Raw genomic sequence first — 68,052 nt, forward strand, 5'->3', positions numbered from 1 at the left:
AGGGGAATGAGTAGCCAGACAAACACCAAGGCCTAAAGGAGAAACTGGAGGGGTTGTGGATAGCAATGGCCAGAGTGGTCCCAGGAATGATAAAGAGCATTTGGGGCTGTGACTCCTAAACTGGGGGAGGCACTCCTAGGATCCAGTAGATCCTAGGAACAACATTGGAGCTTTCTATCCCAAAGAGTGCAGGGCTAGAAATAGGTAAATACAGTTAGTCCTCGACTTACAACAGTTCGTTTAGCGATGGTTCGAAGTTACAACAACACTGGAAAAAGTGACTTAGGACCATTTTTCACACTTATGGCCGTTGCAGAATCCCTTAGGTCCAGGGGTGAAATGCTCTCGGTTTGGACCGGATTGCCTGATCTGGTAGCAATGGCGGCAAGTGGTTCGGAGAACTGGTAGCAAAAATCCCTGCGCCACCTCCCCAGGCCCAGCTGAGCGATAATCAGAGGCTGTTTTTTTTACTTTTAAAAGCATTTTTTCTACAACCTCTTTGGCCAAAAAAGTGCTTTTAAAAGTAAAAAAAAAAAAAGCCTCTGATGATCGTGTGGCTCAGCTGGGATCGTCAGAGGCTTTTCAAAGCTTTTTTTTTCTGCAACCCCTTCAGCCGAAGAGGTTGTAGGGAAAAAAAGGCTTTTAAAGGCCTCTGGCGATCCCAGCTGACTTGCCTTGATCATCAGAGGCTTCAAAAAGCTTTTTTTCCTGCAACCTCTTCTTGAATGGAGAAGACAAATTCAATTAATAATGGTGTTGATAATTTAACAGCTGTGGTGATTCACTTAACAATTGTGGCAAGAAAAGTCATAAAATGGGGTAACACTAATTTAACAAATTTCTCACTTAGCAACAAAAATTTTGGGCTCAATTATGGTTGTAAGTCAAGGATTATCTATACTGTGCAAAACCCTCTGAGTCCCAGATCTCTGCTAGAGGACCCCAGATTGAGGAAAACATTGTGAGAAATTTTATATCAAAATATATTTTATTTTTTATACTGTTTCCATTTTCCTTTAAATCCACAATGGACTGAGAATCAGCATCTCCACTAGGTAATTGACAATCAAGCTGAAACTAAATTAACCAGGTTAGAAATAGCAAACAAGGGGAAATCTTTTAGTCAAACTTCCTCAAACCCCCAAATAAATCACCCAGACCTAATCCACATATCAAAGGATAAGGTCTGTAAAGACTCATCCAGAGTTAATTAAATTAGGTCTCACAGCGGAACTGCATGTTCACAAGAATTTAAGACTCTTCCATTCTCTAGATAATATAGGAACCTCTAATTCTTTATTCCACTCGTCTCTTAACTTCTGCATATCATATTAATTTATTGATAGCACATATCTTTAAAATATTCATAGAAACTATAAAAAGTATTTGAGTTTTTAATTTTAAAAGATTTAACCAATTGTTTTAGTATCTTGAATGTCTCGGAAGCTAAATATCCTGCTGGTCCAAACAATATTAACAAATGTTATAGTGATATATATTGCCACTGAGTTACATCTGTTATGTGTGTCATCAATGTTTTGCAACCTTGGCAGTTGTAAGATGCGTGAACTTCATCTCCCAGAATTCCTCCATCAATATGTTGGCTGGGGAACTGAATTCCATACGTCTTAAAGTGGCCAATGTTGGAAAACGCTGATCTAGACCAGTATTTTGCAACCTCGGCAGCCAGCAGGATAATTCTGGGAATTGAAGTCCACACATCTTAAGAGTAGCTAAGGTTGAGAAATGTTGATCTAGGCCAGGGGTGTCAAACTCAATTTCATTGAGGGCCACATTAGGGTTGTGTTTGAAAGTGGTGGGGGGGGGCATGGCCAGGGTGGGTATGGCCAGCTCAACATCACTCATGTGATCAAATGCGACTTTTGCTAGTAGCTTGTTTTGCTAGCATTCTGCCAGCGAAAACACATCCAATGAGGACCGTGTGCAGGCCTCCCCGGCTCTGTTTTCGGCTGTGATGGTCTCCTGCAGCCCTCTGCCAGTGAAAATGGAACTCGTGAGGGCCATATGCGGCCCTCACCAGCTCCCTTTTTTCTAGCAGAGGCACCATAGGCCGATCCTTCATTGTTTCCCAGGCAGCCCCGCGGGCCAGATCTAAGCTCCCCACGGCCTGGATCTGGCCCGCAAGCTTTGAGTTTGACACTCCTGATCTAGACAAAACCAGACTTAAAATGACCATCACAAGCTGTCCTGTATATCCAACCCAAATGAAAAGTCTCAAAAATAATGAAGGACAGAAGGGTAAACAGTGAAAGAATGCTTCCGTATCCTTTGAAAACAACCTAAACTGGTTCCCAGTTTTAATACTGGAAAAACTGCATTGGCACCAGGTCGGAGACATCTTCCTGGATGCCAGACTAACTGAGCAGTGCCAGAAAATATTTTTGCCCAAGATGGATGTTATGATAACAATCTTATAGTGGCTATTACACAATTCAAGTCTGATAAGTTTTTTTTTTTAAAAAAAAATAGGGTGCACACCCAAAGGTAGACCTGTATTAATTATTGGCTTAAATCTAGCAACTTCCTGTGTTTCATATATATATATGCAGATAATGACTAGATAGAGATTACATTCAAATGGAATTCCTTTCTGTGAAGGAACAAATGAATCTTTTGTGCCTGGCTGATATTAAAGTAATAGCCCAAGAAGAGAATCATGCAATTGCAATAGCAGTCCAGGAATAAATTGTACCTCTGCCTCAGGTCTGGATATGGAATGGAGGCAGCATTGGTCATCCTCTAAATGAACTCTGGTGAGAATGAGACAAGCACAGAACTTCTGTCCTTGCACTTCTGGACTTATTGATGGCCTTCGATACCATCAACCATGGTATCCTTCTGGATTGGCTCTGTGGCCTAGCAGTGGGTGGCACACTATCACGCTGGTTCACTTCCTTTCTGTGGGCTGGTACCAGTCAGTATCAATTAGGAGTGAGAGGTCCTGCCTTCAACCCTTATTATGTGGGGTTCTGCAGGATTTTGTGTACTCTCCTATTTAACATCTACATGAAGCCACTGGATGAGGTCATCTGTTGCCCTGGGGTGAAATATAGGCAGTATGCTGATTAAATATATTAAATATTTAAATATCCGTGCCCTTGGTGAACTAAGCGATGTGGTTGACATCTCATCTAGGTGCTTGAAGGCCGTAGAGGTCTGGATCAGAAAAAAATGAACCCTGGAAAGAGTGGTTCTTGATTTTGGGGCTTCCTGGTTTTGGGATTGTCATCTTTGATACCGGATGGGGTGTTGCTGCCTCAGCAATGTGTGCAATCTGAGAGTCCTTCTAGACACACAAGCCCTGTTTGAAGTGGCTCTCGTGGCTAGGAGGACCCTTACATAGCTTGGTGTTGTGCTCCAGTTGCGTGGCTTCCTGGCCCATGAGGTTCTACTCACAGCTGCTCGTCACCTCCAGGATATATTACAGGTACTCCTCAATTTATGACCACAATTGAGCCCAAAATTTATGTTGCTAAGTGAGACATTTGTTAAGTGAGTTTTGCCCCCTTTTACCACCGTTCTTCCCATGGCTGTTAAGCGAATCACGACAGTTGTTAAGTTAGTAACACCGTTGTTAAGTGAATCTGGCTTCTCCATTGATTATGCTGGTCAGACGGTCGCAAAAAGGGATCACATGACCCTGGGGCACTGCAACCGTCATAAAAGTGAGTCAGTTGTCAAACATCCGAATCTAAATCACGTGACAATGGGGATGTGTGAAAAATGGTCATAGGTCACTATTTTCAGTGTCGTTGTAACTTTGAATGGTCACAAAGTGAATTGTTGTAAGTCGAGGATTACCTGTATATCTACCTGTCCCACCAGGTCAGTCAGGAGGGGCATGCTATAGATCCCATGCTAAAGGAGGTCCATCTGGCAGGATCCAGGGAGTGGGACTTTTCTGCTGTGGCCCCTGCCCTCTGGAACATCATTAGTATAACAAAGTTAGGTAACATTGTACTGCAAACTAGGGCATACAAAACCTTTGCCAGACCAGTTCTCGAATACAGCTTGTCTGCCTAGAATCCGCACTGTATATCGGACTTCAATACAATTGAGCGAGTCCAGAGATATTTCACGAGAAGGGTACTACACTCCTCTGCTGAATACCTTATGCAACCAGGCTTGAAATTTTGGGCTTGGACAACCTAGCACTACGCTGCCTACGGTCTGTAAGGGGGCTTGCATAAGGGCACCAGCGGGCCTACTATCCCCATTTATTTGTACCTATTATCTCGTATATGTTTGACAAACTAAATAAATAAATAAATAAAATGTTAGCCCCATCTTTGTTTGTTTGATTGATTGATTTATTTATTTATTTATTTATTTATTTATTTATTTATTTATTTATTTATTTATTTATTTTCCAGAATGTCCTTAAAATGTGGGGTTCACATCCCAGAGAGACACTGCAAGGAGGCTACATGAAATTAAATGATGTTCTGCTTTTTTGAGTTTTATGTACTTTATATGATTAGTTTCTATGTTTATTTTATTTACTTTTAAATGTGTTTCAATTGGTGTTTCAGATTAGGTGTTTTTATTGGGTATGTTGAACCCTGACCACAAAAGAATGTAAAATGATTGGGGTTTTTTTCACATATGTCCTCTAAAGACAGGTCTACTGAAGGGACTTTTGCTGCTTGATTTCTGGCATGGTTGGGAAGAGAAGAGAAACAGGGATATCCACCAGTTGGGAACTGTGGGAATCATGGCCTGGACAGAACACCAGGCCATCAGTTGTGGCCAAAGAAGAAAAAGAGGCTGGAAGGTAAAAACATCTTAGCTTTATTTCCAGCCACCCAATGCAACGGAGACCAGCAGCCGAAAGCTACGGGGTGGAAAAGCCAGACGATTAGTCTTGGGCTGCTTAAAACATCAGTGCTTGCTGTCTTTTCTGGAGCCAAAGAAAGTCCTGGAAAAGTTCCTCAGATTGCAAAGGAAGAATTAAATACCAATTATTCCATGAAATAGTTTCATTTTCAGTGAATGATCATGGAATCCTATTTACAGTCTTCTTTACTGGATGTAATACAGTAAAAAAATTATTATAAAGATTTCTGCCCTAATATTCAAATCTTTCCTCCTCCTCCTCCTCCTTTCTCCTTCCTCCTTCTTCCTCCTTCCTTCGACTGATTCTTTGCAGTATTTCACCCACAGGAACCTTACCCAAAGGCATCATTCATAACACAGGGTTATAGAACAAGAAGTGGGCATACACACAGACAGAAAGATTGACATACAGATGGGAGACATCAAAAGGGGACACGATGGTTCAGTAACAATAGACATACTAACAAAGTGATTATTAGAAAAAGCCACTGTCCTATCATCTATCTATGTCTCTATCATCATCATCTCTCTCTACCTATCTATCCATCATCTCTCTCTCTCTCTCTCTCTCTCTCTCTCTCTCTCTCTCTCTTTCACCATCTCTCTGTCTCTAATTATCTATCATCTATCTATCATCTCCCCATGCAATACAGCTCCATCAATTCAGCCCTTCGAAAAAATAGATAAAAATAAGGATTCTTATTCCTGACTGAATAAAAGCAAAACATTTTTTCCAGCAGCATCGTTGCAGACAATATTTGTTTATATTACAGTTACATTATTTTTCAGATTCACTGTGCCTCCTTCCGTTTTTGATATGTGTAAAAAAACAGCAACAACCTGTGAAGAATGTTAGCTGTCTACAAAAGAGAAGGGCTGTTCAGGAACATGGCAACTTTTACCAGGAACAACATAAAGGCTGAAATGTCTGTATGAAATAGAGAGAGGTGTTGGTCCAGGCTCTTGCCTTGAAGCTGTCATAGGATGGAATGAAATTGCTTGGAATTTGATCAAAGCAGCAATTCAGGAGGAGGAGGAATAGATCCAGAACCCCCCATGGCTGTTTTAAACTAAAAACTCTTAAGATATTTTGAAGACTAATTGCTTTCTAAATGAAGGCACCTGTGTGTTACAACCTTCCTTGCGGGTCCTGTTGTCCCAGGGAGTTGTGGGGGATAGCAGGGACTTCCATAAAAGGATAAACAATTGGATTGTTTATAAAGTTTCCTGACTTCAATTACAAAAAGAGGTCACTTTGGACATTCTCTTCAGCCCACTCAGCTAATTTCTTAAGTATGGTGTGTTTAAACTGATTGAAAGACAAGATCCTCCAGAAAAGTATGGTTCAAGAGAATGATTATTTCCAACTCAAAGATCCTGTTTTATGGATTATGATTATCTTTTGAAGTTCTTCTCTGAATCTTTTAGCAGCGTCCACAGGGTGTGTTTAAAAAAAAAAGGCAAATGGGGCTGCAATGTTGTGATTGAAACTTTCACTCTGGACACATATCAAATCTTTGAGAGTTGGACAGATTTCTACCAAGGGAAGAGTTCTTTTTGGTTGGAGAAGTCCCATTTATGAGATTTCCATCAAGGAGTTGCATCAAATGCCTGTTTTCTCACCTTCTAGATGGCATTCTTACCCCATCCTGTTTATCAGGATTCTCAAGAGCAAACAATACAACTTGACCACAGTTGTTTCATCAACATTTCTGTTTATATAACTTGTAAAATGATCTAATCTGTTTTTTTTTAAAGCATGTCCTCATTCACACTTGTTATCATTATGTCATGCCCTCGTCACCTCTCGTCTGGACTATTGTAACGCTCTCTACATGGGGCTCCCCTTGAGGTGCACCCGGAGGCTCCAACTGGCGCAGAGTGTGGCCGCGTGGGTGGTTATGGGAGCGGCGTGGAGCTCCCATGTAACACCTCTCCTGCGCGAGCTGCACTGGCTCCCGGTGGTCTTCCGGGTGCACTTCAAGGTTCTGGTTACCACCTTTAAAGCGCTCCATGGCTTAGGACCTGGTTATTTACGGGACCGCCTACTACCATCAACAGCCTCCCACCGACCAGTACGCTCCCACAGAGAGGGGCTCCTCCAGGTGCCGTCGGCCAAACAATGTCGGCTGTCGGCCCCTAGGGGGAGAGCCTTCTCTGTGGGGGCACCGACGATCTGGAACAAGCTCCCCCCAGAGATACGGAGGATTCCAGATCTGCACACCTTCCGCCGCGAGCTGAAGACTCTGTTATTTCATCAAGCTGGCCTCGCCTAAATCTTTTCCCTTTTAAGTGCAAATTTTAAATTTTAATGTATTTTAAAATATGGGGATTTTAAATTATGGGTATTAATTCAGCCAAATATATTTAATTCATTTTATTCGATTTTAAATTTTGTATATGTATGTGTTTTATTTTATGGCTGTTCACCGCCCTGAGTCCTTCGGAAGTAGGGTGGTATAGAAATTCAATAAAATAAATGAATAAATAAATAAATGTCATAATGTGAGAATTACTGACCACAAAGATCTTAGGGATCGGAAGTGTGAAAAAAGTTTTTTAAAAAAAAATTACATGAAAATTTGGGCTCTGCCAACCCTATTTACCCTATTCCATTAGAAAAATGGAATCGGGTAAATAAGAGGTTTAGCAATTATGGGGCAGGGGAAGGAAGGAATCTCATATAATTTAAAATTTTCGTATCTCCCATGCCTCAGGGAGTATTAGCAGCTGTTCCTTCATTAAAAAGATGAGTTTCTCTCATGCGCATTATGGGCAACACTTGTAAAATCAGCGCCTTTCTTGATACCTGGAACTTTGCCAAGTGCTCTTTGTAAGAAAGGATCCTATGAAGGTCAAAGAGTTTATAAATCACTCATCCTCACATCTCTTCTGCTCAAAAACATTCCTGAAGGTGACATTATCAAGTGGGGAAAGAATGTTGATGAAAACACAGCATGTCCTCAAAGGTAAGTCTATTTCTTATGAAATAGATATTGGATCCAGTTTTGATTGCCATGATATTAAAAAAAAATGTTGAGACTCTAGAAACGGTGCAGAGAAGAACAACAAAGATGATTAGGGGACTGGAGACAAAAACACATGAAGAACGGTTGCTGGAATTGGGCATGTCTAGTTTAATGAAAAGAAGGACTAGGGGTGACATGATAGCAGTGTTCCAATATCCAAGAGGCTGCCACAAAGAAGAGGGGTTCCAATGCACCTTAAAGCAGAACAGAAAGCAACGGATGGAAATTAATCAAGGAGAAATCTAATCTAGAAAAAAAGGAGAAATTTCCTGACAGTTAGAACAATTAATTGGTGGAAGGGCTTGCCTTCAAAAGTGCTTCAACACTGGAGGTTTTTAGAAGCAATTGGACAGCCATTTGTCTGAAATGGTTTGGGTCTCTTGTTTGAGCAGAGAGTAGGACTAGAAGACGTTCAAGTTTTTTCCCGATTCTATTACTCTGTTATGAAGCTGTTATGAAGCTTCTGTTATGAAGCTTATGGATTCATTAGAGTTTTAATGTCAATAAACAGATTAAGGTTCTTCCAGCTGCTGCTTTTATCCCACACGTAGCTTTAGTTTTCCTCATTGGATGACATACAGTTTGGAATTGTTTTTTCAAATTACTTTGAAATGTATTTGTATTTTTGTGCAATTTTTTTAAAATTTTTAAACAAAACATAAATCCATCATCCATTACAATTGCAAACAGTGTGTCAGTCGGTTACAAATCTTTTGTGCTTCATCTCTATATTCAGAATTTACTAATTATCTAATTTCTCATATTGTCAAACAAATAAACTTTTTTATTTGTGCAAATTTGTGCATTTTTGTGCAAATTCTTGTGTACACATTTTGTTTGATTTTTGTCTAATCGAAGGTCTAACACCTTTTGGGGTTTTTTTACAAGCAATTCCCTGACATAGAATGCCTTTCTACATATTTCAGAAGCATATGCATTTCTGAGAGGTATATCTTTAATATGGCTTTTTTTCCAAAGTGGCAAACTTGCATTGTACAATTCAGAGAATGTGATTTTTTTTTCCTGAAGGAAGACCAAGTTCATGCATTGGTAAGAACATGCAAGATTAGGTAACTTCATTTGCAAAATATGAAGCAAGTAAAAAAAAAATCCCTCTTTTATACTGTGGTTAGATGTGAATAATATAAATCCTGTCTCTGAATATTTGACACTGTTCCTCAATGAAGGTTTGGCAGGAAGGAACAAATGAAGAATTCTCATAATGCAAGGAGATAAAAAGGAATGTCTTGCAAGGAATTCAGTAGATCCTGGTGCTTTTTTAACTTGCTCATGAAGGATTAGTATTTTGTGGGGAACAACAAAGCATCCCAATTTGACCCATATTTCCCATAACATTTGATTTAAGGGGAGCGAAAGAAAAAAACGGGATGGAGAAGCAATATCCCCCCCCCCCCAAAAGGTCTCTCCAAACTGGATGGACATCTATTAAAACCATAACTTTGTTCAGTCCAAATACAAAGTTTTGCCCGTTGCGGTGGGAAATTTTAACATATAAAGTGAGAGTGTTGATACTTGACATTGTAGATGTAGGGAAAAAAATCAGAAATAATTTGGAAAGGGATTGAAAATAAAACTGACACTAGAAATAATAATAACTTTATTGTCATTGTATGTATATACACAGTATAACCATACAACAAAATTCACTTAACACTCAAAGACCAGGTCCAACACACATAACAATCCCCACACATACCCTCACGCACCACAAATTCCCCACCCTTAAACCACCCAAACATCCACACAACAGACCAAGTAATGCTGTCCAACAGCTCACTGATGGTGGCCCTTTAGTTCATTGTTGAGTGCAATTATAGCTCTGGGATAAAAACTATTCAGAAAACGTGTAGTCCGAGTTTTAATTGTTCTGTATCTTCTGCCAGAAGGCAACAGTTCAAAAAGGGCTTTTATACCTTGAATGGGCTAGCAATGTCATTTGATAATGAGACCAACATGCCTTTTTCATTTTATAGGAGCTAGTTTGAGAATCCAACAAACCCATCAGAGATTGCACATCTTTACTTAAGCTTTTTAAAGCTAAAACAATATTATCACGAATCAGATGGCCACAGGGTTGCCCATATGCTGCCAAAGTTTGTTATTGTGATTAGGCGGTTTTCTTGCAGATGCTTCATTATCAAAATAGATAACACCATCAGTGTGAATCCATGAAATCGGTGTAAGGATCCAGAATTTTCTAGCTTTTTAAAAAGTCCACCAAGCATAATAAAATGTCCCTTCTTGCTGTTCACTTTTCCAACATAAATTTGAAAGTGCCTTTATATATTTTAAATGGTTTCTCTCAACATAATTTTATAAAAAATATCTTTAGAATTATGATAATGTTATCTATTTCAGCGGTCGCCACACTTGGCAACTTTAAGCCTGGAGGACTTCAACTCCCACAATTCTGGGAGTTGAAGTCCACCAGGTTTAAAATTGCCAAGGTTGGAGACCCCTGATCTATTCAGTTGTGTCTGACTCTTGGCAATTCTATGGGGCAGGTCTCTCCACACCTTCCAATCTTGCACTATTTCTTTGGGTTATGCACCAGCTCTGGCTTATCTCAGCTTTGATGCTGTCCAGTCACCTTGTTCTTCGATGGCCTGGTTTCCCTTTACTGCTACTTTTTCAAACATAATTGCTTTCTCCAGTGAATTCCCCTGCATGTTATGGTCAAGATAAGTAGGACTCAGTTTTATGATTTTGCTTTAAAATTATAACATACCTAATGAAAATTTCAATATTTTCAGCCACATATTTTCCCATTGTTTCACCTGTATATTATAATCCAAATGTTTAGTCCATTATCATACACTCTTTCATTCTTTCACTTTCTTTTTCAACCTTCAATAAAAGTTTATACATTTTAGTAATTGTCTATTCTTTATTTGTACATGATTCTCTTTCAAAATTGTTTTTAGAATGTTCAGATCCATAATTTTGTTCGTCTACTATAAATCTTTCTATTGATAGCTAAGAGCCATCGACAGCTATGTCCCTCTACCACCATCAAGTTCTTCTCTTGATTTTATTTTGCATTCCTCTTGACCAAATTCTAATACAGATAGTCCTCGAATTATGACCACAATTGAACCCAAAATTTATGTTGCTAAGTGAGAAATTTGTTAAATGAATTTTGCCCTATTTTACGACACTTGTTAAGTGAATCACTGCAATTATTAAGTTAGTAAAACGGTTGTTAAGTGGAACTGGCTTCCCCATTGACTTTATCAGAAGGTAACAAAAGGTGATCATGTGACCCTGGGACACTGCAACCATTATAAATATGAACCAGTTGTCAAGCATCCAAATATAAATCACGTGTTCATGGGGATGCTACAACAGTCATAAGTGTGAAAAATGGTCGCAAGTCACACTGTAACTTTGAATGGTCATTAAATGAATTGTTGCAAATCAAGGCCCACCTGTATCTCACAACAAGTTACCTATTTATGTTTTCTATTATTTCTCAAATATAAAATGTCTCTTGTGTTGACAGCTGCACAACTGTTTTTGGATACTGAGTTGTATCTATTTCATATTCTCAGTATGGCACGCCTAACATAATGATTTTTAAAATCCACATTAACCTTATTGTACCACAGGAAATAAACCTAATTTTCCATCAAGCACTGATTGGAGCATGTGTTATTGTCTGTTGCTTCTTTTGAAGAAGCAGTCAGTTTCGCCATCAGAGGAGGGACTCTAACCCTAAAAAAAGAAAGACACTCTAGTGGTCCCTAGAAATATAAGTCTACAGATAAAACCATGCAGGGAAATTTTGGGATGAGCAATGCAAATATAAACTGAAGTCTTGTGAGGCAGTGATACTTTTTCTAAAGCTCTGGCCTTAGGATGAAGCATAGAAAAAGCACCTGATTCTTCGCTTCCATCTGCAAATAGCTTTTGCTAGTGACATGAAGCTGCACATAACTTGGGCTTGGAGAAGCCTTAAAAGATGCATCTGATATTGTGGGAGAGGCTGATTTTTCCCTTCCTTATCTTTCTGATGATAAGCAGCTGCTGTTTTTTTTTTGTCTTTTCCATACTCATAAATCTAAAAGGCGTGGGGCAAAGCTGCTGTGGTTTGATCTGTGTGGGCAAGACCCACTTTTGCAAAATTTTCTTGACTGGGGTGCCCTCCATGCAGGACAGCAAATCAGGCTGTCATTCAGGACTAGCCTCAATTTTGCTGCAACACCCCGGGATGCCCTGTGGGTGGCTGAGAAATTCATTGGTAGGTGGTGCAGGGCGTGGCTCAGTATATTGTCACCTAGTACCAGGCATCAGCCTTGCTAGCCTCTGTTCTTGTCCAGCTGGCTGGTTGTTTGGCATCCTCTCACCTGGGATATACTTCAGTTTAATATCTATTGGCCTTTGGCAAGGGAGACCGGATTTGCAAGGAGGACGAATGAAAGAAGAGGGGAAAACTCACATAGCCACAGGTATGGAGGAGTCGTCCTGGTTACATGCACATTGGGCAGAACTAAGGGATTAATTTGGGTGGGCCAATATATGTCCTTCCTGAGAAGTAAAGCAATCTGGCTAGCAGGATGACAAGCAGACCTGTCTCCACCTGGTTTACCACCCTTTCTAAGCTTTCTGAGATGCAGTATACAAATTTAATCAATAAGAACAGCCAATTGGGACTGGGAAGTCAGTTGTTATGTGAAGTGGTTGCTAAGTGAAACGGCGACAGTGATTATGGTCTCATTTCAGCTTTCCTTTGCTTTACGGACCTGCGAAGGTCGAAAATGTGAGGATTGATCTCAAAGCTACCTTTTCCATCACTGTGAACAGTTGTTAAGTGAGACAGTTGCTAAACGAGGTCTAGCTGTATCGCCACATCAATGCAATATATTATATAGCAGCTTGCTTTATTTTCATCCCTTTATTGAATAAATTTGAATTTTAAAGGGCTTTTCCCTTAAATTAGGTTTCTATGGGCATCACTCCATGGAACCTCAAGATTTTTTAAAAACATTTTCTTAGTTGGGTCAAATTTGGTGAATTCCTCACCCCAGTCAATATGTGTCCTGTTTTTGATTATTTTGAAGGAGCTTATTGCTTTATATGATGGTCAGATTCATTGTTTTTATTTCCCAAAGTCTGTTTCATTGTCTTAGTTACTTTTACTGAAAAGATCCGAGTTTTCTTGTCTAACGTGTCTCTTCACTCTGAGAAATCCTTTGTTAATCCAGTGATTTTATCAGGATCCTCTGTACTTTGATGTCACAAGTTGACCTCTCAACTGCCTATACACATTGCACCGCAGTGTAGGCAAGGAGGCTTAGTCATGCTGGCTATAATTCTCCTCCTAAAAGGGATGTTCAGGATTCAAATTTAACAACACAATTCATGCATCGGCTTTATTCTCATATTCTTTATAAAGTTCTGAGTAATAGGAGCCTTGGGACAGGGACAGATGCAAATCAAAATCAATGGAACACAGATACGTTTATTGCTGGACCTGGGATAAAGAAGAAACAATGGCAAGTCAGAAGAAAAGAAAGTGAAACTGTGCTGAAAAGGCCATGAACGTTTCACTGAAGATGGAGAGAGCTTTGGAGATCTATTTCGATCTCGGCTTTAGTTAATAGTACTCATCTTTAAGGCAGCGGATCCATTCTCCATATCAGTTTTCCCAGAGAGAGACCCAAAACTTTCATGCCTTCCACTCCTCCGCACCACTATCCGTGGTCCTAAAGATCTATTTTTGGGGCAGGAGGAAGATTTTGCTTGAGTAAATTAGGCCTTTCCTTGAAGAAGAGAAAGCCTTGTCCGCCTCTGACCAATGCCTATAGGATGTTGGCCCAATCCCAGTTCCAATAGGAAGGGATGCAATACTTGCCTCAGGAAAGAACTGGGTGGGAAGGAATGGATTTTGGAGAAGCAGATTTGGACAGACCGTAGACAACATTGGCCCTATCCAACAAAATGAATTTCAATGTGGAGAAAAGCAAAATTTTACATTTAGGCAGGAAAAATCAAAGGTATAAGTACTGATTAGGAGAGGCTCAAAAACAGTAACTGTGAGAGGGACCTTGGCGTCCTAGTGGACTATCACTTAAAAATGAGCCAGCAGTGTGCAGCCGCCGCCAAAAAAGCTAATACAATCCTGGATTGTATAAACAGAGGCATAGAATCAAGATCATGTGAAGTGCTAGTACTGCTTTATAAAACCCCAGTAAGACCATACCTGGAATAATGCATCCAGTTTTGGTTACCATACTACAAAAAAGATGTTGAGACCTTGGACAAAGATTTAGAGAAAAGCAACTAAGATGATCAAAGTCCTGGAGACTAAAACATATGAAGAAGGCTGCAGAATTTGGATTTAGCTACTTAAAGAAAAGAAGAATGTGGGGTGACAAGATAGAAGTATTTCAGTATTTGAGGGGCTGCCACAAAGAAGAGGGGGTCAAATTATTCTCCAAAGCACCCGAGGGCAGGACAAGAAGCAATGGGTGGAATTAATCAAAGAGAGAAACAACCTGGAATTAAGGAGAAACTTCCTAACAGTGAGGACAATTAACCAGTGGAACAACTTGCCTCCAGAAATCATGGGCGCTCCATCACTGGAGGTTTTTAAGAAGAGTCTAGACCAGGGGTATCAAATTGGCAGCCTGTGGGCCAGATGCGTCATGCACAGGCCATGCCCACCCCAGCTCTGTCAAGGGGGAAAATATCGTGAAATGTCATGTGACCGCATGTTTGATACCTGTAGTCTAGACAGTCACTTATCTGAAATGGTATAGGTTCTTCTGCTTGAGCAGGGGGCTGGACTAGAAGACCTCCAAGGTCCCTTCCAACCTATTCTATTCTATTCTATTCTATTCTATTCTATTCTATTCTATTCCATTCCATTCCATTCCATTCCATTCCATTCCATTCCATTCCATTCTATTCTATTCTATTCTATTCTATTCTATTCTATTCTATTCTACCGTCCATATTGCTGCCAAGAAAATACGGCACAATCAGGATGTGTTCAAACAGTTATAGAATTACTAGGTTATCTTGAGAATACTAATGAAGGGATCACTCTGCTTCTGCCATGCAGTAGGCACAAGATAGTGTCATCAATGGAGTAGATGAGATGGAGGTGGTGAAAATGTGGAAAGACTTAGAAAGTGTTGACTTCATTCCTTTTCAAGAGGAGGTAGAACATAAAATAATAGAGTTGGAAGGGATCACAGGGGTCTTCTAGTCCAACCCCCTGCTCGAGCAGGAGCCCAAATGGTTGTCCAGTCTCTTTTAGGAAGCCTCCAGTGATGGCGCACCCACAACTTCTGAAGGCAATCTATTCCATTGTTTGATTGCTCTCACCATTAGGAAATTTCTGCTTAGTTTTAGGTTGCATCTCTCCTTGGTTAGTTTCCAACCTAGATTTTGGACCAGCTTGGAAAATAAATCAGAAGAAGAAGATGGGGAAAAGGATTTTTCCTCTCATATCTAACCATGGTTAAAATATTCTCTGGTAATAACTTTATCCTGCTGGATCTTGTGGATATTGTTTTATGTTGCCCCCATTGTTTGAGGACACCCAGTGTTAGAGTTTTTCTCCTTCAGTTGATTGCATCCAACAGCTTTTGGAAGGTTTGTATAATTTGACATGCTTTGCTATACATGCTGGGGGTGATTCAATCAGGGGAGCCACTGGAGGTGGGGAATGGAGAACAGTCTGATGCTTATTAACCACTTTAGGCTCATACAAATATATTCTAGTTCTGTTTTCCCCTCCTGCTGAAAGGACAATGCTATAGGGCTGCTGTTAGCAGATGTATGGAGCAGGGGTGGGTTCTACTTATCTTTACTACCGGTTCGCAACGGGGCCGCACGCATGTGCAGAAGCGTTTTGATGATGTCAGGGTCAGTGGGTGGAGCCTCCTGCCAGTTTTACTACCGGTTCTATAGAACCGGTGCGAACCGGGGGCAACCCACCACTGGTATGGAGCTGTGAGAGAGCCTTAAAGCCATGTTCTCTGGAAACTGCAGTAAAGCAAAGATTTAGGAGTTCCTGCTCTCTCCACACTGCACTTGTGGGTCTGCTGAACACCAACCAGTAAACAGATCATCACCAGAGATGATATTCAGCCGGTTCAGACCAGTTCAGACGAACTGCTAGAGCCGGCAATCACTTGACTCCGCCTACCTGCCCCTGCTCTATCCTGTCCTTTATTTTCTGCTTTGTAACTCATCTCAATCACATGGCTCATCTCAATCACTTGCTGTTCTACTTACCATTGCTGACTTGGAAAGTAAGCAGCTGAGCTTCTAAATGCTCTATTTTCAGTGCTGTGCGCAAAGCGCATGTGCACGCCCAAAGCAGGCAACCACCAAACCAGTTGTTAAACTGGCAGCATTCCACCACTGATCACCATCATGATTGGTGGATATTTTGCAGCCAGTTGGCCACGTTTCAAGAGGGAAGAATGGTGAACTGGATAGAGAACCAGAGAAATCTATGAGGACTTCTGCTTAACATGCTTTGTTCTCAACAAATCAGGGCTCCTCCAACTGGAAGCAAAGTAGAACAAAAGCAACAGAGGTTGGAAAAGATCAAGAATTCTTTACTGGCCAAGTATGATTGGATACACAAGGAATTTGTCTTCGATGATTTGGAACTACAATACCTAGAATTATGTTCCCAATCCATGTTAAATTAAATTATTTAATTTGGTTTTAAATTGTTTCTAACTTTTGTATTTCTGTATTTTATCCTGTGCCTGTTCACTGCCCTGAGTCCTTCAGGAGTAGGGCAGTATACAAATTTAATAAAACAAATAAACAAAACAACAAACATGTGGAGGGTTGTCCCCGGTTCGGACTGGTTCTATAGAACCGGTAGTAAAACCAGTGGAAGGCTCCGCCCACTGACCCCGACATTATCAGGAAGCTTCTGTGCATGCGCAGAAGTGTGTGTGCCTGAGCAAAGCGCACGCACATGTGTAGCCCCGTTGCAAACCGGTAGTAAAGGTAAATAGAACCCACCCCTGTCCCAATCCATGTGGAGGATGCTGAGTTGAGGGACACTTTACTTTCTTCTTTCTTCAGCTTTATATGGCTGACCTCCTTTCAGTCTAGAAGAAATCACTGACCAAGTTTAAGGAGTTTGCTCTGTAGAGCAACGGGTGGTAAGGACTGAGGCGAGACAGGGTTTGCATTTAACAAGCCTTTATTGGTAACTCTAACAAGAACGGCTTCAGGAACTGAACAACAACTTGCGTGTTTGACAGCTATTTATATTGTAGCTGTCAAACCGTCCAATAAATAGCAGTGCCCAAATTCTCCCGCAGGCTTGGGCGCATCTTAACCAATCAGCACCCCGTGTCGTAAGTCCGAGGACTTAGCAGAGTTGACTTTGGGTGAGATGGTTCCTTACACAGCAAAGGCCTTTGCGAAGCCCAGCACTTCTGCCAATCTAAGTAACTCACTGGGTCAATTCCTAAATTAAAAATAACTTCTCTGCTTGTGTTTTTCCTGTCCCCAACAGATGTCCGTTATCCTCACCGGTCTTATCCAGTTCTTTCGGCCACTGCTATCGTCCCTCTCTGGCGTACTCGAGTGCAAGGGTGTCGCACCATGGTACTTCCTCACAGGTCTCCGCATCGTGGCCGTCTTCTTCTCCAGCGGGCCCTGGGATTCCTTGAAGCAGGATGTGTCCTGCAGTTGGGTGTCCCCAGCGCAAGACAAATCAAAGGAATTCTGCACGGTCCTGTGCCAAAACCAATATTTCCCACTCGCAGTTTCACCCACGGCGGCATTGGCGTTCATGGTCGTGCTCCTCCTGGTGGGGCTTATGAGGCTCACCACCCCCAGGAAAAAGAAAAAGAAAGAGGATGAGAATGACAAAATCACCGGTAGCACCAGCGATAGTAGTAACAGAGGTGTGGCTGTAGTTACTGCTGGAGCAGGTGGGGCATCCGGTGTTTACATGGCTGGACCTCATGGTCTTCCAATGCGCTATAATGACCCTGATTCCCGATCCCACAATTACCGATATTTTCACCCCAATGTTTGGCATGATCGGGATGGCATGCCTATGGCCCACATGCCTGGAGGCCATGATCCCAATGTTGGCTTGCGGCCATACAGAGGCTACGGCATGCCTTATTACTTTGATCCCTCAGAAATGCCTGACCACTACTATAATATGTCTCAACACACAATGACTGCATACCCAATAGATACGCAACACGGGAGGATGACAACCTATGGCCCTGAAACAGATCAATACGAAATGCCTCCCCTTCAAAGTTCTAAAGAATCAATCAATGCTCCTACCAACTATGCACCCGCTCCCATGGTATATAAAACTAAAATGCCTCAGCATTATCGGCCTGAGGAGAAAGATCATGAAGGCTTCCAACAGAGGTACAGAGGCCCTAAAGAATATGGTGACGGTGCTGACTATGCATACACCATGGGTAGAAAGTTTCCAGGGAGAGGCAAGATGAACCCCAGATACCCCGAAGAAAGCAAATATAGCATGGCAACCAAATGTAAAACAATCTCTGAAAGTAACGTGGACCAAATCACAGCCCATCGTAGGCCAGATGCCATGAACATAGCCGTCAAACGAAGGCCAGTTCCCGGAGGTAAAATGAAAACCAAGCAGCAGTTAGCTTTTGATGCTCCTGGTAGGAGTGATACGGGTTTTGACAATAAGATGGGGCCCCAACCATGGATGGCAGTGGATTCCCACTGCAGATCCATTGATGAAAATAAATCTGTGGCTGGGGCTGCCATGGCCCCTGGACCGACTCCACCTTGCCCTGGTGGCGCAGCATGTACATGTGCTGGGAATAATCCATGCCACCCGGGCCCTTCATCTCAACCCCAGAGAGACCCCGGTTCCAATGCTGCGCCCTCTGGTAATACACAATCTGTACCTGGCCCACAGGATCATGCCAAGTTGCTCCTCGCAAACATCTGTGGCGTCCCTCTCTTTGACATCTGGGTGGCGCTTCTCCTAACGAGTGAGACTTGCTTCCTGTGTTTTATACTTCTCCTCCAGATGCCCAAACTGGTTGGGCGTTCCTGGATCTGCTCTCCAGATGCCGTCAGTTGCCCTGAAGCAGTTGAATGCGCCGTGAAAGGAAGAGCTGAAAAACGGATGGCATTATGGGGGATGGCGTTCACCTCCATCCTTTTCATAATAGCCTGTTGTGGCTACTTTCACATACGGTTCTGCTGGAACAAAAGGTGTCGCCGCATGTGCAGTGAGCCTCAGGGGAGGTGCCCAGGAGCTTGTGCTGAGGACACAGCACCGGAAGGCCATGTGAGTAGGGGAGATGTAGAAAATGGCAGTGAGGAGAAGGAAGAAGGGTTATAAGAAGATGGCAGGAGAGCGAAAGGAATAGTTGGTGAGTCCAACCGACCCATTTCATACCTCTGATCAGTTATCCAAGGGCGTTACCTAAACAAGGCAACAACCATTACGTTGATAATTCATTGTGTTAGCTCTTCAATGCAATTAAGGATTGCATTTGCTAACATGTCCAAAACCACATTAAAACAGGAGTTTTCCAACGTTGCATTGCCCCAGTCTAAAGTTCCAAACAGGGTTGACTTTTTCCATTTCCTGGATATCACAAATTCAGAAGTCAGCTCTAAATAGCAATTTAAATGAAATTAAACTGGAGCCTTTAACAATGGCAGGGATTGTGGTAGATGGAAAAAAGAATCCATATAAAGAATTCCTTTTGAGCTAGATTGACATTTCTTGATAAAAAGAAAGAGGAAAAGGTTCTATTTTACTCAGAAAGCTGAAAATATAAGAGAAAATAACTTTCCATTTTTCTTGAGACTGGGTGGTGAAGGTATAAGGGATTTATAATCAAGGAAAGAAGCAACTTAGAATTAAGGAGAAATTTCCTGACAGTTAGAACAATTGATCAGTGAACAACTTGCCTCCAGGTGTTGTGAATGCTCCAACACTGGAAGTTTTAAAGAAGAGATCGGACAAACATTTGTCTGAAGTGGTGTAGGGTTTCCTGCCTAAGCAGGGGGTTGGACTAGAAGACCTCCAAGGTCCCTTCCAACTTTGTTATTCTATTCTATTCTATTCTATTCTATTTGGATAGGATTCCCCCCATTATTTAATTTTCCCCTCCTTTTTAATATTGTTAATATGGTGCATAGGTTATTTTAAAGGTCTAACTTGTTAAGGAGCATTGTAAGCCAAAATGTACTGACAACACTTCTGCTTAGAACTGGGCTTATGTAATACATTTTTTTTTGCACCAAGTTCTACTGAACTAAACAGGAGTTTGTACACACAATATATTGGGAGAAACTTTCACCCGCTAGCCTGAGTTATGAACATCAAGATATATTAAAAAGAAATGGATAGAAATCAAATAATTCATTAATTGCTTAAGTCCTGGTATTTTCAATAAAACTCGAGCTAAGTCAAGACCTTACATTTTTTTTTCTAGTTTTGAGTGTTGTTTTGCCCAAATCCCTAGTGCAACATCTGGATTTGGCTACATAGGCAAAGTCTGATCTCAATTAAGCAGTAAGGCTGTCAGTTTACTCAGGCTGAGATAGGAAAAATGTAATTTTTTGGGCCTAGCTGTAATGTGTATAACAATTTACCAGTTGGTTCACACAAACCAGACTGAACCAGATTTTTCTAAATGAGTCCTCAGAGTTTTTTGGAGAAAGTATCTCGTAGCCATAGTGGCACAGTGGAATGTAGTATTGCAGGCTAATTCTGTCAACTGTCAACAATTCGATTCTCACCGGCTCAAGGTTGACTCAGCTTTCCATCCTTCCGAGGTCGGTAAAATGAGGATCCAGATAAACCGCTTAGAGAGGACTGAAAAGCACTCTGAACCGGTATAAAAGTGCTATTGCTATATCTCCAGTAATCATAGCCAAGAGTTAACCATGAAAGGACGTGTATTTTAAGAATATTATAAAACCATGGTTAAGAAAGCTTGCAGAATTTCCTCTTCACTAGGCTTTCAAGTGGAAAAAATTCAAGCAGTCCTCATCCCTTTTGGAATTTTAGTTTTCATACACACACACATAATAATTTTATTAAAGGGGAGAGGAGCATTTGAGTCCTTAGATGCCATCTGAAGAGACATGATTCAGAATCTGTCACTTCATATTGGGAATAGAGATGGCTCTGAACTTTCCAGCCTTATTTCTTATTACGGGATCAGACTCAAGAACAGCAAACACTTTAATACCCTTCCTGCCTTTTAATATTTCTTTTCCTATTGAGAGTTAGATGTCAAAGCTTGCATGTCGCTTTGCTGACTGACATCTCTGTTGTTTATTTGCAAGGGCCTTTTTAAAAGGCTGTGACTGTGAGCCCACTTAAAAGGGAATGAGTGCTAACCTTTAGCACCTTTGGGACCCCCCTCCTCCTTTCCTATCAGCTCTGATAATAATAATAACAGTAACAGAGTTGGAAGGGACCTTGGAGGTCATCTAGTCCAACCCCCTGCTCACGCAGGAGACCTATACTAGGGATTCGAACCGCTGAACTGCCGACCTTTCTGATGGACAAGCTCAGTGTTTTAGCCACTGAGCCACCTATCCAGGCTCAAGCGGCTCAGCCTAATTAGAGTTTAAATTCCCCAGATGGTTAGATCTAATTGGGCAACACTGTTTGGGACAACACCACAGTCAGGTAAGACCCCCTCAGGTCCATATGGGACCCCTTCGCTCCGAAAGAGTCAGTGGTGGGTTGCTACCGGTTCTCCTCAGTTCGGGCGAGCCAGTAGCGGAGATGATGAGGTGAGAGTGAACCGGTTTTCTCCGACCGTCAGTTGGGCCCTCCCGCCCACCCCTGAACTATAGCTACCTATATTCATTCATTTTTAGCCCAGCTGATAGGCGCGGCAGAGCGGATTGCCTTGCCTCAGCTGTTCTGAAATTCAATGCGTGTGTGCGAAGCGAACTGGTGGTAACACCGGTTGAAACCCACCACTGCTAGAGTCCAACTGCTAGCTAGGAAAGCAGCATTGGAGAACTGATGAAATGAATAAAGAAGGCCCAATACTTTTGACTGGCCAGAATGATAGAAGAGAAGTGCTCATTCTGCACCATTTACTTGACCGCTCTTGGCTTTTAAGATCGAAGGAGCTTAGCTCTGCCATGAGCTGAGACAGTGGATAGGACAAGTCGGTGAGCAGAAGAGAGAAAGGAAGGAGTTAAAAGCTTAACGATTATAACAGATTTGGGTTTCAACAGGTTCTGACCAGTTCTGGAGAACCGGTAATGGAAATTTTGAGTAGTTTGGAGAACTGGTAGTAAAAATTCTGACTGGCCCCACCCCCATCTATTCTCTGCCTCCCAAGTCCCAGCTGATCGGGAGGAAATGGGGATTTTGCAGTAACCTTCCCCTGGAGTGGGGTGGGAATGGAGATTTTACAGTATCCTTCTCCTGCCACGCCCACCATGCCATGCCCACCAAACCATGCCACGCCCACCAAGCCACGCCCACAGAACCGGTAGTAAAAAAATTTGAAACCCACCAGTGGACTATAAGATATGGAAAGTAGCCAGAGAATGAAGGATGTGGGAGTCCTTGGTGTTGTCTAACCTTGGGGGTTTTCTTGCAGATGTTTTATTACCAAACTAGGTAACATTATCAGTGCACCTGTATGCCATGTTTTCCCAAAAATAAGATATCCTCTGATTATAAGCCGTCCCTCTAAAATAAACCCTCCCCCGAAAATAAGCCCTCCCCAAAAATATTTAAACACATGCACAGCCGGTCCCCGCCATTTCCTCTGGTTAGGGTTAGGGAGACAGAGCTGGAAATCAGGAAAGACAGCAAGAGGAGCGCCATCTTGCTTCACGCGCCCCAAAATAATAAGACCTCCCTGAAAATAAGGCCAAGCACTTTGTGGTTCAAAAAAATATAAGACAGGGTCTTATTTTCAGGGAAACACGGTAGGTGTGCAATTGAGTCACACTTTCCTAAGTCTTGTTCCAGTCATCTTTGTTTTTTAAATCTTCAAAAAAAAAAAAAAGTTCAAATGATAAGCCCCAGATAAAACTCTGACTTAAGAAAAAAAAAAGTAGAATATTTCAGGCCAAAAACCTTTGCATTAGATCACCTCCTACTCTTAAATCTGAAAATCCAGAAGGATCTTGCTTGCATGTCTTTAGCTGTTCTTGATAAAATCTATATTTGCTATTTTATTCTTTTTATTTTCTTTTTAAAAAGGTATCATTTGGTGCAATATATTTAAATAGCCCCAGGTTCTTCAGCCCGTGGGAGTTCCTAATTAGTTGAAAGAGATTCTTAAGGTTCATCCAGGATGTTCTCCTAGTTAGTTATTAAAAACGAACTCCATAAAGGTTAGTTTTGAAATCATTTTTTATAAAGCAAGGAGCCTCCTTGGTTATGTTTTTCAGCAAAATATCACAACTCTCATGACCTGGAACCAAAGGTGTGGGTGGATCCAGTATAACTTGGATCAAGTTTGAAAAGAAACCACATAATTGAATGTACACAGGATGGAAAAGATGGAGTGATTTATGTACATCATTTAATTAGCCAAGAATATCTGCTATCAGATCCATTTTGGAGGAAGAGAATGTTTGGCAACCTTTCTCTCTGGGGTTAGACTCCAAATCCCATCGCTGTTTTCTTAGCAGCAATGCGAAGGGCTTTGTCATCCTCTTCTTTTGAGATATTTTTTGGCTTCCCAGTTTTCTAGAATCCAGACAAGATCAGCTACGTAGGAGTTATGCTGTATAGCAATAGCACTTAGATTTATATACCATTTTACAGTGCTTTACAGCCCTCTCTAAGCAGTTTACAGAGTCAGCATATCGGCCCCAGCAATCTGGGTCCTCATTTTACTGACCTTGGAAGGATGGAAGGCTGAGTCAGCCTTAAACTGGTCAGGATTGAACTGCTGGCAATCGGCAGAATTAGCCGGCAATACTGCATTCTAACCGCTGCACCACCACGGCTCTACATAGCTATTCCTCGACGTACAACCATTTGTTTAACAACGGTTCAACACTGCTGAAAAAAGTGACCAATGATCTGTCCTCACAGTAATGCCCATCACAGTGCCCATCAAAATTGAGGAGCTTGACAGTTGGAATGACGTGATTGTCCTTTGCAACCTTCTCAGGAGGCTTCCAACAAGCAAAGTCAATGGAGGAAGCTGGAGTCACTTAAGACTATGCGATTCGTCTAACAACCATAGTACTCGCTTAATGACCATGGAAAAAGAAGTCATAAAATCTGGTGCGACTCACTTAATGACTTAATGACTGCATCACTTAGCGATGGAAGGTCCAGTCCCACTTGTGGTCATAAATGGAGGACTACTTCTAACCAATGTGATAATTAGGAGATAGATGAATCATCTTCTTTTTTAACCTTACAAAGAGACCACAGTTACAGTTTTTATGGGTTGAGCTGAGTGACCCACCATATTCAACAATAGGTTCAGCAAAAATGGAAAACCCATTTGAAAAATATCTCCAAACCCAAGGAAAAATAGTTTTACCCATTATTCTACCGATTGTGATCATCAGATTTCCAAAAACATCACAATGTTCTGTTTCAGGTCTCTCTCTCTCTCTCTCTCTCTCTCTCTCTCCCTCTCCTCCCCCCCTCCCTCACACACACAATACGCTACGTGAGAGCCAAAATTTACTCCAGGCTAAATAGCTAAACAACAGACAAGGAAAGGAATGTAAATCAGAATGAAGTTTCTGGGAAAGAAAGCTTACCTGAGTAATTTCGCTTTCCATAGAAACTCCCAGGAAAAAAAGTCAAAACCCAGAGTTCAAAGTTCAAAGAGTTAAGCCAGGATTGTCAGCCAATCCAAAGGTTAGAGTTTCAGAATTTTTTTTACATAAGTACAGGTCGTCCTCGACTTATGATCACAATTGAGCCCAGACTTTTGATTGTAAGTGTCAGTTTTGGAAGATAGTTAAGTTGTTGCAGTTGTAAGTCAAGTTACCACATGACTAGACTTGATTTTGCAACTTTTTACAATGGTTGTTTAAGCAATCGCCTGGTTGTAATCCAAATCTACCTTATCCCAATGAGGAGCTAATCATACGTTGACGGCTACTTGTACACAGGAATGACATATCAGAGCAGGAAATCCAGTGGTGGGATTCAAATAATTACATAACCGGTTCTCTGCCCTAATGATTTCTTCCAACAACCAGTTCACCAAACTGCTCAGAAAGTTAACAACCGGTTCTCCTGAAGTGGTGTGAACTGGCTGAATCCCACCACTGAGGAAATCATACAGTTGTTTTCAAGAAAGAAACTCGGGTCAGGCTGTAACCAGGGGTGGGATTCAAAAATTTTAGCAACCAGTTCTCTGCCCAGTTGCTGGGTGGGTGTGGCCATGGTGGGCGTGGTCTACTCAGTTCCTCTGGGTGAGCGAAAATGGCCTCCCCCAGGCTCTGGAGGCCCCCTGGAGGCCAGAAATAGGCCCGTTTCCGGACTTCTGGAACGTCCGGGGGGGCGATTTTTGCCCTCCCCAGGCTCTGGAGGCTTTCCTCAAGCCTCTGGAAGGGCAAAAACAGCCTTCCCCAGACTCCGAAGGCCCTCCGGAGGCTGGAAATGAGCCTGTTTCTGGACTTCTGGAACTTCTGGAAGGCCTGTTTTTCACCCTCCCAGATCCTCTGTGTGGGTGCTGCACTTACCTGGCATCCAAAACAGGTGGCATGGAGACTCCTGGAAAGGGTGGGGTAGCGTGGGGTGGGAGGGGCCAGCCAGTCCTTGCAACTACTGATTCGCCCGAACTGGTCTGAACCAGCTGAATCCCACCCCTGGCTGTAACCACCTAGATATAATTTGCCCTTGTTTGGCAAGGAGCGCCACTGAGAATCTTTGCTCTGCTCTCTGTTCTGCTAACTGAGTGTAGAGGCTTGGAGGCCAGTCATGCACCATCATCTGACTAGCCAGCTTTTCTCATGGTACCTACCTTTGATCAGCCTCAGATGATTCCTGGCTTGGTGTCTCCTGAGGGTGATATTCCACTAAGCCAGCTTCTTCAGACCCAGATTGAGTCCTGAACCATGAAAAGCCGATCTGAGATATGTATGCATGTTGGCTACAATTGCCTTTTATTCCTAAGGGTTTGGGCTGGAATTGGAGGGATCCTCAAAATGTCAGGTAACTATGTCCCTGAAGTCTGGAATAAAATGGCTTCTGAGGCTCTACAAAGTCCAAAGGACTGGGTGATTTATACCTGGTTTCAAATCCATAATCCAGATCTAAGCCTTTCCCCCCTAAAGCAGGGGTGTGGAATTATGGCCTCTTTATGACCTGTAGACTTCAACTCCCAGAATTCCTGAGCCATGCTGGCTCAGGAATTCTGGGAGTTGAAGTCCACAGATCATAAAGGAGCCATAGTTCCACACCCTTAGTCTAAAGCCATATTCTTGGACAACATTCCCCAATGTGTTGGTTTTCAACATTCATCCTGCATGTTGGCTGAAATTTATAGGATCTGATATCCAGCACATACAGAGAATTTCAACTGGGGGAGGGGGGGGAAGTTTCTCAGGATTCAGATAGCCTGCCAGCTGTGACACCAGACTCCAGGAAGTTTATTCTCTGCAAAATAATCACTACGGAGAGAGATTAGATCAAATAATTCTGGTGTCCTAAATATCTTCTTAATTTTCTTGGAGAGGGAAGCCTGTTATTAAAAAATGTTTGCTGCTTCATCAATGCCTAATGACAACAAAGAACATTGCCCATTGTGCAAGCAGGCATTACAGATTTACTTCCAAAATATTGGCAAGGTAAACAAAGGAAGAGATTTGACAAGTAATTATGCCCAGGCAGGTATGTGCTTTAATGTAATGCCAGAAAGACAATGCCCTCCAGTGGTCTTCTGGCTTCACCGGTACATTTTATCAAAGCTGATCATCTTCTAAGGATATTTCAAAGTACTTGACTGACTATACAAAATACTGACATCATCCCCTCAGCAAGCCTGTGAGCCTTAGCATTAATATCCTAAATAAAGTCCAACTGCTGGCTTCTCAAATGGATTTGAAACATGAGGAGAGACAGGATTCAAATTTGAGATCTCCTGCAGAGTGCATTTCCCAACTTTAACATTTTTCAGATGAGTAAACTTCTACTCCCAGAATTCTCAGCATTGGCCACACGGTCTGGGGAATTCTGGGAAATGAAGTCCATCCATCTGGAGAGCACCTAGTTTGGGAAACTCTGATTAAAGGCTTGAGGATTAGCTAGCAAGAGTTCCATCTGTTGGAGAACTTTATGAGAGCTCCTAGGGATTTCTGAGAGAGAGAGAGTGAGGGAGGGAGGGAGGGAGAGAGAAAATGGATAAATTATGATAATGGTAGATGATAGAACTAGATAGATAGATAGATAGATAGATAGATAGATAGATAGATAGATAGATGAAAATAGAGATAAACAATAGATAGATAGATAGATAGATAGATAGATAAATAGATAGATAGATATACATGATAGATAGATAGAGATACATGATAGATAATGATAAATGATAGATAATGATAAATGATAGATAGATAGATGGATGATGGTAGGTAGGTAGGTAGGTAAGTAGATCTAGAAAATAGAGATAAATGATAGATGATAGATAGATGATAGAGGGAGGATTAGCTAGCAAGAGTTCCATTTGTTGGAGAACTTTATGAGAGCTCCTAGGGATTTCAGAGAGAGAGAGAGGGAAGGAGGGAGATAGAGAGAGAATGGATAAATGATGATAATGGTAATTTGATGATAGAAATAGATAGATAGATAGATAGATAGATAGATAGATAGATAGATAGGTGATAGGTGATAGGTGATAGATGATAGGTGATAGATAGAGAGGATTACATTGTAAGCATTTTCCATCTCAAAATGCCAAGAAACCATTCAACTATGGTCAGAGATGACTTGGAGATAAGGAGAGGGATATCAGATACAAACAACGAGGCCCACACATGCAGAGGTCAAGTTATCTATTTTATTATGTTCTGACTATAATTCAGGATTTTCCCCAGACTGGCAGTCTTCCCTTGGGATTAAATAGATAAGGCCCCAAGGAACTTGAGGGAAAGGGTCAAACCTAGATCTTTTGTGATTGTGTGATGATTCCAGTATCACTCCAACCTTACCTCTTCCCTGTCAGGCTGGATGCTTCCCAACAGAGGAGGCTACAAAAATGTTCTATAGTTTTATGAATACAGGAAAATATGAAAAGGTAACTTTAAATTACAGATGGGACCTCACAGCCTTGGGGTTTAAGGGGCAAAACCCCCAGCCTTCTGGGCTAAAGTCACTCCCATCCCTATATATATGATTAATTTTCTCCATGCAAGTCAAATTATTTCTGATACCCTTTCCCTCTGTTTATTTACAATACCATCTTACATTCCCTTCTTATATGACTGGGAGTACAGTACACAAAAGAGCATCTGGATCAAGTGGATTTTTCACTGGGCACATTTGGGTCTGCTGATGCTCAGCTGCTCTTGTTCTTGGAAGACCACTTCAGAGGTGGACCTTTGGAGAAAGATCCACCATTTCTACAAGACAGCAGCCAAGTGGGCTACAGATTAGGCTCCCGAGCTGAAAGTGAGAACAATGACCATAAATGCTCCATGATAGCAGTAGCTTGGTCAATGCTGGTGTGAATATTGTATCTCTGTTTAGACAATAGTACATTAAACATCAGCTTCTGCAACATTTATGTAAAGCCTTGTCTCCTCTTTTGCCTTTAGCTCTACAGTAGCCCTCAAATATCAGACAACAGTTCCCTTCCCTGTCAAGATCACGTTTGGCCTTGTGGGTTAGAAATTATGAGAATGCTGGAGATTAGAAATCTACTCAACCTTCCCCCAACAGCTGTCTTCTGACAGGTTGAACTATGAGCTTCATTATCCTCATCCTGGCGTGTTATAATTATTATATTGTTATAATTTTGCACATCAGCAGGCAAAGCTTTGGAGGAAACTAGGCTAAAAATATCAACCGTTTCTCCAAAACAGCATCCGAGTGAGCTATAGCCATTTCTCAGATCCTTCTAGACTGAATGAATGTTTCATATATGCTTAACAATAGTATTTGGTACATATGTTGAGAGACACAATGGAGAATTGTTGGTCATGGAGAGACTGGACAGGACGTATTTCTAAAGCTTTCTCTGGAGGTAGATCAGATCGGAGTAACTTCTACCCTGGCTGAAGAGCATGGAGAAGCAGAAGAAGTGGACCATGTTGCAGAATGCTCTTCAGAGCCATACTGGTTTGAGAGAAAGAAGGAAAATTGGTGGCAAGGTGGCCATCATGGAGATGTAGTGGCAGATTCCTTCCTTCCAAAGCCCGTTCTACTTCCTTGGATAAATTCAGATGACTAGCTAGCTATATGATAGACAGATAGATAATAGAAGATTATAGATAAATGGGAGAGAGAGAGAGAGGGAGGGAGGGAGGGAGGGAGGGAGGGAGGGAGAGAGAGAAAAAGAAAGAGAAGGGGGAGAAAGAGACCGATAGATACTGATAGATAGATGATGGATAGATAGATAGATACTGATAGATGATTGATTGGTACTGATAGATGGATGGATGGATGGATGGCTAGATAGATGATAGATAGATAGATAGATAGATAGATAGATAGATAGATGATAGATGGATGGATGGATGGATGGATGGATAGATAGATTGATTGATAGATGATAGATGATAGATGGATGAATGGATGGATGGATAGATGGATAGATATAGAGAGGTATATACCAGTGGTGGGTTGCCCCCGGTTCGCACCGGTTCTATAGAACCGGTAGTAAAACTGGCGGGAGGCTCCGCCCACCGACCCTGACATCATCAAAATGCTTTTGCGCATGCGCGAGCGAAGTGAGCTTGCACGCACTGTCCCGTTGCAACCGGTAGTAAAGGTAAGTAGAACCCATCCCTGGTATATACCAGTAGATAGGTAGGTAGGTAGAGACCAGTAGATAGATAGATATGGATGGAGAGAGACAGAGAATTTAGAAATAGTACCCTTATGCTTCCTCAAGTTGCTGTGTGCAGACACATTTCTTGCCTCTGAATTTCTTATATATTCACAACTAAAAGAATATTAATTCTTAACTCCAGGAAATGAGGTAGATCTGCCCTCCAGATTGTCAAGATACATAACTCAGAATGCCCACCCAATGGCAAAGAATGTTCAATACTAGTATTTTCCAATGCTGCTGCTCTCCAGATGTGTCATCCTCAACTCTCATAAACCCCAGTCAATGGGGCCATAATGAAGAATTCTGGGAACTGGGAACTGAAGTCCGTAAGAACTGGAAAATAGTTTCTTATCCTGGGCAGTTTGAAGATGTGTGGACGTAAACTCCCAGAATTCCCCAGCCGGCTTCCCCAAGTTACATCTTCAAGCTTCCCAGGTTGGACTAAATCATTCTTGGTAGGTCTCAGGTCTCTCTTACAGGCCCCCCTGTGCTGAGAGGAGAGAATTAAAATGAAGGCAAGCTGATCATAATAACTGGTTTCAACTTCATCAAGAACCATGCTGCAAACATTTAAATAGAAGTTAAGGTTTTTTATTGGGTAGACTTGAATGAAGCTCCACAGACATAAAATACACCTCTGAAATGAATGAATAAAAAAATATTGAACCAACAATTACAGAAAATGCAAAGAAATTCTAAAGAATTTAGAATTCTGCAGAAACTGAATGGAAGAGAAAAGTAAATCAGAAACCTGACACATAAGTTCTTACTTAGCTCCTTGTTATTTCACTGAATTTTTTACACAAGAGAAATTCAAATTCATTAAATCCTAGATGTAATATACAAAACTGAATAGAAATCATTTTTTTAAAAAAAAACTAACGATCAGGCACGGTGTTAGTAGGAGAATGTATAAAAATAAGGCTGTGATTGAAGTCCCACCGCTTTTTACATATGCATATAAAAATGGGTGAGCTTTCAAGTAGTCAGTGGTAACTGCCATCTTGACTTTTTTGACATTCCCCACTAGCAGACACCTCTGCTGTCATACATTGCCCTCTAAGGAATCTTTGTCATCATCAAACAGTATCTTCTGAAGCATGCTAGATGTTCCTCATAAAGTTCTCCCTTAGATTTTAGGTTTAGGTTTAAAATTTTGATCAGGCACACAGCACAGGTGAGGAAGCTGAATATTACTGATAATTGTCTGGCCATCACGAGGATAGTTCATTTCTAATCATGGAAAAACAGAATTATAGAATTGGAAAGGATCTACAGATCCTCTGACCAACCCTTAAGTGCTGGAAAACATTAAATGAGGCAATCATTTCCTTACCGCAGTTTATTATTTGTATTTATTAGTTGGTTCATTTGCTTAAATATTTATCTTCTGCCATTGTGTAATTGGCCTGCTGTTCATTAGAAATATCTAACTGTATTTTCTAACAACCCCTACAGAAAGGCCCCCATTATTTGAAGGAGATCAACTGACTTCATTGATTATGCCAAGCTACAAGACTGGGTTATGGTTAAGTATATTCCCCAGATGCAGCAAATATGAATTGCAAACCAAGTTTAGCATGAACTAGGATGAGTGGTTTATTCAGTAAGTAAAATTAAATAAGCCATAGCTTAGTGTAATGGGGGACTCTAGCACAGAGATAGAGTTCTACCAATAGAAAAGAATATTTGTAGCTCAGTGTTAAACCGTGGAGTCCTTGGTGCTCTAGCACTGATGATGTTACCTAGTTTGGTAATGAAACGTTTGCAAGAAAACAATCAAGCTTAGAGAGCACCAAGGGCCCCATGAATAAAGGTGTAGTTCACTGCAGGTGTGCTATTCAGCAGGTTCTGACAGGTTCTGGAGAACTGGTAGCAGAAATTTTGAGTAATTCGGAGAACCGGTAAACACCACCTCTGGCTGGCCCCAGAATGTAGAGGGAATGGAGATTTTCCAGCATCCTTCCCCTGGAGTGGGGTGGGAATGGAGATTTTGCAGTATCCTTCCCCTGCCATGCCCACCAAGCCACACCCACCAAGCTATGCCATTCCATGCCCACCAAGCCACGCCCACAGAACCGGTAGTAAAAAAAATTTTTGAATTCCACTACTGGTTTACTGGATTGATTTTAAAGACCTGTTTGAAGTGAGAGATGGTTTAAAAAAAAAAAAGCTGAGAATATTAATTCAACAAAGCAAATAAGTACCAGGGCACAAAAAGCTCAGAAATTGAGCCAACCTTCACAAATATTATGCTCTCTTCATGTCTTAACTGTGGTGGGAAAAGCTCCCTCACATTTTATTTTAAAATGGAGACAGCAAACATACTTGGTTGTTTTTAACGAGTGTGCCATGATTAATTTGAAGATTGAAGCTGTATTAGAAAAAATTAGTTCCACAGAGTTTTGGCAGGTGATAAAATTCCTGGTCAACCTTGTCTCGCTAAGCAGGGTTGAGCTGCTTTGTCCTGAAACGAGAAACTTGCAGGCAGTATCAGGGGTATAAGCTAACTGGATAAGAAGACAATGCCAAATCATGACTGTGTTTCTGCCAAGAAAATTATAGGAGCACATCACCTAGAGTCTACCTTGACTTGAGGGAAGTCTTAATTTAGTTTCTCAAGACCTGGATTATTTATTAGTCTGTAACAGTTCTCCAATCTTGGTTCCAGCCCATCACAAACTACCTCTGTGCAAAATTCCCCTTGTTTTCAAAAACAAATATGAATGCCTTCCTATTATTTTCAGAAAACAAATGCTTGGCCTTCTAATTTTGTGCCTTACAGGAGCAAAGATAAATGAAGAGTGAAGAAAAGGAGCATTTTCTTGCAATATTGCCAAACATCTTCATTAAGTCTATGAGCACTTGAGGAAATATTTCTCAATCTCAGTGAGTTTAAAAAGTGTGGACTTTTAAACTCTTTTTAAACTCTTTTGTTGTTGTTGTTGAAGTCCACACATCTTAAACTTCCTAAGTTTGAGAAACACTGCTCTATAATATGTTAGCTCAGGGGTCAGCAACCTGCGGCTCTGGAGCCGCATGTGGCTCTTTCATCCCTCTGCAGTAGCTCCTTGTCATTCAAAATATGCATCACAACCGGCAATGCGCAGCACCTGCTGGCATGCAATTTATTGAGCTTTTCAACCCCCGGTAGGCCAACCATAGATAAATCCAAGAAAAGAAAAGTTTCAGAAGAAAAACAAGAATGTTTAATTCAACTACATATGCTAGTTTTGTGGCTCTCAAGAAATAGTCAGGCACGGGATGGGTTTTGTGGCTCCTGGTGTTTTCTTTTCTGTGGGAAACGGGTCTAAATGGCGCTTTGAGTGTTTAAGATTGCAGACCCCTGTGTTAGTTCAAGATTTGGCTAATCAGAAAAGAGATTGTTTTTTGTCAGATACCAATTTCAGACACTCTTACGCAGAGTAAGTCTCATTCAGTGTAATGGGACTTATTCCCACGAGATCAGCCATAGAATTGCATTGCAATTTCTGCCATTGTTTATCTATAGGTATGATCACAACTAGAACTGGAATCGTTGGGGTTGTAAGTCATGTCAAACCCAACTTTGCAATAATTTTTATGATGGTCATTAAGTGAAACATGCAGTCATTAAGCAAATCTATCTTTCCTAATGGGTGCTTTTTGCTGGAAACAAACTAGCAGGTTGTAATCATGTGATCACAGGATGCTGAACAGGTTATAAATGCAAATTTGGCAAATGCTCAAATTGTGATCACATGACCATAGGGGTGGTATGATGGTCATAAATATGAGTATGATTGCTAATTGAACAGTCATAAATCAAGGACTTTGCATTTATTAATTAGCTCTTTGTTAATAGTTCCTCTGAAATTACCAGCATCGAGAGTAAAATTATTCAGGATTAAATGTTATTACCCTAGGAAAAATTAAGTAAAAGTTATGTAATAAGATGAATTAGTTTAACCTGCTAAATTCTCTGAAATCCACTGGAATCTATAGAAACAAACCTTTGATATATGAGTAAGGACAGGCAAAGCATAATGCTATTTCCTACTTAATATATGTTCATATAATTCAAAATTTAAACTCTTGTATTTATACATTCTGTACATAGATATTTCCATTTTTCCTTTATGTTCATCCAAAGACTTTTTAGAAAGGAAGTTTTTCTAAAAAGACTTCCTTTTCCTCTGACTGTTTTAAACTTGGTACATTTGAAGGACAAAGCACAGCAGAATAATTGGACAGGTCTCTGAATTAAATAAAGGCGTTTAAACCTACACATGTCTTACTGCTAGCTATATCAGCTCTTTGGGAATGCCCACATAAAGCCTTTCCTTTGTAGATATTCCCAGAGAGTGGATACAATGAAAAAAATCTGATTTAATAAAATCTAAGTTAATAAAAACAATCTAGTTAGGATATTCCTAATATGTATGCATAAAAGCCATTCACTTCTGAGCATGAATCAGCCAAGCAGTTTGCAGCATCATAAAAAAAAATTAGCAAACAGAATTTTTATTAATATACTTTCTTTCCAGCGATGGTGATCAAGACTTCCTTCTACAATGCAGACTCAAAGCCTGATCAATGTTCATTATTCTTGAGGCACAATCCCTCACTGCTATCACCTGGAAATTTGTTAACTATCCAACCTCCCATCGACCTTTTTATCCTCTAAAAGAAAAGGAAAAAATGGGGGGGGGGGAAGGGAGTACTTGATGAAACTGGGCTGGGCCAATGTTTTAATTTCTCTCTGCTTTTGGGTCTGCTATACCTATCTATGGCTTATAATAAAGCAGGAGAAATGGAGATGCAGAGGACTTTCAGAAGAGAAGTTGAGGGACAGAAACTCCTCCATCTTCACTCATCCCTCACATATGAATAAGGGACATCTTAACCTAACACTCAGGGTATAGAGGATATACGAAACATCTATCCTGTAAGACAGGGGTGTCAAACTGGCGGCCTGCAGGCTGGATGCGTCACACACAGGCCACACCCACCCCAGCTCAGCGAAGGGAAAAAATCAGTGGTGAAATGTAAAATTTGTTACTACCGGTTCTGTGGGCGTGGCTTGGTGCGGGGGAGTGTGATGTGACTGGATGGGCGTGGCCAATTTTTTTTTTAAACTTTTAAAAGCATTTTTTCTACAACTTCTTCTGCCAAAGAGGTTGTAAAAAAATGCTTTTAAAAGGCTCTGATGATCCCAGGTGAGCCGCGTGATCGTCAGAGTTTTTTTTTTTTACTTTTAAAAGCATTTTTTCGGCCAAAGAAAAAAAGCTTTTAAAAGTTAAAAAAAAAAGCCTCTGATGATTGCGTGGCTCAGCTGGGCATGGGAGGGGTGGGCAGGGATTTTTGCTACCGGTTCTCCAAACCACTCGCCGCCATCGCTACTGGATCGGGCAATCCGGACCGAACCGGGAGCATTTCACCCCTGGAAAAAATGTTGCGATATGTCACATGACAGCAACATGACACAGCGAGTTTGACACCCGTGCTGTAGGATAATAAGATATACCAAACAATGTCTATGTAAACCATAAAAATGGTCTGCTCCAGAAAAACCTTAAGAGGTGAATCTATCTTCTGATCACTATTTAAGACAGGAGTCCCCAACCCCAGGGCCGTAGCCCATTACTGGACCTTGAGCCATTCAGAACTGGGCCATGGAAATGGCGGGTGAGTGCGCGCACATATGCGCATCCCCACACGCATGAGCAGTGGTGGCATGTGCACTCCATTTGAGCTTTCAACCATCCCTTCTTCCCCTACTCCCCCCGCTGTCCTGCAAAGCCAGAAATTCTGATTTAGGAGAATTCTGATTTAAGGGAAATGTCTATGGAGATTCTCAGACATTCTCTGAGTCATGTTTGTCCCACAGGTGTTTTTTCAAAAGGCAATTCGACTTTGTTTTTCCTTTCACTTCGCTTCTTATCTAAACTGAATTGAAGAAGCTTCTTGGATGAGAAGCGAAAATGCCTTCAAGGAAAAACAAAGGAAGCCCTATTTAGGAGGAACTTTCCCCTAACTTATTGGAGCTGGGGACTCCTGAGAAGACCCTTTAAGGGGCTCTGGTACTTTGCCATTGGCATCCCCAATCGCCTCCGAAGGGCACCCTATCTCAGCCTCTCTACAAAGCAGCTGCTCTGTTTCCTCCTTGCCTCCTTTCCCACTGACATCTTCCATAGCTATGGAAGGTACCCTAGACTGACGCTTCCCAAAGAAAGTCACAAGAGTCCCACGCCGGGTTTCCCCTTCCCCTACAGACCCCACCTGTTGCTCCACATCCTTATCCAAGCCCGTATCATCTGGCAACGTCGCTTGTCCAGCCCATTCTGGGGAATTGAAGCTGGTGGAGCCAGAGTGACGGCGGCGCCTAAAGCACAGGAAAGCTAGGAGGCCTACAAGCAGCAGGATGGTGAAAACAACGGCCAAAATGATGACAGAGTGTTTCTTCTCTGAGGGCCCTTTATCAGAAGAGTCAAATATTGACTCATTGTTGCTGTATGTCCCCGATATTATGAAAGGACCAGACGTATAGTGCCTGCCAGTCTTAGGAATCTCGGTTAATTCTGGAACAGCTTGACCTGGTGGCATTGGCCTTGTTCTGTCCTCTTTTGGTTCTGTGCTCTTTGTTGTTTCTAGGTAGGCAGTTACATTTGCTGATTGACCTGGTGGCATTGGCCTTTTCTCTTTTGGTTCTGTGCTCTTTGTTGTTTCTAGGTAGGCAATTTCATTTGCTGATGTCTCAAAGACGCTTCCTTGGGATCTGGTTCCCAAATCCTCTGTTGGAGAAGATACCGTCTCACTATCAAAGTGTGATGTGACAGTCATTTTAGAGGTAACTTCCTTCTGAACAGATTCTTGTACCTTTGTTGCTTCTGTACGAGGATGTTTTTCTTTGATAGAGACACTGACTTTACTTGGTGTAGGGGAGGAAGTGTCTTCTGGGACAGGAGTGTTCACGGCAGTGGCAGATTGTAGTTCCTGTTTTGAGACTGGAGATGTTTCTTTGGAGGACAGTGCTGGTTGCCCTGAAGTGCTCAAATTTCTGCTGAGAGTGTCAAGCATTGTGGCATCAGGAAGTGACGTCGTAGAAATCTCCGTAGCCATCTTAGAAGATGCTGGAAAAAGTGAGGTGCTTATATCTACATTGGCTGTTGTTTTTACATCGATGGTCACATCAGTTATGGTAACAACCTCTGCAAGAAGGTTTTTGCCTGTGGCAAAAAGTAGGAAGGCAACAAAGAGCATTTTGTGGCCAATTACTTGCTGGAATAAGGATCTTGATTTTTCCATGGGAGCAGAATTCCAGAGCCCAGGCTCTCTTGATGTGGAATACGTCAAGGCTAAGAAGAACTTGGGAACAAAAACATGACAAGTTTGTAAGAGAAATTTCCAGAAAATTGTATGCTTAAGACAGAGGACCAAAACCAGTGTTGGGATTCTGCCGGTTCTAGGGGGTTCGGCCGAACCATTTGTTAAATTGCTGGCTCGCCCCGCCCCTTGCCCCGCCCCTCCGCACCACTATTTATTGCCAATAAATAGTGGTGGGCGAGGGGCGGGCGAACCAGCAATTTAACAAAGGGTTCGGTGTTTTTTTGTAATTTTATTGGCCCACGGAGCTTCAGCATAGGCTAATTAGCCCTTGCTTAGATCGGCTCCTGACTCTCAGCTGATTTGCTCTCAGCTGTTTTGCTCAGGGCTCTGCTGCTTGCTTGCAAAGAGTGCTGATTTTTTTCCCCCTAGCTATGCTGAAAAACGAAACAGAAAGTAAAGCAGGCTGTTGGCTTTGCTGTTGTTGCAACGTGGCAAAATGAGGCAGAGAGAGATTTCTTTTTCTTTTTCTTTTTCCTCACCAAAAAAGGTAGGTGCAAACAATGGGAAATTTAGGGAAAAAAAGGAGAGTTCAAGATTTTAAAACACAAAAGAAAAAAAGCTCTATTTAACTAGGGAATTGTAATAATTGAGATACTATTAATTGTATATTGTGTTGAAACCAGAAATGGTTAAGTTGTGGTTTGGAGGAATATATGGGGGAAATTATTTGGTTTATTATTATTGGTAAATATAATTAATTGATTTGTAAGAAATTGGATTGCATGGAAATAATTGGAATATTCATGTTCATATTGATTAATATACAAAAAAGGTAGTTATATAACTAATTGATTTATATTAAAATGTTGAATTTATATTAAACAACTGTAATATTACATAATTAACCAATGTGAGGATGGATATAAAAATAGATGACAATGGGAAGGGGTATAATATAGAATAGAAGGGAAAAATTGAATTTGATTAAGATTAGAGATGAAGATGAAGGGTAATATTGGTTTTTTACAAAAATAGATGAGGAATAAATATGGCAAAAAGGAAATATAGAAATTGTAAATTTAATTGAGATGACTAAACACTGTTTAAATTTGTGAACCGGCCAAATACTCTGTTCAAAGAAAATACATTGTATGTTTGTATGTGTGTTTCTAATTATTGTTATTTATTCATATTTGTTCTCTTTTATTCTTTAAAGTTTAACAATTCATTCTTTATCTTAATATCTTTATATTTGTTTGGGGTTGGCTTTCTTCCCTTTCATCTTTTTTTATTGTACAGGAATTTTTCTCCTCAAACCTACCACCTCTCTCTTTTATTTTCTTTCCTTCTTTCTCTTCCTCCCCTTCTTCTTCTCCTCCCTACTTCCTCTTCCTTTCTCCTTCTCCTCCTCTCTTCCTCCCTCTCTTACCCTCCCTCCTACTCTAATTTCCCTTCCCTTCCTTCATCCCTCTCTATTGCTGTATCCTTTTATGCATATGGACTACTCAGAGGGCTGAAAAAAATTATTTCTGACTGGTCCTCGCACTTTTGACCAGTCCTCGAACTTACGACTGTCCTCACTTTTTACGTTTTTGCCCTATCTTGTCACCATGGTGAAGAGAAGCAGTTGTGAAATGAGTGACACGGTTGTTAAGAATGCCACAATGGGCATAAATGTGAGGATGGTCATAAGTGCGAGGACCGGTCAAAAGTGCGAGGACCAGTCAGAAATGACTTTTTTCAGCCCTCTGTAGTCCCTATGCAGATAGCCACGCCCATCCGGTCACATGACCAGCTAGCCACGCCCACCCGGTCACATGACCACCAAGCCACACCCCCAACTAAGCCACGCCCACAGAACCGGTTGTTAAAAAAATTGAATCCCACCACTGACCAAAACTATAGAATGACTTCAAAGGTTCAATCTGAGAAGGAGAATGGCCTAATTTGGCACTCTTTACACAAGGATTCTTTATATATCTGGAATATGTGGAGATCCATATCCAAAGATATAGATTTCCATCTACATTGAAGCCTGCACCACAATGCCTACATTGATGGAAAGAATACCATATAACTCTTACATATGATAGTTTGGGTAGAGATGAGGAAGTATCATCTCGCTCGGATTTTTTGATACCCCTCCACCCACCCCTCCGCTCTCCCACTCATACCCCTGGTGGTCCAAAGTTATATTTCTCTCTCCTTAGTTCCATGTCATTTGTGTTTACTGACGAAGAGACACCTTACCGATGATTCACTACTCACAATTCAACCTGAGAAAATGCATATCCAAAATCTCGCAATAAAAATAGATATGTGAGCAGGCAATTCAAGAGTGGAACTGTAATCTTAAAGCAAAGGACAAGAGATCCTCTCTTAAGATGACTTTAAGCCATATTTCATCACTGCAGATGAGAAGTGAGTCATCAACAGGTCTGTGTGAATTGTGAGTTCTGCAGGAAAGGTTCTGAATTCTGTTATTCTGAATGTGGCAAGGGGTGCAGAACAGTGGTAGGTTGCTACCGGTTCGCACCGGTTCGCGTGAACCATTGGTGGAAATTTGGCCAAGGTCGCCGAACTATTAGTGATGGCTGGCAGGCCATGCCCCCGAACCAGTCCCCCAGGCCGACATGTTTGTCGCCGTCATGTTCTTTGCGCACGCACATCCCATTGACTTGCAAGTCCAATGGGATGAGCTTGTGCGAAGAACATGTAGTCGACGGCAGCAACTTTTTCTGTCGGTACTTTTCGGCACTCTGCAGAGAGAGTGGCTGGCAAAGAAGCTTTTTCAGAGGTTTCTTTGCCAGCCGCTTTCCAGCAGTGGCAGCTGGCTGAGGGCTGCTGAAAACTCCGGTCAGCTTGCCTTCCCGACTCTGGATCAACCGCTATGGAAGGTAAGCAACCAAACAAAGAGGTGGGGAGGAAGGCAGGCAAGCAGGCCTGGCCACAGGGACTGCCAGGAAGGCAGGCAAGCATGTCAGGGCCGCCTAGCTGTGGGGAAGAGAGCTAGCAACTTACTCCCTTCCCTGTGGCCCTGCCATGCTTGCCTGCCTTCCTGGCAGTCCCCCACACCCTTGCCTTCTGAGGTCGGATCACCCATCCAGCCCATGATGAGAGACGTGCCACTTCCGGCCCGGCCTGGCCAGTGGGTGTGTGGGCAGCCCTTCAGGGAGACCAAGCTGCTGTGCTGGAGCTGAGAGGGGCGGCGACAGCAGTGGTGCTGAGGGAGGGCGGCCGGATGTCCCAGGGGTGCTGCACATGTGCACCACATGTGAAGGGGGGCAGACACCACACCTCTGAGGAAAAGAGGCGGGGGCGAAGCCCTGGCTGTCACCCGGGAGAGGACCGCGGAGGGACACACACACATGTGTGCCCCTATCGCCCTCACTGCCGCTACTTTTGCTGTCGGTTTCTCGGTGCTCTTAAAGTCGATCTTGAAGAGCTGGAAGACGTTTCCTTAGATTGCCACCAAACTCATTGTTGGGAGCATCAGGCTAGCCCCTGAATATATGTGAAGTCTTGGGCAAACTCTTCTTCTCGGCCTCGTATCACACAGAAAACACATACGTTCTTTGGAATAACTTTGCCCAAGACTTCTTGTATATTCAGGGGCTAGCCTGATGCTCCCAACAATGAGTTTGGCGGTGATCTAAGGAAACGTCTTCCAGCTCTTCAAGATCGACTTTAAGAGCGCCAAGAAGCCAAGAGCAAAAGTAGCAGCGGCAAGGGGAACGGACGTGTGGTATGTCCCTCCGCGGTCCTCTCCCAGGTGACAAGGCTTCACCGCCGCCTCTTTTCCTCGGAGTCACGGTGTCTGCCTGACACACACACATGCCCCTGTCGCCCCCATTTTCCAGCCCAGGATGCTCGGCAGATAGGCTTTTATTTTGTCAGCCCAAGCGGGGGGAGGTATGTAGGAAATCACTCTGTCTCTGCAGCATCACTCATGTGACTGAGTAGGTGTGGCCAACTCGATCTCACTCACAGCAAGGTGCCGCCCCACCTTGCTGTGAGTGACTTCGAGTTGGCCACGCCCAGTGGTGGGATTCAATTTTTTTAACAACCGGTTCTGTGGGCGTGGCTTAGTTGGGGGTGTGGCTTGGTGGTCATGTGACTGGGTGGTCGTGGCTAGCTGGTCATGTGACTGGGTGGTCGTGGCTAGCTGGTCATGTGACCAGTGGGCGTAGCTATCTGCATAGGGACTACAGAGGGCTGAAAAAAGTCATTTCTGACTGGTCCTCGCACTTTTGACCGGTCCTCGCACTTATGACCATCCTCACATTTATGCCCGTTGCGGCATTCTTAACAACCGTGTCACTCATTTCACAACTGCTTCTCTTCACCATGGTGACAAGATAGGGCAAAAATGTAAAATGTGAGGACAGTCGTAAGTTCGAGGACTGGTCAAAAGTGTGAGGACCAATATTGAAAGTTTTGACCTTGAATTTGGATGGCATGCTTATTTATTTTATGATAACAAAGTGGATAAAGTATTTAAAAGCCATATACTTAGAGACTCTTTGATGAGAGTTTGGAAGAAGCACCGATTCAAATGGGATTATAAAATCCCGCTATGGCTGGATCTTGGTCATATTATGTGGAATACAAATATAATGTCACTCTGGGGGTTTTTATACAAAGAGGTTCTTTTTACAGATGCGGGCAGATGGCAGTTGAAGACACTACAGACACTGTTGGACGAAGGGATTAACTTAACTTGGTTACAATATACTCAATTACAATTGAGATGGAGAGAGGACCAAAAAACTGGTATTATGTTGCATGAGGAAGAATTGGTTAGACATATAAAAGAGAAAGATCCAATGCATATTAAAAGGCTTTATAATGTTTTGTTGGAAAGGGATTCAGAAACTGAGCTGGTTAAAGATTGTATGATTAAGTGGGCACAAAATTTTGAGGAGCCAGTGATGTAGGAAACATGGGAAAAAATTTGGGTTCAGAATGTTAAATTTACACAGTCGCAGAATCTGAGGGAAAATTTCTATAAAATGTTTTATAGATGGCATTTAGACCCCAAAAAATTGTCGTGTATGTACCCTAATGTTCAGCCAAAATGTTGCAGATGTGATTGTTTAGATGCTACATATTATCATGTGTGGTGGACTTGTAGGAAAGTTAAGGCTTTTTGGATAAAAATTTGGTGGGTCATGCAGAATGTTTTGAAGAAAAAAATTCAATTTTCTCCACAATTGTTCTTATTGGGTATAGTTAAGGGTTTTACTAAGGGTGAAACAAAGTTGATATTGTACATGATAACAGCTGCGAGATTATTGATAGGTAAATACTGAAAGAATGAAGTTTTGCCCACGATTGAGGAATGGACTTTGAAGATGGCCAGTTTTGCAGAGATGGCGAAGATCTCAGCATTTTTAAAAGACTGCTCACAAGAGACTTATGAATGGGAATGGAAAAAGTGGATAGATTATGTTCAGAATAAATATCAAACTAGAAAGTACCAAATAGCTTTTAATTGAAAATGATATTTTAAGATAGAAATATTTCAGTGTGATGAAGATGAAAAACTTACAAGGAGGAGGGAGGGGTTCAAGTTTTATATAAGTTTTATATTAAGGGTTTTTTTTTTTACCTGATATAAGTATATTGTGTGGAAGTCCGGGGGGAGGGGAGGGTTAGGGAGGGTTAGGGAGGTTGGGAAGTTCGGGGTGGGTTGAGGGGGGGGGAAAGGGGTGAAAATGTAATTGTAAAACTTTTGCAATAAAAAAAAAAAGTGTGAGGACCAGTCAAAAATAACTTTTTCAGCCCTCTGAGTAGTCCATATGCACAAAAGGACTACCCAGAGGGCTGAAAAAAGTGATTTCTGACAGGTCCTCGCACTTTTGACCGGTCTTCGCACTTATGACTGGTCATCATTTATGCCCGTTGCGGCATTCTTAACAACCGTGTCACTCATTTCACAACTGCTTCTCTTCACCATAGTGACAAGATAGGGCAAAAACGTAAAATGTGAGGACAGTCGTAAGTTCGAGGACTGGTCAAAAGTGTGAGGACCAGTCAGAAATAACTTTTTCAGCCCTCTGAATAGTCTGCACAAAAGGATACAGCAATAGAGAGGGATGAAGGAAGGGAAAGGAAATTAGAGTAGGAGTGAGGGTAAGAGAGGGAGGAAGAGAGGAGGAGAAGGAGAAAGGAAGAGGAAGTAGGGAGGAGAAAAAGAGGGTGGGGGGAAGAGAAAGTAAGAAGGAAAGAAAAGAGAGTGGTGGTAGGTTTGAGGAGAAAGATTGCTGTACAATAAAAAAGATGAAAGGGAAGAAAGCCAACCCCAAACAAATATAAAGATATTAAGATAAAGAATGAATTGTTAAACTTTAAAGAATAAAAGAGAACAAATATGAATAAATAACAATAATTAGAAACACACATACAAACATACAATGTATTTTCTTTGAACAGAGTATTTGGCCGGTTCACAAATTTAAACAGTGTTTAGTCATCTCAATTAAATTTACAATTTCTATATTTCCTTTTTGCCATATTTATTCCTCATCTATTTTTGTAAAAAATCCAATATTACCCTCATCCTCATTTCTAATCTTAATCAAATTCAATTTTTCCCTTCTATTCTATATTATACCCCTTCCCATTGTCATCTATTTTTATATCCATCCTCACATTGGTTAATTATGTAATATTACAGTTGTTTAATATAAATTCAACATTTTAATATAAATCAATTAGTTATATAACTACCTTTTTTGTATATTAATCAATATGAACATGAATATTCCAATTATTTCCATGCAATCCAATTTCTTACAAATCAATTAATTATATTTACCAATAATAATAAACCAAATAATTTCCCCCATATATTCCTCCAAACCACAACTTAACCATTTCTGGTTTCAACACAATATACAATTAATAGTATCTCAATTATTACAATTCCCTAGTTAAATAGAGCTTTTTTTCTTTTGTGTTTTAAAATCTTGAACTCTCCTCTTTTTCCCTAAATTTCCCATTGTTTGCACCTACCTTTTTTGGTGAGGAAAAAGAAAAGAAATCTGCCTGCCTAATTTTCCAACGTTGCAGCAACAGCAAAGCCAACAGCCTGCTTTACTTTTAGTTTCGTTTTTCAGCATAGCTAGGGGGGAAAAAAATCTGCTCCAGCAAGCAGCAGAGCCCTGAGCAAAACAGCTGAGAGCAAATCAGCTGAGAGTCGGGAGCCGATCTAAGCAAGGGCTAATTAGCCTATGCTGAAGCTCCGCGGGCCAATAAAATTACAAAAAAACACCGAACCATTTGTTAAATTGCTGGCTCGCCCACCCCTCACCCACCACTATTTATTGGCAATAAATAGTGGTGCGGAGGGGCGGGGCAAGGGGAGGGGCGAGCCAGCAATTTAACAAACGGTTTGGCCGAACCCCCTAGAACTGGCAGAATCCCACCACTGGCCACGCCCACTCAGTCACGTGACCACCAAGCCACTCTCACTTAGTCATATGACCACCAAGCCATGCCCACCAAACAAGCCATGGCCACAGAACCGGTAGTAAAAGATTTTGGAACCCACCCCTGGTGCACAACTCAGCTTTATAAAGCCAATATAATTAGTCACCAGTGGTTACATCTTGTAAAATGGAACACTGCTTGCTGTTTTCATGTCACTCTCGATCTGATAGCCAACCTGCAACCATGTGGCTAAGAGTCCAGAGATGGGACATGCCCCTTTTCTAAAAGAATATTTTGCCTTTTGACCACTAGGTGGCAATAGCAGATATAGTTTACATTTGCCCTATGTAAAATAATGAAGTTTGGCAAGAAAGTATTCTTCATCCAGGGATGACATGGGGCTAACACGCATGGTAAGCAGGAAAAAATAAGTTTTCTTCTGAAAGAAAGAGTTTTGGTTTTTTTTTTAAAAAAAAGACTTTAGTTCCTTTGCCTCAAGAGTGCACACAAAATGAGTACCTGTAAGGCAGTGGTGGTATTCACTTACCTTCGCTACCGGTTCGCAAATGTGAGCATGCATAAGACCTTCTGTGCATGCGCAAAGCGAGAGTGATGACGTCCAGGCGGGTAGGCAGAGCCTCCCAGTGCCACCAGTTTGCCCAGACTGGTTAGAACTGGCAGAATTTCACCACTGCTGCAAGGCCCAAGGAACCAAGAACAACATGTGGAATTATTTCTTTATTACAGGGGTGTTAAACTCAAGGCCCGCAGGCTGGATCTGGCCTGCAGAGTGCTTACATCTGGCCTACAGGCCCGCCCTGGAAACAGTGAAGGACCGGCCCACAGTTTTTTGGGTTTTTTTAAATTTGATTTATATGCCGCCCTTCTCCAGAGACTCAGGGCGACTTACAGTGCGTTAAGCAATAGCCTTCATACTTTTGTATATTTTTTATACAAAGTCAGCTTATTGCCCACACAAACTGGCTCCTCAATTTACCTACCTTAGACAGGATGGAAGGCTGAGTCAACCTTGAGCCTGGCGAGATTCGAACTTACTAATTGCAGACAGCTGGAGTTAAATTACAATGCATTAGGCTGCTGAGCTATCCAGGCTCCTGTGCCTATGCCAGTGAAAATTTTCAGCTGTGATGGTCTCCTGCAATCCACTGCCAGTGAAAACGGAGTTTGGGAAGGCTGCGCTTGGCCCACCCAGGCTCCATTTTCAGCCGCAACGGCCTCCTGGAGCCCTCTGCCAGTGAAAACCGAGCCCGGGCTTCCCTGGCCAAACCCACCCTGGCCACGTCTCCCCCCCACACACACAGGTCAAACACAACCCTGATGCTGCCCTCAATAAAATAGAGTTTGACACCCCTGGTTTATTGTGTTTGCCTATTGATAGAAATGACTCGAATGTGCTTCCCCACACCTCACCACCACCAAAAGGCAATTGGACTATGTTTCTTTTTGAGGAAGAAATTTTTTTTTCCTTGAAGAAGAAGACGTAAGAAGAGGTTTCTTTCTTCAAGGGAAAAACATTTCTTCCTCCAGGAAAAAAAACACACAGTCAAGTTGCCTTTTGAAAAAAAAAAAAAAGGGGTGGAATAGAATAGAACAGAACAGAACAGAACAGAACAGAACAGAACAGAACAGAACAGAACAGAATAGAATAGAATAGAATAGAATAGAATAGAATAGAATAGAATTTTTTATGGGCCAAGTGTGATTGGACGCACAAGGAATTTGTCTTTGGTGCATAGGCTCTCAGTGTACATAAAGAAAAAATAAAATACATTCATCAAGAATCATAAGATACAACACTTAGTGACAGTCAAAGGATACTAATAAGCAATCAAATCATATTAGGAAACAATAAAAACAATATAAATTGTAAAGATACAAACAACATGTTTGTCTCAAAGCACCTTTGAGACAACCATGACCTGGATGACTGAGAATCTCCTTAGATATTGACCAAAACCTTGCCAGACTAAAGCAACTATCTGCATATCTACTAGATATTCTCTGTGAATTGCTAGGAGGGTCTGCCTTCACCTCTTTCTGCAAAGACTCCAAGCTTCTCTGTCTCTTTGCTTTCTCTCTCCTGCGATTCCAGACTATATACCACCACAGTTCCTCTGTAATTTTCCAGTTGTTTCCCTTGAAGAAGATTTTCTCCAACTCATTTACGGAAGATGAAAGTAGTGACTACTAACATTCATTAATGAATGAACAAAGAGAACAGAATAACTTCAGAAAGTTGACTCTTCCATTCTCCACCGGTCAATTAGAACTGAAGAAGCTTCTTGGATGAGAAGCGAAATGTTTTCAAAGGGAAAAAAACAAGAAAGTCCAGTTGCCTTTTGAAAAAAAATAGCACTTTTGGGACAACCATGACCTGGATGATTGAGAATCTCTGTAGACAATTGACCCTGTGGTTTGAAATCTTTTTTCATGCTCTTTAAAGGTAAAGGTAAAGATTCCCCTCTCACATATGTGCTAGTCGTTCCCGACTCTAGGGGGCAGTGCTCATTTCTGTTTCAAAGCCGAAGAGCTGGCGCTGTCTGAAGATGTCTCTGTGGTCATGTGGCTGGCATGACTAAACGCCAAAGGTGCATGGAACACTGTTACCTTCCCACCAAAGGTGGTCCCTATTTTTCTACTTGCATTTGTGACGTGCTTTTGAACTGTTAGGTTGGCAGAAGCTGGGACAAGTAATGGGAGCTACATATATAGGAAAATATATATATTTATATATACACCTGCTCTATAGGAAGCGACTATTATGCATCCCATGGAGTGCAAAAATAACAAACAAAGAAATCTTAGCTGAAACCTCACCAAAAATATCACTTGAAGCCAAGATCACCAAACAGAGGCTGTCATATTTTGGTTGACCTGACTCACTCGAAAAGTCAATCATGCTGAGAGTGACCAGCAGAAAAAGGAAAAGGAACTGCCTTAGTATCACTGGCTGGACACTATAAAGGATGACACCAGGATGACCATGGCCGCTCTGAAGGAGGCGGTACAAGACAGAGGGGCATGGAGAATGCTGATCCATAGGGTGGCCAAGGGTTCGACACAGCTGAATGGCTGGCAATGATAATGATGGGTCTGAAAAAAAACAAGACTTGCTTATTCAAGTCTTGACAAACAACACTTGGAAGGAATCCAGTGCTGCAAAGTGAGTGTAGAGTTCTCCGTCTATTATGTAATCATTCTCCTAGCCACATGGAGGAACTTAGCTTTGAGGCAGAGCCATGGAAGGGAAGTCTAGTACAGAAGATGGAGGTGGATGAATATAAATGGCAAAGAATATCTCATAAGTGACTGCCACCAACGTTGAGAGAGACTAGAAGTCCTCTAGAACTTTCTTGGTGCTACTGAGACCACCAAACCCAGCATAAAACACAAGGTCGTTTGTGTTGCTTACCCATTTGAACCAGCATCTCCTTCACCCTCCCAGTAGAGTCTCATGTTGGAGACAAAGTTGAAGGAGGAAAAGAGAGATGATAGCACCATGTGCTTGTCAACCTGAAGGCGGACCTGCAGCTCTTCTTGCTGTTTCATAGGGTGGGAAATTTCCTACCAGCACCACACTCAACACAACTGAATGAGAATTCAGGGGTTTGGAGACTTTTCTTCATGCATGAGGAGAGGAGAGGAGAGAGAGGAGAGGAGGGGAGAGGAGGGGAGAAAAGAAGAGGGAGAGGGAGAGAAGGAGGAAAGGGAGAAAGATAGGGAGAGGTTTATTTTAAGGAAGTACAATAGAAAACTGGAGAGAAAAATAAGTCCCGAACTATCCACAGGAAACTTTCAACTATATTTAAAAACTAGGAGAGTGTTACATGTTGGCTACAGAGAAATTGGAGGGAAAAAGGAGCGGGAAAAATGCTTGAACCTGATTTCAAACTTTCAAGTGCTCATACACTTAATGAAGATGTTTGGCAAGAGTGCAAGGAAACAGAAACTAAAAAGCAGCTTTCTAGTGTTGCAACTTTTTATCTTTCTCAAGAAACTTTCCTCTTCGCTTGCTCCTAGTATGTTGAAAAAGCATCTGTCTATTTCTCTTTTCTTAGGAAGTGAGGGTTTAATTTTTTTTTAAAAAAAAGAAATATTAAATATTATATTTAAAATTTGCTCACCATCAAATCGGAGTTCCCTCCCTCCCTCCCTCCCCAGATTTCATCTTGGATGGCTACTGATGGTGTTTTTTGGCCTTAGGGCAGGCTCTCCCCCCTGTGACTTTTATCAAGGTCATTAAAACTCCATCATTGCATCTCGCAATGCACACCATGCCAGGGTGCTGAAACTGTTTTGCTAGCAGTACTTCATTAAAGTTAAAAAAACCAAGTGTATTTGGTTAATGAAAGACAAATCTGGAACAGAACATCATAACTGGAGCATGTAGAGATTTTTGAAAATAAAACCCTTTGATAACTCCTGTATACCCCTCTAAACGTTACATGACTTGCACCTGCCTCAGAGCCAGTACTTTTTCTTATAAACCCACTACCATTTCTTCTTGGTAATTCCATCCGGAGACCAGGAGACAAACAAGCCCCTATAGCAAAAGGGGTCTCCAAACTTGGCAACTTTAAGACTTGTAGACGTCAACTCCCACAATTCCATGCTATGCTGGCTAAGGAATTCTGGGAGTTGAAGTCCACAAGTCCTAAAGTTGCCAGGTGTGGAGACCCCTGCCCTATAGGAATTATCACATGCAGATAGGTTCTAAACCAGATGAAGCAGCTGATATATGGTCTCTTTCACCAGCAAGAGAAAACTGCCCCATTTTGGCCTGAAGTGGCTTGCCTTTATCTACACATCGTCAGTTGTTTTTAAATGTCAGGTTTGAGAATTAGTATTAATTGTATTCATTTTATGTATTCAATTCATGATTATACAGATAGATAGATAGATAGATAGATAGATAGATAGATAGATAGATAAGATATAGATATAGATATAGATATAGATATAGATATAGATATAGATATAGATATAGATATATATTATCTAATATGTATTCGACAAAATAAAATAAATAAAATAAAAATTAGGCTGACTTGCAAAGCAGAAGAGGTGTCCTACAAGCACCAGAAGCATTGTCATTTCTGCAACTTGGATTTTGGGACAGGGTGACAGGCTAGGACATCACATCATGGCGGAGTTCTTGATCAACAAGGAAGATGCCAGGTGGCACAACTGGAGTTGTTACATCTATAAAAGCTGGGATCCAGAGTAATCCGAAGGTTGAAAAGTAAGAGGCTTGTAAGGAAATGTAGGCAATTAAGATAATGTTTCTCAACCTCAGTAACTTGAAGATCTATGAGCTTCAAGTCCCAGAATCCCCCAGCCAGCATGCTGGGAGTTGAAATCCACATATCTTAAACTAGTGGAAGTTCAGAAACATTGCATTAGGAAACTAAAAATGTTAGCAAGAGAAGAAAGGTAATCAGTCTCACTAAAGTAACTGAGATCAGCTATCAGAGTTTTTAAGGAAAGCCGTTGATCATTTCTATTTCAGTCTCAACTGTTCAATTTCTTCACATTCAACAGGCAGAGCGATGTCCTTAGTTCTCTATCTCGACAGAGAGAATATAGCGGTGCTGCTGTGGCATGGCTGGCCGGAAATGATTCAAGTAAAAATCTAGTCTTGCTGTAAGACTTGATGTGAGGAAATCGGTACAAATACTATGGTGGGTTGACGCCTTCCTTGTGGCAGCTCTGCTCTTTGCTGCATGGAAACCCATACCCCATCAGATGCAGCATGTTATTCACTGCACAACCATTAGTGAGTTTTAGTGCTAGGATTTGGACACGGGATATATCTGCTGAAGACTCAAGATTGCTACTAGATGAAGAACAGTGAGATCTGTAAGATGTCTGCATGACAATGCTTATCAGTCTGAAATATTTATTTCATGAAGTCAAATCTCATCTCCATTTCCATCCCCCTACCATACACTATCTGTTCTGGCCACCACATTCGCTTCTGCCTTTATTCAACTTTCCTTCCAATGAAGCTGGTTTCTGGAAGACTGAGAGAAGATCAGAAGAGTGGCTTCTGATCTGCATGCTGGTTTGGGGGCAAAGTTTCCTTACATCATATCGAAAAGAGGAGATGTTAGTGGGCTGAGAAAAATTTCCTTTTCAAATTTTTCTCAGCCCACTAACATCTCCTCTTTTCGATATGATGTAGGGAAACTTTGCCCCCAAACTAGTGTTCTCCAGACTGTGTCAGCCTGGTCTAGATGATGGTACTCAGAGCCCGGTTAATTGGAGAAGGCCTTGATTGGAGAAGACCTCCCTTGGTTGAGCCTTACATGCCACATCATCCGCTCTGCCAGATCAGAATCCTCATCCACCTTGCAGGGTTATTGCAAATCCAAAAATTGAGGCATAGATATCCAACTACAATTGGCGATCAAGCATTTGGTTGAAGTATGACAAATGAAACCTATCCCTCTCTCCAGTCTCATACGCTCGCCTCCTTTACCTTGACTCCCTGAAACAATTTCCTACTGATATTTCCTCCACACATACCATTTTGTAGGGACTGAATAAATAAGGTGCATCCCACCCCTGCCTGCCGGCCCACCAACCCACCCTGCTATACCTTCTTCTAGGTTTCTTCAGACAAGGCCAGGATGGATCCTGGGGCTTTCAAGGAACGGATTTTGTCTGCTAACCATCAGCTGCCTCCGTTTCCCCCGTTCTCGCTTGATTGGGCAGGAAGAAGTGAATGAAACTGAGCAGGTGGCGCTACTGGAAAATGTAAAAAAGGAAGAACCGTTATATTCATAGAGGAAGTGGCTTTGAGTGGTGGCAATCGTGCTAATTCCACCCATTTCTATAGCATCAGGTCTGTGGGACCAATCTGAAGACTTGGATAAGGTATTCTGGGTTGAAAAAATAGGTTCCATCTTTTTATTTTCTTTTTTTTTTCTTATTTTGCCCTTTCTTGATTTATCCCCAGGATAGACAAAGGATGAAAGAGTACCTCTGAGCAGATACAAAGCGCATTTTCTATAGACAGGGGCCCCAGAAGCAGCAAAACCAAAAAGTTAGACAACTGCATAAAAATGACACATTGCCCAAGTTATTTGTTCATTTTGGCCAACTTCCTGTGTTTTTCAGAGCCTCAAATTCAGAAGGTGAGTCATTTGCAAGTGTGCAGAAATGCGCACCCTCGTATAAAGAGGGAAGAGATTGAGCAGAGGGACCAGACATAGACAAACGAAATTGCATTTTGCAGGTGGAGCTGAATATTTGAGCAATAACAGCACCCATGGAACCTATCCCTAGTTTCGAGGTGTGAGACCCAAACCGGCAGGGGTAAGGAATTAGCAGAGGGAAGAGATTTCCATCTTACCGCACAACAGTCTTGATTGCTCGCCAAGCAACAGCTCTGTGTCTGTGCATCTGAAGCACGTCAAGGAAAAAATAAGTAATATGTCTCAAAAGCTGTTATCAGCTCTTGCATGTCTTACTTTTATCGTGGCTCAAGGGCGGATCCTCCTCCTGAGTTCCTCCAAACAAGGCTAGCAGCTTAGAGACTCTCCCAAATGTCCTGGTGACTACAAGAGAGATAACATTTTAGTGGTGACCCTCCTCCCCCGCCCCCCAAATTTCAAAACTCTGTGCCTGCTGAGGCTGGCCAAAGAGGTGAAACCCCAGCAAGGTTCAAAATGATTAATCATTGTTCCATTGAGGCAATCAGAGATATTTTCCAATAAAAAGGCATATAATCTTTGCAGCTAGAAGTCTGTAGAGATTCTCAGTCATCCAGGTCATAGTTGTCCCAAAGGCAACCGGACTTTCTTGCTTTTTCTTTTGAAGATGTTTCGCTTCTCATCCAAGAAGCTTCTTCAGCTCTGACAGAATAGTGGAGAATGGAAGGATTTATACTCCTTGCAGACAGCTGGTCATTTGCATCCTTTTAGAGGGTTCTTGAAGCACTTGGAGGTTTATCAGTGTCCTCAGGGTCACCTGAGTAGCTCTCCTGGTTCCTGTAGTCTGCAATTTTTCGTTGGAAATCCATTCCTTCTCCCACACCATTCAAAGGGCGTTCATTCCAAATTGTATAGCTAAATGTCTGTAGAGATTCTCAGCCATCCAGGTCATGGTTGTCCCAAAGGGGATCTTTCAGGAGGCAACTGGACTTCCTTGTTCTTTTTCTTTTGAATACATTTCGCTTCTCATCGAAGAAGCTCCTTCAGTTCAATTACCAGCTGTGTGCCCAAAATTTCCAATGCTAAGCAAGATAGTTGTTAAGTGAGTCTTGCTATATTTTACGACCTTTTACCACGGTCATTAAATGGATCGTTGGAGGTGTTGTGCAAATTGTGCAATCATTAAGCAAATCTGGTCTCCCCCGCTTATTTTGCTTGTCAGAAGCTGGCTGAGAAGGTTATAAAGGGCGCTCATCAGGGGTGGGTTCTAAATTTTTTTACTACTGGTTCTGTGGGTGTGGCTTATTTTGTGGGCGAGGCTTGATGGTCATGTGACAATTCTTTAGGATTTAGCAGAGGTATTGGTCTACCAGGCTTTTAACTGCTTGCAGAGCTGTACCGGTCTACTCATTTATTTTTGGAGGCACCGGTCTACTCATTTGTTTTTGGAGGCATCAGTCTACCACCACATTGCCTTTTAACACTGATCAGCTGTAGGGCGGCCTTTTGAAGCCCAGCGGCAAGAGTTTAAACAGTTTTTTCCTTATAGCCCATCAGCTGGGACTCAGGAGGCAGCAATAGATTGGGGGTGGGGCCAAATAAAAGGTAAGAATAACGCAGGGGGAGGGGGCGGGGGAGGGGGTGGCAGAACCGGTTCAGTGACGTCATATCGTCACTACTACCGGCTTGGCGGAACCAGGCAGAACCGGGAGGAACCCACCACTGGTGCTCATATGACATGATCCCAGGATACATATGACTCCAGGACAGTGCAACTTGCCCAAGTACAGGTAGTCCTTGACCTACGACCACAACTGAGACCAAAGTTTCCATTGCTAAGCAAGATGGTCATTAAGTGAGTTTTGCTCCATTTCATGATGTTTCTTGCCAGTGTTGTTAAGTGAATCCCTGCAGTTGTTAAGTGAGTAACAGAGTGGTCATGTGAATCTGGTTTCCCCATTGATTTTGCTTGTCAGAAGTTTGCAAAAGTCAAAAACATGATCCAAGATACTGCAACTGTCATAAGTACATGCCAGTTGCCAAATATCCAAATTTTGATCATGTGACCATGAGGATGCTGCAACAGTCTTAAGTGTGAAAAACAGTCACAAGTTGCCATTATAACCTTAAACGGTCACTAAATGAACTTTTGCAAGTTGAGGACTATCTGTAGTTAAATTTTGTTCAATTTATTAACCTTTATTATAATTCCAAACAACAGAGGAAAAGAAACAATGCTAATACAAACACTACTTTAAAAGAAAATAGGTAATATAAGGAGATAAGTGGGGATAAGCCATATAAACATGGAAGCTGACTGCCACCAACCTTGCAGATCTAAAATGTCATATGTTTAATATAGTCTAATGCGCCATTAATGATTTAGCATATTATAAAAGATTTCATTCTCAGTTTTCAGTCAAGCCATGTCTCCACTGACCTGAAAAAAGTATTTGGTTAGCATAGTTGAAATCAATAAAGGAAGAAGAAAAATTATAAATAATAAACAATGTATTGAAAGAATACTTTAAATAATATATAAACTATACATCAGATTAAAACATAAATTCTAGAAGCCAAATTTGGACTGTGGTACAATATATAACAACAATATATATAAATTGGAATCCTGAAATTGTTTCCAAATAAAACTAACTTCTACATCAGATTTACTCTTCCGATATGAAGTTATTCTAGATATCGAAGTATAATCCCATAATTTAATTAATCATTGTTCCATAGAGAAGAATCAGAAATCTTTTTTCAATAAAAAGCATATAATATTCCCTCAGGTACTTTGGAGAATAGGTTGGCCCCCTCTTTTTTGTGGCAGCCCCTCACATATTGAACACTGCTATCATGTCACTTCTAGTCCTTCTTTTCTCTAGACCCGGGATGGTGAACCTATGGCACATGTGCCACAGGTAGCACGAGGGGCCCTCTCTGCGGGCACGCAAGCTGTCACCCAGCAGAGCTCCACCGCGCATGCGTGTGCCTCCCACCAGTCAGCTGATTTTCAGGTCTCTGGTGCGGGGCTCATGCAGGAGACGCATTCATATGCGCGGGGGTCTCTCGTGCATGTGTGGGGGCGGGAGGGGGTTTATGCACATGCGCAGGGGTAGCGGGAGTACGGGGGCATGCCACACCCCTACGGCAAAATAGCCTGCGGAGGGAGTGGTGCTTCCCATGGCCAGTTTTTGGTCCCAGTAGGCTTCAGGGAGGCTTGCAAAGCCCAAAATGGGCTGCGGGGGGCACACAAATGTGCAGGGGGGTGGGGGAGTACGGGGGTTCATGCGTGCATGCGGGAGGGAGCATGGGGGTCACACATGCATTCATGGGGTAGGGCATGCGTGGGGGATTGCATTATGGGTGTGGGCACATGCACGCATGACCCCCCGCACTTCCCCCGCTTTTGGCATGCAACGGGAAAAAGATTAGCCGTCACTGCTCTAGACTAGCCATATCCAGTCCCTGCAACTGTTCTTTATATGTTGTGTTGTAGCCTCCAGTCCCTTAATAATCTTTGTTGCTCTTCACTGTACTCTTTCCAGAGCCCCAACATCTTTTTTTACATTGTGGTGACCAAAACCGGATGCAGTATTCCATGTGTGATCTTACCAAGGCATTATAAAGATACTGTATTCTAATTTTGCATCCATGTAATCATGCATGGAAAATTCTGAAATGCAGAGGACACGCAGAGAAGGAACCATGTTTATTGCAAAGGGAACGGTCCCTGCTTTGCAAGAAAGAGACACCTGGAACAATGACAAAGCGAAGATTTTTATAGACTCTGGAAGCCACAAGGCAAGAATGTTAAAATCTGATTGGCTGGCAACATTCAGAGAAATTAGGTAGGTCATTGTCCATGCACCCAAGTTTATTTCTGTAGTTAGGCAAAACAGCCCTTTCAGAGGGCAGCAGAGCTGGGGAAATATTAAGAAGATAGAATGTGGAGGTAATACATTTAATAAATATATAAATAATAATAATCAGGAGCAAGTTCCTGGTTGAGGACGCAAGGTTGGAGTATCTCTAGGTTGCAAATTCCTAGAGCTATCTCAAACTTTGTAAGGGTTACTCTTGGTCTGTGCTGTGTCCTGGTGAGGAGGTTTCTATTCTTTGGTCTAGAATGACGTGGCTGGGATAAGGGTTTGTCTGGGGCAGGGAAGATCAATTTGAATCTCGTAGGGTTAGGGAAATAGAGAAGCAGGGATTGATCCCCCCACCCCAGCCATGTCCAAAACACAGGAAGGAAAAAGAGTGCAACGTCCATTTTATTAATGACATTTATTTTCTCCACCACCACCACAGTATTTGACTTGTTGAGGTTCTGAGTTATGTTTCACTAATAAGTTATAAATCATGCTGAGGAACAGTTCACTACAATGAGCTAAGTGATTTTCAAATTCAGACAAATTTTCCCCTTGTTCTTCATAATTCTCTGGTGGCTCTGTGGCTTTTCTGAGAGTATTGAATAGCAAAAGACTGGGAAGATCTTGATTTCGTCCTCTTAATGATAAAATCTTTAAAGATTATGGGCTCTTCGCTGAGCAAAAACATTTAGTGCTTTCTTCATCATAAAAGTAGATACCAAGAGGGGAAAGATCTGGGTTTATTCTTTTCCTTTAAGTATCTCAAACCTTCAATAAGTTGCTTTTGTTTATGTTTCTGATTGTTTTAATTTAGTATTCTATGTTGTAAGCTTCCCAGAGTCGATTGGACAGCTCTCGACTTGCAACCAGTGGTGAAATCCAAATTTTTTTACTACCGGTTCTGTCGGCATGGCTTGGTGGGCATGGTGTGGTGTGGCTTGGTGAGCATGGCTTGGTGGACGTAGCAGGGCAAGGATACTGCAAAATCTCCATTCCCACCCCACTCTGGAGCCAGCCAAAGGTGGTATTTGCCGGTTCTCCGAACTGCTCAAAATTTCCGCTACCGGTTCTCCAGAACCTGTCAGAACTTGCTGGATTTCACCCCTGCTTACAATCATTTGTTTAGTGACTGTTCAAATTTACAATAGCATTGAAAGAAAGGGACTTATGACAGTTTTTCACATGAAGTTGCGGCATCCTCATGCATGGTCAAGTGATCAAAATTTGGACATTTGGCACTTAGTATTTATTTATTACAGTTGCTGCGTCCCAGGGTCATGTGATCAGCTTTTGTGACCTGACAAATTCAATGGGGAAATTAGATTTATTTAACAACTGTGTTATTAATGTAACTGCAGTGATTCATTTACCAACTGGCAAAAAAGGTTGTAAAATGGCCCAAAATTCACTTAACAACTGTCTTACTGAGCAACAGAAATTTTGCTTAACTGTGATCCTAAATTGAGGAATGGATACAATGCATTCAGCAGTGGCCTGCTGAAAATAGTTTACTTCTATGAATATGACCCAAATTTATTTAAGTAGCCCCTGGAAAGCTTCTGCCTCTTCTACTGAGGTGATAGAATGATAAGCAAATATGATCCATTCTGGAATTCAGACTGGTCAACTGGCATGAAAATAGAATTTGAAGTTTAGGGGCACCTCCATCTTTTGAATTTTGCAAGTTCTTGAATGTAAATAATCCTTGGCCTTTTGTTAGCTCATATGTAATTCATTCTTTCTCTGTGCCAGTTATTTAATACTTTATTGTCAACAGAAGTGGGAATATTTGGATTTTTATGGATCTTCCTTCCCATTTTCTTCCCACTTATTACTGCATTACATTTTTATCTTTCAGTCAGTGGAGAGATTACTTTCTTGAAACCAGAAGCAATCAAACTCAGTTTTTCAACAAATAATTGCAATCTGGGTCAACTCTGTTGGGCAATCATGTCAACTGATTTCTTGCAGGCAGTAAGGCAGAAACCTGAAAATGGATTGGGAGGTGAGGAACTAAATTTGGAGCTTGATGTAAGATTTATTGAGTATTGATCCTAGCCGGGAGATGTTAGATAAGTGCACAAACATTCTCAGCATTTGAGGCTTCTCCAGAGAGCTAGGTCTTGGCATAATGTGTCTGAAGTAGGATAATTTTAGAACCTGGTCATTTGTGCCTTGAGTGAAAATTTTGGTTGATTTGTTCAGTGATGTTTGTTTTCTTGGCTGTCCACTGTAGGCACAAGAGTCTTCTCCATTTTTTTTTTTGAAAAGATTTTTTTATTTTTAAACAAACATACATAAAACCATCTTCAATTGCAAACAGTGTGTCAGTTGGTTACAAGCCTTTTGTGCATCATTCACCAAATTCATAGCTTACAATTTACAGTTTACCTATATTCTCATATCATTGACCTAATATATAATTGTTATCCTCATTAATCACTTATTTGACTATGGCTATTTCTTCCCTCATTATCATTCAAAATATTCTAAGATTTGAGTTAATTTTTATTATAACATTCATTTCATCCTCCTGAATGTAACCAATAATAATACATCTATATGTTATATTTGAGTCTTCTCCAATGTTTGACCAAAATATCAGTGTTCTTTCTAGTGTATCCTGCTTTTCAATTTTCACTTTCATAGAATATCACAAGAAAAGCTATGATCTGCTTGATTCTGTTTTAGATATAGACTCATTATGCAGTGTTTCTCAACCTTGGCATCTTGAAGATATGTGGAGTTCAGATCATGAAACAAGCATGGCTGGCTGGGGAATTCTGGGAGTTGAAGTCCACACATCTTCAAGTTGCCAAGGTTGAGAAATATTGCATTAGAGCCAGTGGTGGTATTCAGCTGGCTCTATCTAGATTGGGAAAACCGGTAGCAGCAGCTGTAGGAGGCTCCGCCCACCCACCTGGACGTCATCACATCCTGTTTTTTACGCTCTGCGCATGCATGGAAGGCTGTGCGCATCTGCTGAGGTGGCGCATGAGCGCTCACATTTGCGAACCAGTAGCAAAGGTAAGTGAATACCGCCTCTAATTAGAGCATCTGAATTTATTTTCTAAAGTCTTTAATCCAATTCTACCAAGTACTAGTCCCTGGTGTATTTATTGGCTACCGGTTCCTTTTATTGTTGATAACTAATCCTAAAAGGCAGTGATTTTCCACTCCTTCGGTGTCTTCATTATTTGTTCTAAGGCAAGTTGCTATAATTGTTGTTATTGATTTGGTCTTCTTTATATTTAGTCCCATTTTTTTCACGGTGTTCTCTGATTTTCCTTACAAGACCTTGCTAATTATTTGCATGTTTAATTATCCAAACAGTATTATCAGCATACCTCAGACTATTAATGCTTCTTCCTCCAGCATTAAATAAGCATTAAAATCATGCTTATTTAAACTAATGTTTCTCAACCTTAGCCATTTTAAGAGGTGTGGACTTCAACTCTCAGAATACCCCAGACAGGACTGGTTATGCTAGCATATGAAATTAAGGATATTGTACGATAGTTTGCACACTCTGTTAAGTTTGCTTTTTTTGATGTTAGGAAGCTTGACTCTTCTGTTCCGTTCCATATTTCAGTAGTTACTGCATCAATTCTGTAGCCTTTTGGCTTAGTAGTGACCAGAGTGCTTCATATTCTAGTACTAGAGGTTCTCGTAAATAAAAGTAGCCCTCAACTTACAACTATCACGACAATGAAGATTCTCAGTCATATAGATAGAGTTGTCTGAGGATTGAGTCATGGCAACTAGATTTCTTTTCTTCTTATCTGTGAAGAATACTAATGCCACTCTATAAAGCCCTAGTAAGACCACACCTAGAATACTGCATCCAGTTTTGGTCACCACAGTACAAAAAAGATGTTGAGAGTCTAGAAAGAGTGCTGAGAAGAGCAACAAAAATGATTAAGGGACTGGAGGCTAAAACATATGAGGAACGGTTGCAGGAACTGGGCATGGCTATTCTAGTGAAGAGAAGGACCAGGGGAGATATGATAATAGTGTTCCAATATTTGAGGGGCTGCCACAGAGAGGAGGGGGTCAAACTATTTTCAAAAGCACCTGAAGGCCAGACAAGGAATAATTGGTGGAAACTGAACAAGGAGAGATTCAACCTAGAAATAAGGAGAAATTTTCTGACAGTGAGAACAATCAACCAATGGAACAGAAGTTGCCTTCAGAAGTTGTGGGAGCTTCATCACTGCAGGCTTTCAAGAAGAGACTGGACTACCATCTGTCAGAAATGGTGTAGGGTCTCCTGCTTGGGTGGTGGGTTGGACTAGATGACCTACAAAGTTCCTTCCAACTCTATTAATCTGTTAAAGAAGCTATCCAAGTAGCTTTTTCACAGGAGCACAGGAGAAGCACACCACAGGACCAGAATCAGCATTATACCTTTACTTAAAAAGGCACTCTTTTGAGGATAAAAAGGTTCACATTTTGGACAGGGAAGATAGATGGCTTGAGAGAGGTGTGAGGGAATCCACTTACGCTACAGTGGAAAATCCTCCCCTCAATAGGAGGTGAGGCCTCAGACAGAACCTGTCCTCCATTTTTTTATGTTGCTCCCTTCAAGACTTATGTCTTCAGTCCCGAAGACAATCAAGACCGCTTCAGAGATTCACCAGGAAGGTCACACTTAATGACCCACCTAAGAGAAGGATTTAGGAAGAAGGGCCCTTAACGACTCTCTGCCCAAAGAGCCTATTCAGATTAGGTGAAAAATGAAATTACCATGAAGGGGTTCCTCCTGACCATCATGCTCAGACTGAGGAAGCTACTTGGATAAATGTCTGTGGAGATTCTCAGTCATCCATGTCATGGTTGTCCCAAAGGTGCTTTTTTCAAGAGGCGACTGGACTTTCTTGAAAATATTTCACTTCTCATCCAAGAAGTTTCTTCAGTACTCAAATGAAGTGAATTGAAGTAGCTTCTTGGATGAGAAGCAAAACATGTTCAAGGAAAAACAAAAAAGGTGCAGTTGCTTCTTGAAAAAGCACCTTTGGGATACTTGGATAAGCAGTGAAACCAAAAATAAAAGAAGCCCAGTTGCTATGACTCAACTTCCTTACAAAAGTAACAAAGCCTCCTTTTAGAAGCTTTCCCCCTACTCTTCCGGTCTCTGCCTATTTTGAAACTGGACCTAGCACCTTCTGCAAGTCAAGTTGGTGCCCTTCCTGACCATGGAGTTGTTGGAAACGAAGATGCTCCCTAACCACTATTGAGAATTAGTCGCCATATTGTCAGGTATGAAGATAAGAGGCTGGAAAAGTGCTTCAATTTGTCACACATTTGGGCTCTACAAATTGAAGACCACAAATAGAAAAGAAAGAAGCGAGGAAACCAGTGAAGGAATTTGTAAAAAAGAACAGGAAAGGAAACAATCTGGGAGGACTTGATAACAGCCCTTGTGTAACGGCTGTTGGAAGATACTCAACAGAAGACGACAAAATAAGATCAGGATTCAAAACGAAACTGCAAAGGTTGTGTGAGTTAATCTCTTTTTCCTTCTGGGTTCTTAGTGGCTAGCTAGATAACTATATTTTAGTTGAGTAGGAATGAGCAGCTGGGGTAATGAATTAATCTAAAGGTTGTTGTTTTATCACTATAGCCTGAGTTGGAAATTTTCATTTTATCTTGTTTCACAGGAGATTCTTGCAACAATTTCCACGCGCATTATGAGGGGCTTCTGTCTGGAGAAGTGGAGGAATCTTTCTACCTGTATTTTCATATAAAAGATAAATGTGTAAAACTTTTGGTGACAGTTAATGAGTCCTGGGTCAGGTCTCAACTGTTCAATCACAGAACATCTCTACTTCATTGTGGCTCCAAGTGCAATTCAAGGTGCACTTGTCACTTTTTACAACCTACAGGTCAGGGTGGATTCTACTTACCTTTACTACCGGTTTGCAATGGGGCCACTCATGCGCGCTCGCTTCGCTCACACATGCGTGCACTCTTCTGCACGTGCGCAGAAGCATTTTGATGACGTTGGGGTCATTGGGTGGAGCCTCCTGCCAGTTTTACTACCGGTTCAATAGAATTGGTGCTAACCGGGGGCAACCCATCACTGCTACAGGTCCAGGTTGCTTCTCTCCTTGATTAGTTTCCATCCATTGTTTCTTGTCTTGCCTTCCGGTGCTTTGGGAAATAAATTGACGCCCTCTCCTTTGAGGCAGCCTCAAAATTGGAATACGGCTATCATGACATCCCTAGTCCTTCTTTTCTCTAGGCTAGCCATACCCAGTTCCTGCAACCATTCTTCATACGTTTTAATCTCTAGGCCTTTAATCATCTTAGCTGCTCTTCTCTGCACTTTTTCCAAAATCTCAACATCTTTTTTGTAACGTAGTGACCAAAACTAGTTGTACTATTCCAGGTGTGGTCTTACTAAATTTTTATGAAATGGGTACTAATACTTCACATGATTTTGATTCTATGCCCGTTTATAAAACCAAGGATTGTATTAACTTTTTTGGCTGCTGCCGCACACTGCTGGCTCATATTTAAGTGATGGTCTACTAGCATAACTTCAACTATAAAGTGACTATAGTCTTAGGAGCTAAGTCCTGGTCCTCTAAAGTGCCAAGATCCATGAGTTCAATTCCCCAGAGAGGTTTGAACCGGGGATGGTATTCAGCAGGTTCTGACCAGTTCTGGAGAACCAGTAGTGGAAATTTTGAGTAGTTCGGAAATACCATCCCTGACTGGCCCCACCCATATCTATTCTCTGCCTCCCGAGTCCCAGCTGATCGGGAGGAAATGGGGATTTTGCAGTAACCTTCCCCTGGAGTGGGGAGGGAGTGGAGATTTTACAGTATCCTTCCCCTGCCACGCTCACCAAGCTATGCCCACAGAACCGGTAGTAAAAAAATTTGAATCCCACCACTGATTTGAACCCTATTGGCCAACACCTGTCTACCTGTGTCTGATAAATCCCATATAGGCTGAAACCAGTTGTAAGAGTGCCTGCCTCTTTGAAACCACCACATAGGATGTAAAAATAGAGGGTATGGCGGATGGATGAAAGAAAACTTGTAAACCCCGTTTGTACACATGACAACTGTAACATCTGCATCTCTCGCTTCTGCGAGATCTGCAAGATCTCTGCAAGATTATCATTCTGATAATTTCTCAGTGTTCCATACAGGTAGTCCACAACTCACAACCATAATGGGGCCCATAAGTCCATTGTTAACTCATGACCATCACAAATCAAAGCACTCACACAACTGGACCTGAGTTTATGACTTTTTTTTGCAGCGGTCATTAAGTGGATGCCAGGCCATTAAATGAACACTGTGGTTGATAAGTGAATTGATGTATTCCTATGGATGTTTTTTGCCAGAAACTGGCAAAGAAGTGCCTTACCGTAAATGGTCACATTACCGTGGAACACTGCAGCTATAAAGATGAGCTGATTGCTAAGAGCCCAGAGTCCATTGTAACTTTGGTCACTAACTGAAAGTGATTGTTAAGTGAGAACTACCTGTATACTTTTGATCTTGCATATGGAGGTTGGGCATGTACCGTTAATTGCTCAGAGCTGATGGTGGTTGAGGCATTTAAACCTATTAAACCAATAAGCAAACATCTACAGGCCAATTTAACTAGTTAAGAGCAAATATGGCAAGATAAGAAACTGATCACCCGAGTTAACAAAACAAAATTCTTGCCACCTTAAATATAGCTAAGATGATATATAGGTAGTCCCAAAGTCCCTGCTTTTTCAAGAGGCAACTGGACTTTCTGGTTTTTCTTTGAAGATGATCTGGCTGGATGGTAGGGAATGGATTGATGCTGCTTGCAGGTAGTACACAGGTAGTCTATACAGGTAATCTTCGACTTATGACCACAACTGAATCCAAAATTTCTATTGTTAAGTGAAATATCTGTTAACTGAGTTTGCCCTATTTTACGACTTTTCTTGCCACAGTTGTTAAGTGAATCACTGGCAGCAGGGGTAAAGTTTGAACGGTCACTGAATGAACTGTTATAAATCAAGGATTACCTGCCCAACTCCCAAGATAGCTCAGATTATGGGGAGGTCTGCATCAGGAGCCTCTGGAGTGCCACACGTTTGCCAGAGTTAACACACGAGTTTGTAGTATTCTTCTGCATTTGGGCAGCTGTTTTGGCCACAGTAGGCCTAATTCAGTTCATGCAGAAAAGCAAGGAGTGTGATGCAAGAAGCTTTTTAATGGTTACTGACTCAGATCTCCAGATTCGTTTCACATTTCCGATTTGTCTCAAGATGGTGCAGGCCTTTCTGTATGGTTTCCCTTCTCTCTCCAGAGCTACTCATGACTCAAGACCACAAAAGAACACAAGGGAAGTTTTGAGGAGGTAGTTTATCAATGTCTTTGTTACAGGCAACTGTCTTTACTGCAAGGTGTTCAGAGCAAGTAATCATACTAATATTATTCTAACAGTAAAACACAAACCCATAAAAATAAACACCATTAAAGCGTTGGCAGCGCAACCAAAGGAACGATGCCTTTAGCAGCAGAACTTGTGGTTCTGTCGTCCTTCAAAGGACATGGGAGGGATATTGCCAACTTCCATAAACAGAGCTCTTCATACGTGTCCCTTCCTGTGTGATGATGGGCCAATTACACAAATAAACCATGAGGGCCAAAAGCAGAAAGTTAAGAGAAATCAAGAGCATACATCCGTTTTCCTTCAAACGGTGCCAACTGTTTTGGGTGAATAGTTTTTGCATATAAATTTTCCCAGTGTGATGCATTTGGCTCATTTTTTACTGTTGTTGTTTTTAATCATGTTTGCCTTTTCAGGTAGATATTTCTGCAACATTCATGCTTTTAAGAATTGCAGTTCATTCCTTTGAACTATAAAGGTTAAAGGATTGGAAATTTGGAACATAGTTCTGGGGCCTTGCTCCAGAAATATAAAATTAGATAAATTAACATTCATACCCTATGTCCTTAGGAACAGGCAGTTCTAAAATATTCCTATTCCACCTTAGACCAGGAAAATATAAGGTCTTAATTAGGCATCTCAAAGGCCCTGGAGTTGGACCTGAACAGTCACTGTGGAGAACAATCTGTAACCACGGCACTACAGCAGAAAATGAAAATTTCGTGGTCACCAGCCTTATGCTGAACAGCACAAGCCCCACCCCCTCTTGTCCAAGGGTACCAGTCCTTTCCTTTTATGCCTGTGTGTATGTGTATATATATATTAACTGTACACACACATATATTTGTCTTAGGTTTTCACGGGTGTGCATATGCAAAAAATTAAAATCTCGGGTGTTTTCCCGCGTCATTATAAATAAATTGGTTAAAATATTTAAAATCCTGGTTAAAATCCCAGCTTAAAATCTTCTAAAAATCCTTACAGAGCACTCTGCAAGGTCCTTTAAAACCTCAGCTAAAATCCTACCAGTGACTTTAAAAGTTTTTCTTAAAGCAGAGAACCCATAGCTTCTACATGAAACAGAGCCTGAAGATGACAGGGTTGTGAGCCTGTCGAAACGTTGCTTTAAGAAAACTTTTAAAGTCACTGGTAGGATTTTAGCTGAGGTTTTAAAGGACCTTGCAGAGTGCTCTGTAAGGATTTTTAGAAGATTTTAAGCTGGGATTTTAACCAGGATTTTAAATATTTTAACCAACTTATTTATAATGACGCGGGAAAACACCCGAGATTTTAATTTTTTGCATATATATATATATATATGATTCTATCTGATGTTTCAATGCAGTAATAAGAACTCTCAGAAATGCAAAATGATGCATCACTTAAAACTTTATTCGATATAAAAGGAGCGATGGAATGGCTTTGTGATGAGACAGAAACTAAGTACCCAAATTCAACCTACTTTGCAAGAAAACTGCTGTTTTAGTTCCCATCTTCATATTTAGCTGAATGTGGCTTTAGTGCTGTAAATGATTTGCTACTGAAGAATTGACTGGATATCACTAAACGAGGAGACTTAAGAATGAAGCTGACTAAATTGGAGCCTAATATAAAATCTCTCTGCACTAGGCATCAAGCACAAGGATCTCACTAACTTAAACAGACTACATTTTCCTGGGAGTAAGCCCATTGAAGACAATGGTACTGACTTCTGAGTAGACATGAATAAGACTGCGTTGTAAATATGAATAGAATAACAGAGTTAGAAGGGACCTTGGAGGTCTTCTAGTCCAACCCCTGCTTAGACAGGGAACTCTACACCACTTCAGACAAATGGTTATCCAATCTCTTCTTAAAAACTTCCAGTGTTGGAACATTCACAAATTCTGGAGGCAAGTTGTTCCACTAATTTATTTATTATTTATTTATTTATTGGTTCGATTTATATGCCGCCATTTTCCGGAGACTCAGGGCGGCTTACAATGCATTAAGTAATTGTTCTAACTGTCAGGGAATTTCTCTTTAATTCTAAGTTAGATCACTCCTTGATGAGTTTCCACCCTTTGCTTCTTGTCCTGCCCTCAGGTGCTTTGGAAAATAGCTTGACTCCCTCTTCTTTGTGGCAGCTCCTGAGATATTGGAAGACTGCTATCATGTCTCCCCTACTCCTTCTTTTCATTAAACTAGACATACCCAGTTCCTGCAACCGATCCTCATGTTTTCTTCATATGTTTTCTTCAAGATCTTCATATGATCTTGAGGCAAGTTCAAATTGTATTTTGAATTTGTTAGATACCTTTAATATGTAAAATGAGGACCCGGATTGTGGGGGCAATAAGCTGACTTTGTATAAAATAGAACACTGCTTAGGGGGGGCTGAAAGCCTTACTAAGCAGGAATATACAAAAATATGAAGGCTATCGCTTAATGCATTGTAAGCCGCCCTGAGTCTCTGGAGAAGGGCGGCATATAAATCGAAATAATAAATAAATAAATAAATAAATAAATTGTTCTAACAGTTGGGAAATTTCCCCTTGTTCTAGATTGCTTCTCTCCTGGATTAGTTTCCATCCATTGCTTCTTGTCCTGCCCTCAGGTGCTTTGGAAAATAGCTTGACTCCCTCTTCTTTGTGGCAGCCCCTGAGATATTGGAAGACTGCTATCATGTCTCCCCTACTCCTTCTTTTCATTAAACTAGACATACCCAGTTCCTGCAACCGATCCTCATGTTTTCTTCATATGTTTTCTTCAAGATCTTCATATGATCTTGAGGCAAGTTCAAATTGTATTTTGAATTTGTTAGATACCTTTAATATGTATAGTAATTAATATGATCAAAGTATTACAGAAAAAGCTTTCATTAAAATTATTTTATATTTATGCATTTCAGTTCTCTATTATATGTTTTGAAACCTTATTTGCTGTTTTTTTCATATCCTTTCATACTATTAAGTTCCTCAGTACTTCTACTGTCCTTTGTTCTTTTATTTTTCTCTTTCATGGATGCCATGTTCTTTGGAACCTTATTTAAACCAAGTTAATGGCCTTTTAGGCTTCCTCCGCGTGAGTAGGAGTTCACTTCTTGAATAGTAAGAATTATATGTCATGGGGGGATCAGGATTTTAGAGATGCTTAGGTGGGGCATGGCCAAAAAAAGGGAACCACTGATCTAAGGGAATTTAGGGATTGAAGGTGTAGAAAAATCATGGAAGAGAGATGAGTAGTACATAAAAGTTTAGAATGCATCTTTTTTTTAAGAAAAGTACATGTAATCCTCAATTTACCACCACAACTGAGCCCAAAATCTATGTTGCTAAGTGAACAATTTGTTAAATGAGTTTATGCCCCATTTTATGACTTATCTTACCATATTTGTTAGTTGAATGACTACAGTTGTTAAGTTAGTAGTACCGTTGTTAACTGAATCTGGCTTCTCCCTTGACTTTGATTGGCAGGTCGCAAAAAGATAATCACGTGACCCCAGGACATTGCGACCATCATAAATTTGAGTCAGTTCCCAAGCGTCTGAATTGTGATCATGTGGCCATGCAACGGTCGTAAATGTGAACAATGGTCATAAGTCACTTTTCTCAGTGCCCTTGTAACTTCGAATGGTCACTAAACGAACTGTTGTAAGTAGAGGACTACCTGTAGTCTTAAGACTTAAGACCGTAATGAACCCGATTTTAGGATACTTTTTTGTCGCAGTTGTAAAGCAAATGCAGAAGTGGGTAAGTGGCTGCTGTTTGCTATATTTTGGTTTTTAGCAGAAACACTGTAAAACGCATTCACGCGACCACGGGATATTGCAAATGGCCATGGGGTGGGCTAGTTGTTGATCACCCAAAATGTGGTGACGCAAATCATGGAGGGGAGGAAGAAGATGGCTGTCAGAATTTTGGAATCAAGTCAGAAGTACCTCCATGGAGGTCTGTCATGACTTTGCACCGTCACTAATTGATTGTAGTCCTCGACTTACAATAGCAAT

The 68,052-nt window shown here is 41.4% G+C and overlaps 2 protein-coding genes across 4 annotated transcripts; one reads left to right on the forward strand and one right to left on the reverse strand.

Moving 5' to 3' along the window:
• The first annotated feature begins 17,406 nt into the window (after positions 1-17,406).
• LOC148113930 (uncharacterized) lies at positions 17,407-19,248 on the forward strand. The gene has a single exon (XM_087893549.1). The coding sequence runs from the start codon at positions 17,407-17,409 to the stop codon at positions 19,246-19,248; it is 1,842 nt and encodes a 613-aa protein (XP_087749675.1).
• A 14,434-nt stretch (positions 19,249-33,682) lies between these two features.
• On the reverse strand, positions 33,683-52,093 carry SPN (sialophorin). Of its 3 annotated transcripts, XM_087891811.1 has the most exons (3): positions 51,999-52,093; positions 51,243-51,391; positions 33,683-37,225 (listed from the first exon to the last, which is right to left on the reverse strand). In XM_087891811.1, exon 3 carries the CDS (start codon positions 37,163-37,165, stop codon positions 35,891-35,893), a length of 1,275 nt encoding a protein of 424 aa, XP_087747937.1. In that variant the 5' UTR covers positions 37,166-37,225; positions 51,243-51,391; positions 51,999-52,093; the 3' UTR covers positions 33,683-35,890. The 3 variants fall into 3 exon arrangements, with proteins under 3 accessions (XP_087747937.1, XP_034275612.1, XP_087747936.1); XM_034419721.3 differs by lacking the exon at positions 51,243-51,391 and having other exon boundaries at positions 51,999-52,044; XM_087891810.1 differs by lacking the exons at positions 51,243-51,391; positions 51,999-52,093 and adding an exon at positions 45,168-45,309.
• Positions 52,094-68,052: the final 15,959 nt, after the last annotated feature.

The sequence above is a fragment of the Pantherophis guttatus genome, chromosome 4 (assembly GCF_059756535.1).
Source record: "Pantherophis guttatus breed Tessera chromosome 4, ASM5975653v1, whole genome shotgun sequence".
Lineage (NCBI taxonomy): Eukaryota > Metazoa > Chordata > Lepidosauria > Squamata > Colubridae > Pantherophis > Pantherophis guttatus.

Bases quoted from the DNA above. Each gene is read 5' to 3' on its own strand.
- LOC148113930 (XM_087893549.1), top strand. From the start codon at position 17,407: ATGTCCGTTATCCTCACCGGTCTTATCCAGTTCTTTCGGCCACTGCTA.
- SPN (XM_087891810.1), bottom strand. From the start codon at position 45,200: ATGCATGCTCACATTTGCGAACCGGTAGCGAAG. The intron at 37,226-45,167 runs GTAAGTGAATAC...TTTGTTCCCAAG, and splicing joins TTTGCGAACCGGTAGCGAAG to TTCTTCTTAGCCTTGACGTA.